General features: G+C 35.4%; 1 protein-coding gene and 3 pseudogenes across 2 annotated transcripts; 1 reads left to right on the plus strand and 3 right to left on the minus strand.

Moving 5' to 3' along the window:
- Nucleotides 1–4,863: 4,863 nt before the first annotated feature.
- Nucleotides 4,864–40,658, minus strand: LOC149569508 (serine acetyltransferase 5-like; annotated as a pseudogene). Its single transcript, XR_016362757.1, has 5 exons — nt 39,869–40,658; nt 27,739–27,786; nt 21,353–21,479; nt 5,726–5,779; nt 4,864–5,616 (listed from the first exon to the last, which is right to left on the minus strand). The product of XR_016362757.1 is annotated as a serine acetyltransferase 5-like (transcript).
- LOC149569509 (putative cellulose synthase A catalytic subunit 8 [UDP-forming]) lies at nt 12,612–20,626 on the minus strand (annotated as a pseudogene).
- On the minus strand, nt 32,912–34,224 carry LOC149569510 (protein POLLENLESS 3-LIKE 2 pseudogene; annotated as a pseudogene).
- A 1,056-nt stretch (nt 40,659–41,714) lies between the features above and the next one.
- LOC149569511 (toll/interleukin-1 receptor-like protein) lies at nt 41,715–42,462 on the plus strand. The gene is made up of 2 exons (XM_089816934.1): nt 41,715–42,314; nt 42,433–42,462. Exons 1-2 carry the CDS (start codon nt 41,715–41,717, stop codon nt 42,460–42,462), a joined length of 630 nt encoding a protein of 209 aa, XP_089673060.1.
- Nucleotides 42,463–72,089: the final 29,627 nt, after the last annotated feature.

The raw sequence follows: 72,089 nt of genomic DNA on the forward strand, positions 1-72,089 counted from the left end.
CCCTTCCAATCTGTACCATAATTCCGTCACTGAATATAACAAGCATGAGCTTCCAAGATACGATGTATTCCTGAACCATCATGGGGCAGATGTGAAAGAATCTATGGCAAGCATCATCTTTTACAATCTTAAGAACAAGGGATTTAAAGTGTTTCTCGACAAGAATTCAATTGAAGTTGGAGAATACATACCACAAGCAATAGAAGAAGCTATTTACTCATCAAATGTGCATCTTGTCATCTCTTCTACTAATTATGCAGAGTTGATTCAATGCTTGAAGGAGCTTGAGATGATACTGAAAACGGGGGCTCCCATAATACCAGTATTTTATGGGTTCAGCTTTCAGAACTCCGAATGAGAGATGAGAAGAGTGGGTATTCTAGAGCCTTCCAAAAGCACAAATACACTGGAAATGTAGAGCCACATGTTCTTGAGGAATGGAAGACGGCACTTCATCGAGTTCCATACATTAAGGGTTACGTTTCTAGTGGGTAATTTTCTTTCTCTTTTTCTATTTCCTTGTGTGTGTGTGTGTGTGTGTGTGGACCATCATCTACTTATTTATGTTTTATTAAAATGTATGTGTATGATTAGTTAATTGGGTTATTATTCTTCATGGTCAATAATTTGTTAATATTTATATTTAGATTTTGTGTTACAGAAATCAAGGAGAGCTACTGGAGCAAATAGCTATGAATATATTAGAACTTAAGGATAAGCTCAGATTTCAATCGAAAGAGACAACTGCCAACTTAAAAGAACAATATTGTCCTCATAGAAAATTGTAAATAGTTTGATGGAAGAATTGAAATATGCATCCACTCAATCTAATTATTTAGGCATAAAAATCTACTCTAATTCTTGATTTATAATGAAATCTTAAATAACTTCAATTTTATGTATATTATTTTAATGCCAGAAGAAACTCTATGTAACAAATTTGCTTAATGAAAATAGTGCAAAGTGTAAATCACGTTTGTTGATAGTAATTTCCTTGAGAATATTGATTGTGTATTATAGTGCATTTGTCTTCGAAACAGGGTATTTTTTAGTAGCTAATATTTGTCAATTGGCTAATTTTAGAAAGTTTTGTTTAATAATTTAGTAACTAAAAATATTTAAAATCACCACATTTTTATAAAATTTAGTTCTAAAAATATTTAAATAATGTAAGATTTGCCAATTAATAAAAGAAATCATTTTATCTTTTCAAAATAATGTAAGATAAGCCAATATTTTTTATATCCTTTTCATAAGGAGGGTTTATTAAACTTTACCCTACTTGAAAAAGCTTGGATGTATATTATTACTAAAATCTAAGTAAACATGCAATTCATACCATGAAGTCACTTGTCACTCAATTATATCGGATTGTTTTATTGTCTTCAAACAAATATTTTATATGCATCGACTTAAAGACTACTTTCAATTATGCTCGTAATAAAGTATAACTAATTCAAGTGGTAAAAATGTGATGGAGTTGATTAAATGTAAAATATATTTAAGGTGTTAAGTTTCAAGAATTGTGATATATGGTAAGTGTTGATGTTTTATAATAGTTGAATGCTAAGAAAATTATATGTTTTTTTCGTTATTTCAAATATTGTGTTAGATTTCGAATGATTATAAAAATAGTGTATATTAAATATACATTTTTAATATATTACTTTAATTCTGTTGAGAGGCATGATAGAAGCTAATCATAATAAAGAAATATTTTAAGGAATTATTTGTGGAAGGAAAAAATATTGAAGACTATTACAAACAAAAAAGAAAATTGAAACTGAAATAATCATTTGATATTTCACACGACATTTTCGAAATAGAAAATGATGTTTCACATTCACAAAACCATTAAAAATCAAACTAAAATATATAATGTCCTTTGACAATCACAATTATTAACAAATTGAAATAGAAAATAAATTTGATGAGAATTGCAAATGAAAATTATTTTTAAGAATCAAGTTAAAATAGCAAATATCATTTGCCATTCACCAAAACTATAATAAAATATATTGAAATATGTAATTCCATTTGGCAATCATAATTATCAACAAATAAAAATAGAAAATAAATTTGATGGAAGTTACAAAAAAATTATTTTTAAAAATCAATTCAAAATAACAAATGTCATTTGGCATTCACTACTTTTTTTTAAATTAATTTAAAATAGCAAATATGATTTGACATTCACTATTTTTATAAATCAACTTAAAATAACAAATGCCATTTGGCATTCACTACTTTTAAAAAATATTATTTTTAATTAATTTAAAATATCAAATATCATTTGATATTCACTATTTTTAAAAATAAACTTAAAATATCAAATTATTATTTTTAATTAATTTTGTAAATAATTCCTTTATAATAAAATTATTTTATAATGAAAAAGAAAAAAAAATCACTTTTCACAATTCAAATAAGAAGGTTTTGGAATGTGCACCTTGATTTCATGGTTTCTATTTTATTTTTTTTCATGTGTTGCTCCTTTGATGTCCAACTTGCCTTCACAAACTTCAATCAAGTGCATGAAATCATGATGAAACATGATAATTCAAAGAAAAATATATTAAAATAGTTGATACCATACAAAATGACAACTCATATCATAAATTAAATATTGTGCAAATAAAGTGCAAGCTAACCACCAAATGCTCTTTTGATTTTTGCTCTTTGACCTAGTTAAAAAGAGTGGATATTTATGCCATTATTTTGGCTCCAAAAAGTAAGATGCAAAGAAGAGACCTATAGTAAAAATAACACATATTTTTAAAAATGTAATAATTTTAATAATATCTCTTCATTTGTACAATAGGGAAAGATTTTAGCAAAACAAACCAGCTTTTTTAAATTAAGATTTTGAGCTATTTTATTGTATCTAAATTCAAAACACAAAGAACTAAACCCCTATAAAACAAAGATAGCTTTTCAAACATGTAAATATTTTCAAAAAAATCATTGATTTGCAGCCTAAATTGACTGTTCATAAAAAATATAGAAAAAAATTATAACTCACCAAAATTTGATCCAAAAGATTTGAATTTTGGACTAAGTAATTTCTCATCCATCTACAAGTTGCAAAAAATATTTTGGATCAAATCATAAGCCATTTGGGAGATATGATTAAATATTTCGAACTCTAGGATTTCTGCCTTCAACTCAACCAAAAAAATGGTTAGCCCTAGAACCAAAGTTAGAACTTTGTAAAATCACTAGATTAGGTCCAATAAAAGGCCATAAAAACTAGAAGCAACAAATGCACCTAAAATATAAGCAATATAAACTACTAAACACAAAAAAATGCAAGAAAATGGAGCTAGAAAATTGGTTGCAACCCCAAAATGGGTGACAAGGGGGTGACAATGTAATGCCCTCCCTTTCCCCCCCCCCCTCGCGAAGATCCATGGAACAAGGATAAATCTAAGATGAGAACTTTTTTTCAAAAATAAGTATAGACGCACATGACAATATACATACAAGGATCACAAAGGTCTCAACGGAAGACTAAACAAACATCCAACACCAACGGATCTCCAAATGCCACTACTGACCAAAAATGACAAACTACAAAAGTCACAAAACACATTTGATTCTAAAACATACCAAATTTGAAAGGTCAAACACTAGGATTCGAAAACTCTGTAAAGGGTATCCCAATCACCTCTCAAAACCTTTCGGTCAAGTTGAAAGGTGCCCGCTGGTTGCCCGAGCAGGTTTTCTCACAAACCTAGGTGATACTTTGATACAGGCTGAGTGATACTTTACGAGTATCGTATGACATTTCTTTAATGGGCATGTGATACTTTCAAAGTCTGGGAGATAAAGCTTCAAAAGTCATGCGACTCTCTTCCAGTGTCGTATGACAATTCTCCAATTGACGTGCGATACCTTCCAATATTGCATGATATTTGTTTTTTGGGCGTGTGATACTTTACAAGTATCACCCATTGCTCGAACATTGCCACCGAGGAAATGCAAGAAATGGTCCAATGAATGAACGTAAGGGAGGGATTGAGTTAGAACCTCTACACTAGGGAGTACCAGATCCACAAATTGAGGCTTTAACACTTGAACACGAGAAACAAGCTGAAAATAGAAATAACCATCTAATCCAAAGCAGTACATAAGAAAACATATTGAAAGTGACATCACAATGTAAAAAAAACACTAAATGATGAAGGGCCACACCACCCTACCAACTCATAACCAAAAATGCAACAATATGGAGACAAAGAGATGACAAAATGCTTCCCAAGCAATTTTATTATACTTGAAAATCCAATAGTAATTACAATAACATTTCTGCAAGATCTCTCAAGATCCAATCCAAACCCACGCTAGTACAGATCCACATTCTGGTAGAAACCTCCAAGATCTCAACTTGTGCTCGCAAGCCACCAAGCAACCTCCTTGTTTCTAAACCACAACCACTAGCTCTTCTCACAAACTCGCAATTCCACCACAATCCTGCTTTAAACTACCTCACATTCGACGCTCTGTCCACAAACTCGCAAAAACTCACTCCTCACTTCCTCCTCTCCAAGCTTCTACTAAGAAGAGATCACACTTTGAAGCTTTCACTCCTTGAAGCCTTCACACCTTCCAGCTTGATTAGAAATGCTCATGTGCCTTGCTTAAATAGGCCTTATCACCCAATGCATAATTTATCCACAACCTTCTAAAATTCTTCCTACACAATATCCACAACCTTCTAGAATTCCACAATATCCACAACCTTCTAGAATTCCACCTACACACCTCGATAAATGGAATGACAACCATTTTTATTTTATTTTTCTATTACGCCACCTATGCACCTCGAAAATAAAAATTCCTTTCTATATTATTTTTTTCTCCTTTTTCCCTTATTTTATTTTTTTATTATTTTTCCTTCTATTTTCGTCACTTTTTCTTTCCTCCACAATTTTTTTTTTTTTTTTTAATTTTACTTTCAACATGTCCCATTTATTTTGGATGCAAGATGCTCCTGCATCACTAAACTCTTGCATGTTTGCTCCCAACCATAATAGCATCATAATACCTCAAGGCCCTAGCCATCCCCCATGCATAACATCCCAAACTTTCAACTGAATAGTTGGAGCTGTCTTATAAGGGCATCACTACTAAATGTAATAACATCATAAGAACAAGAACATCTAACCATGTCACAACAATAAAGCAATAGATATTCCAACTTTTAAGTGAATTGTTGTAATTCAAGACAATATTAGACATGAAGGGGGGTTTTAAGACAATATTAGAGACAATTTTTAAGTGAAATGTCGTAATTCAAGACACGCTAAAATAAATTTAAAAAATTGGGTATTGTCTTACATATCTTTAAGTGAGTGTCTTAAACTATTGTCGCAAATTATTGTCTTATAAAGACAATAAGGAACATCACTATTATTGTTTCTTAGAGACAATTTTAATTTGTCTTTATAGGTACATTTATGTCTTTAGTTTCACTTGTTGCCTTTTTTAAGATAATTAGATAGAAGATAGTACAAAATAATAAATTTAAAAAATCATATTATTTATTATAAACTACTAGATTTGAACCACCATCCCCCTGCTTGTAATGCAAGTTGTCGTCCATTGAGCTAGCACCTTAAAAAAAAAAAATTAGAAGACTAAGCTTTTGCAAATAAGAGCTACAAGAAGGGAGCAAAACAAATTAATTCAATGAGTAAGAACATTGGTGTTGAGGTGGACTTACATGTGAATAGATGGTGCTAGCTTTTCGCACATTCAAATCTCAAACTCAAGGTTGCTAGCTCAACACACAAATGTTTGAACAAATTAGATGGCACCTAAACTTGTTTTAATTGTAGACTATCAAACGTAATTTCAAATGTTGATTACAAGCTTTTGATTTTTATAAAAATGAATTATAATTGAAAAGCCTTTATAGGTATGTTCTCTACACATGCTGACCTGAGACTTTGAAAAAGACTATGCACATAAAAGAAAAAAGAGATTTTACCTGCATCTGATCTAGTACACATGTACACCTTATGTGAAAGCAAAGATAGGCATGTCAACCATTTGTCATAGCCACTTATGCAAAGAATGAAAGCCTTTAAAAGTAACTAATTTATTAAATCAATTGTAAATCGTTGCATTCCAAGAAGACCATTTAGCTCCAATTATAACCATGACAATACGCATCAAGTACAAGTTGAATCACCTTAGGGAAGACAAATGGATGGAATTTTTTTTTTTTTAACTTAAAAACAAACCAAATCCAGTGTAATAAAAGAGGGAAGCACATTGGAAATTAAGGAGGTTGTTATGAACATGAAAGCAAAGTGGGGTTGTGGGTAATGACAGAGAGATGTGAAGAGGAAGAAAATAGCTAAGAAGGTTGCAGTAAAAGGGAAAAGAACCCAATGCCTGTGGACTAATAAGTGTGTGAGAAGATTAAAACAAACGAAATAGAAAGACAAAAGAATACATTACAAGAAATAAAATAAAATAAAAAAATACAAGATTGCAATAAGAACAATACGTGGCTGAAGAAACACAAATATTGTGTTTCTTGTTTGGATTCATCATGGATTATAGAAATGTGAATCTTTGTCAAAGAAAAATTTTAGAGTTCAATGTTTTGCAAATTGATGCCATTATAAAATCAGTTATTTTTTGCAAGCTTGATCAAATCTCTCTTGATGCACATGACTTCAAACTATGAGCAGTTTATACCAAAAAATTGCTAGTTTAAGCTGAGCATTTTCATTCCTATTTGGAGGTCAGTGTATGTGAATGGTTTTGAGAGGCTATAAATACTAGTTTTAATTTTTTGGGTTTCTATCAGAACAGTAGAATCCATTTAGTTGGATAAAGTAACTTTTAACCAACTTGGAGTGCATTTAGTTCGAGAAGATAATGTTCCAGGAACAATAGAGAAGATATAGTTATCAGTGTGCTATTTGTAGTCTTGAAGAGCACTTTCAAATTAATAATTCCTACACAAAACAATGCATACCCACTTACAGTCAATCCATGAAAACAATTTGTAGTAAAGCATCTACTTAGATAGCTTTATTTTAAATAATACAAGACAAAAAGGTACCCACAATGAAAACTTGAAATATATTTGTACCCACAACTTAAAGTTTATGTACCTTCAATATAATCACTCTGATTCTAACACGTTTATTCAACCACCCAAATATATTGTCTGATCCACGAGCTCTGAAACTCTAGTCATATGTAGATCAAATATTTGGCACTTTTTATTACTTTATATATCCACCTAACTCCCCACAATAGTTCATCCTAAGAGAACACCCAAGAAAATCAATTCAACTGATTTTTTGCTATAGTATAATCTAAAAGCATACCACATTTATTTACTTTTACTTCTAACCCAAAAGAAGAGCAATAGAATGGACAGACTGCAGACTTAAGCAAGTTACTATAAGATCCTCTGAGTTTATCAGCAAAATCAAAAATCTAGAATAAGGAGGTTGATGACGTACTCAACAAAACATAGAATTTAGTAAGATTGAATACATGAAGCTACTAAAATTTACCATGATGGAAGCATGAATGAGCCTCCTGGAAAACGAAGGGTGTGTTCTATAGAACACTAGAGATGCAGCTACAGTTATTTCAACAGCAACATCTAAACCAAGATCTACCCATCAATTTTATAAGATCTGATAGTGTCCATATCCTCTAGCCTCTACCAACATTTGTAGTCATTGTAAGGATCTCTGACCTGCATAAGTTCATACAAACCTCAATAATGTATAAACCCACTTGAGACAAAAATAGTAATTCATGAGTGAAAGCATTAACACAATTTATGCCTCAACAAATATGGTGCCTCGGTGAGCAATAGTCTTGAGAAGATATTATGTGGCCCAGTGTATGGAAGTCTTTGTGTTGGAGAGCTCACTTCCCATGAATCTACCAAACTACAAACAACCCCAAGAGAGCATTTAGTTATTTAAGTTATTGTTGGGCAGACAGTTTATTGAGCTAGAAGAGGAGACATTCCTAGCCACTACGGCTTGCAATAACCTTGAAAGCTAGTTGATTGGGTTAGTGGGGTGTGATGGAAGAATTGTGAGACTTGACACTATATTTTTCCTAGATAGATCATAACAAGCTTGGGTCAATGTTTTTTCTCTTTGACTAGGAATGACATGAGGAATATTTATCACATATCTCCTTTAGAAATGAATGTCTCCCGTGTTATGAGAAACTCCTTGGTTGAAATTTAAGTATTCTATCTAAATAGAAATATATGACAAAAGAATAGGCTTTGTTCAAAGAAATGTTGGAAGACTTACTTCAAAGACTACAAAGAATCTCCGCAAAGACATCTAGAGATTTTATATGGTCGAAGTATGAGACAGGTGCTGATGATGTCAATACTCCCATTTCTCTATGTTAATACTTCAAACAAAATCAAACAACCAACAATTTATAACCAATATCACAGGTGAATTAATCAACATTTGAATATATAATATTATCTTCATAAAGTTTAGATTTGTTTAAACAAAACATTATAAGTTTGTATTTGTTTAGGTTGTTCAATTGAATGATACTAAAAGGAAGAATATATTAGAAAAGCTTGTACAATATTAGATTAAAATAGAAAACTACATTAAATAATCAAAGATTAAAATGCAATGTTTAAACATGACCCAAAAAAAATTTAAATAAAAGGATATTTGTTGAAGCATTCATGGATTAGAAGAATTAAGGGCCATACATAAATGAAAGGAGATATGGATGGGACATTATAGGAAAGAACTTGGTCTGATAAAAAAGATAATATATGTACAGGGATTTGTTAAATCATAAACATTTGATGAAAAATAAACAAAAGTTGCAAAGGGTAAAGAACTCACCCTGAGATAAAGAAATCACCAAATCAGCGCTTCACTTATTGTACTCCTTGCAACCCTTTTGCGAATTGGACAATTAATTTTGAACAAAGCCTTCAAATTGCCATTCGTGACATGTTGGATAAAGGGTTATGCATCCTGCAAGATAGGAAGAACAATGATTGGGTTAAATGACTGATATTCTATCTATCTTCTCAAATAAATGACACAACCATTGCAGCCAAGCACTAGCCATTGATAGAGTCCCTTAGTTTAATAGTACTTACAAGGCATCTCACCACTACAATAGGTTGATCAAGTCTAAGCCCTCCATTGGCTCTTTGCTTGTCAATTGTTGGAATGGCAATGGTTCCCTGTGGTCTTTGCCAGGCTTACTTCATGATGCAATTGGGGATGTTGATTTGTTAGCTGTTACCGAGACTCATGAGAGTCTTGCTCGGCCCCGTCCAGGTTACATAGGGTATCAGTGGCTTTCAGTTTGCAGAGAGGAGGTCCGAGCTTCAAGTGGTGTGCGTGGTTCCGGTGGAGTTGCTTATTTGATTAGAGATGATCTGTTCAGTACTACCACATTGGTCCTTTCTGACACTTATGCCAGATTTATGTGGATCCGAGTTGGAGGTACCAGTCACTGTCAGAAAGATATCTTCATTGTTGTTTGTTACTTCTCGCCGACTACCTCACCTTACGCCATTCATAGTGTTCAGGATGGGAACCCTTTTTCAGACCTATTTGAGAGCATCTCCAAGTTTGGGGCTATGGGCGACATCATCATCTTAGGAGATTTTAATGCACGAACTAAAGATCTCCAGAGCCCCCAATATGACCGTGGGTCCGATTTGATTTGTACTACTGAGAGGGATCTTACTAGTATGGAGCTTCAACATTTATCCGAGGATCACAGTGGACCTCTAACTTTTTATGGTGTCCACCTTCTCCAGCTCTGTGAGTCCTCCAACTTGGTGAATATGAATGGCTTCTCTTGTTTCCCGGGTTCTGAGCTTTTTACGTGTTGGCCTCATAGTGGGGGTGCGAGCGTGGTGGATTACATCCTCGTTGTTGCTTCCTTCCTCCCCTCCATCAAAAATTTTACTATCTCTCGTCTTCCCTTGGCTGATCATGCCCTTCTTAACCTTTCGGTCTATGTTTCTTCGCACCCTTTACCACCCATCTCTACTCACCCTGTCCGGTTCCGCCCCCACACTCGTTTATGTTTCGAGGATAGTGATCAAGACCTCTTCATTTTCCATTTGAGAAGATTCCTCTACCCAGCTAGCTTCACGGATCACAATCAGGTGTCCACCGTGTTTCACTCACTAGCTACCGCAATTTGGGAGTCGACTCTCCTCTCTATCCCTCACCGCTCCATTTCCAACACTCATAGATCGACTCGACGAAATACTTGTCCCATGAATCAGTGGTTTGATGATGACTGTAAAACTTTCCACCATTCCTTGCGCTTGGCTTTTGATACTCATTCCCCCGCTTTCACCAATTTACGGCTCTCTTACAAACACTTTCTTCACCATAAGAAGCGATTATTTATTGCTTCACAAGGCATATCCCTACGAGACACGCTTATTCAGTATCCAAAGTTGTTTTGGCGCATCATGTTCCCTAGGCGTAGCCAACCCCAGTCCACCCTCGACCTTCATCTCCTTCCTTCCCATATCTCCACGTTGTATGACATCTCAAGTCAGCTCACCCCCCTTCCCAGCCTGCTCCCCCATTGTCACTTATTCTCCACCTCCAGCATTTACGAGGCCATCAAACTTATGAGATGCAGTCGGGCAGCTGATGAGGAGGGTTTTCAGGCAGAGCTCTTCAAACTCGGTACCACGATCTTGGGCCCTTATCTCTCTACGCTCTTTAATAGAGTGGTTTGTTTTGGTTTTCCGGACTCTTGGTCGAGACACATTATTCGCCCGATCCATAAGTCTGGGCTAACCTCTGATCCCGAAAACTATAGGACCATCATGATTGGGCATACATTTGCCAAACTTTATGGTACAGCTTTGAATACTATTTTATCCAGTGAGCTTGATAGGAGGAATTGCAGGGCTAAGGGTCAAGCAGGATTCAGGACAGACTACCAGACCATAGATCATATCTTTACACTACGAGCTATTATCGAGGAGGCTCGACATCACTCGAAGAAAGTCTACTGTTGTTTTGTGGATTTTCGTAAGGCTTTTGATTCCATCCCCAGAGTAGCCTTTTTTCAGAGACTGAGATATAGGTATTTCTGAGATCTTATTGACGACTATTATGAGGTTATATGAGACTGTGATTGGTAGACTCAGGACCACAGAGGGCCTCTCTGATCCTATCCAGAGCACCATTGGGGTTAAGCAGGGTTGCCCTCTCTCGCCCACCTTGTTCAGGATCTACATTGATAAACTCGAGGCTTTTCTTAGTGACTCCTCGCTTCCAAGTCATGGTTGTCATCTACATCAGGTATTGATCTCCATCCTTCTATTTCTTGATGATGTGGTTCTTCTTGCTTCCTCTCCTGAAGGTCTTCAGAGGCTCTTAGATAGACTTTCATCTTTTTGTGATATGAGACGGTTGTGAACCTTGAGAAGACTCGGGTTATGCTCTTCAACGGTCTAAAGACTTCACATCTCCATTTTCACTTCCAAGGTCGGGAAGTTGAGATTACATCATCTTACACTTACCTTGGGGTTAAATTTTCTGGATCTGATTTCAACTTGAGATCAGCTATTCAGCCTCGAATCAGTAAAGGGTTGGGTTCCCTTGCCATGCTCGAGAGACAATGCTTCAAACACCACTTTCAGGATACATCGTCTAAGCTATCCCTCTTGGATTCCTTAATTAGACCCACAGTGCTCTATGGTTCGGTGGTTTGGGGTCCTTCTCTTTTAGACTCGGATTGGGCCAAGATCGACAGTACACAGATTATACTCCTCCATCAGATTATCAGATGTCATGGTTCTACCCCCCACAGTATTATTTTGGCCAAGTTCGGTGCTCACCCATTCAGATTTGCAGCCATTTTTTACTTGATCTGGTTTCTCCACCGTCTTCGTGGCTTTGCTGACTCGAAGGAAGGCCAACACATATACCTCATTTAGCCTACTGCTCTTCAGTTGCTATTGTTGACTTCGATCTTGCCACTAGAGCTTGCGGTTGGTATGCTCAAGCTACTACCCTACTAAGTTCATTGGGGATCAACATTGATCATCTTACTCCCTACCAGTTCTCATTGGATACCCCTGCTCATCTACTCCCTTCTCGGCAGGAGTTGAACGGGCATGTCAGACTTCACATTTACAAGAAGTATATCACACAAACCTGGGTGGATCCTCCAGGGGGACTACGTCCAAGGATGGCTTTCTACGTTGAGCACTTCTTAGTTATCCAAGATGGGATTATTGTACGCCCTGAGTACTTACATAGATACTGGACTCACACCCTGCATATCTCCCTTGGCTCCTTTAAGGTGGGCTCACACAAACTCCGAATTCAGGTTAATCACCATATTGCTAGAGAGGATCGAGTGTGTACACTTTGTACCTTAGCAAAGGTAGAATCTGAGATTCATTTTCTTTTCAGATGCCCCATATACTACGAGATTAGAGGGAGATTTTAATGTCTGTTTAGAGATTGCAGATCCCTCTTGGATTTTTTCAAGTACACTAATTAGCGTTGCATTGCACTCTATCTCTACGAGTCCTTACAGCTTCGTAACCATACTTTACAACTTTCATTTCCCAGGAGTCAGACCCAAGCACAGCTTATTATGACCTTCTTCTCACCCTTAACTCCAGCTCGAGGTGTGAAGTGACCGTACAGTTTCCCTAGCACAGGTTGTTCCAGATCGATGAGACCCCGCAAGGGACCTTTTTGCCAGCTACACTCCTCTCTTGTAGCACTCTGCTTCATCATAGGGCTTCTGGTAGCCGCACAGATCAGTCACTATTGGACTTTTTCCCTATGAAGACGGATACCTAATCTTTTTCGTGATGTTTCCTGCTTTCTTCTTCTTTTGTTGTGCTTGTTCCTTTTTGGACACCATTTGGTGCTCTGTTTGTCTGCTTTTTCCTTGTTGTAAAATTCCAGTCCCATAGACCCACGTTGTGGTCTTTTGTTGGACATTAATAAATTTAGCTTATCTTATCTTATCTCAACAAGTAATATAACTGCATCCAAAAACTTGCACAGTAAGAGGCAATGCCACAAACAACAATGTAAGGGCAATTCAATTCTCAAAAATCATGCCAAATTCACATCACTCTTTACTATTTATCCCCAAACAATGTCCAAATAGATCTCCCAGTAAATCATTTAAAATGTTGAATGAGGAAAAATGCATGGTCAAGAAATCTCTATGCAACAAGAATATATATGGTAAAATACTTACCAATTAATGCCATATTGCATTGGATTTGATCCTGTCACTCTAGTAGTGAAGGGATCTATCTGCACCCATAGCAATGAGAAGATAGATGCAACAAGAATGGACCATACAAAAATAATTGTGGGTGTCCGGTTCTGCCTTCCCATCGGATCTTTGAAGAAAAGATGAAGATGGACAATTAACCAAAAAGTAAAACAGAGTTTTCCAAATAGTGGCCCCTATTGGGACTAAAAATTGCCATCCTGATTTTGAGTACCATTGAGAAAATTGAGCCCTATAAACGATTTGTAATGCCTATGTGCCCGGTTGTCCATTTGAGCCCCATAAGGCGTTTAATGTTTCTAACACCATGCATTCAACCTGTCCAAGCATTCAATGAAGAAAAGTTGAGATTCCGAGCCATTTTGTGAAGTCTCATTTTGAGCTAGTTTCAAATCTGCATTCACCTAAAATGTCAAATAGTGACAGGGGGCCTTGTTTGCATCTGAATATCTCGCACCCAGAAATGTGTCATGACTCGCCACTTTAGGAATGTCTAGTGTCTATACTTGAGAACCTATGTTTCAGATTTCAAGCCGTTTCGAGTTCGTTTGACTAGGTTGTGAATCCCTCAAAGTTGGTCAGTGATCAATGTCATGCTGATGCAATTAATTTTGAATTCTAGGAAGCCCTATTTGACGTGTTATAACTTTGACCCAGTTGACCAAGATGTTAAATTTCCTTTTGCGTTGCATTGTAGATGTCAGAGACTTGTTGTGTTTCAAGTTTTAGCTCTTAACGAATCTGTTTGATCAGTTTTCAAATGTGATTCCAACGCAATTTATAACTTTTACTGATGTCAGCATTTGCAAATTTGTTCGAACCCTTGTTCATGATGCTATATCTTGAAATCCATAATTGCCTAGATTAAATGGATTGTACCATTGTGTTGTCCTCCAAAAATACTGCAAGTGTGTCAGTTTTCAAATCTTGACGGATCCATTTGCACACTTTTCCAGGTCAATTCCTTTTGCAAAAATGGCTTTCTGTCAATGTTTCCAGTCTACAATTTTTGAGTAGCCTACTTTGACTAATCGCCATTTGTGCCCTATGATTCGTCATGACCCCAAATCCCAAATTCATAATGTCCTCGTGACAGTGAACCAATGTCTCAGGTTTCGTCTTCCCAAGTGTCTGTTTGCCCAATTTTCAAAGCCAAATCCAAACCCAGTTTATTGCTTTCTAACGTGTTTACTTGCAAGTAATTCTAAGAAGGCAACTTTGACAACGAATATCTTTTGACCTTGAATCCATCATGAGACGAGATTCGACATGGTACAAGTATGCGGAACAGAGATTAAGTGTACCAGTTTTCAAATCATGGTCAGAGGTTTGGGTCAGTTTTCAAGGCCAGTCAACAGACCTCCTGACATGAAATTCACAGTTTGCAAATCAGTGGTAAAATGGTTTTCAGTTGATTAATCAGTGATCGAACTTGGTTCTGATCGGTCTAGGGTGATTGATAGATCAGTTTGCACTTCAATTTTTCAAAAACAAAAGAAAATTTCACCGAACCCACTATGAGCCCAACTAAATTGCATCAGATTGATGAAGATTGTGTGCACATTGAAGTCTTCGAAAGGTGAAGTTCAAATAACTTTTAATAGTTTGCATGATTCCAATCTCGCATGGGTAATGTGTTCATTTCCAAGGCCTTCTCAAAGCTAAGGAGATCTCTAGAGTCGATTGAATCTCATAATAATGTGAATTGAAACTAAAACATTTTGATGTCAAAGAGATCACTCAGCATTGGAAACTCCAAGTTCTTCAAAGACAATAAAGGCATCAGTGGTATGAAAAAGGGGTACCCTGGTCAATGAAAAACCACGCATCCTAAAGAGCACTTCCATGTCAAATAAGGAGAATGGAGGGAAACCCACGCACTGTGAACAAGGAGCGGCAGAGGCATTCGAGGAAAAAAACATTCCATGTAGAGGTTAAAGAAGCTCACAGCCTATTAAACTTGAATCCATGGCATAAGGAAGAAAGCCCAAGCCGTTGCTAAAGAGGAACACCACACAGTCAACATCAAAACTAGCTCAAGTAAGAGACAAGACGCCCATGCAAGTAGAATCCCATGCAAGCAAAAACATAGCCCATGCATCCAAGCTGCCAATTAGTGCCAGTAAAAGCCACCACTCTAAGCATGATAGGAAAAAGTAGTGGCAAACTTAGAAGACACCAGTCAACGCAGTTTTAAAAGGAGACTTGAAGCAACCCAAACGTGCATAAAAAGGAGAAAGTCTGCACTAACAAAGGAGCTACAAGCGTCTCCACATGCCAATAAAAACACAGAGGCACGTTAAAATAGGGGGCAGTTGTTCATGTTTTAACAAAAGGAGTAACATGCCTCATGTAAAGCCCACGCAAACAATGAAGAGGCTCAATAATAAACAAGAAAGCAGACACAGTAAGAAAGAGTTCACGCCTTTCAACAAAAGAATACAGCGACAGTTAAAAAGGATTTCCACGCAAGTATTAGAAGAAGATTGTGCACACATAATGGAAGAGTTGACATTTAAACAAGAGCCTCACATTTCTCTTTTTTTTAAGAGACGGCAACATAGAAGAGAAGGAACTCTGCTTCACAGAAAAAGGCAAGTGGAATACTCATAAAGGCAGAGCCCACGTTTGCAAGGAAGTCCACGAGCAAGTGCATCCTTAGCAGGGCAACAGGAGGTTGCAGCAATTAAAGGAATGGTCATTGTTTAAAATGAGAATGAGCATCCATGTGGAGAAGAAGACAGGGGCGACACTAGCAAAGAACAACCCACGGGCAGCAACATAGAAGGAGCCCCACACTAAAGGGAAGATCCAAAGCATACACGCATAAGGAAATGGAAAAGATGCTCGCGTAACAAGAAGAAACCATGCCTTGAGTATAAGACAAGGGATTTGCTTTATCCCACATTGCCCGTGGGAGGGTCTTTCTAAACCTTTAAATGCAAAATTACACATATGGCGTAGTGTCTTAGAAACAAAGGCTTTTGTAAGCCTTGCATGTCGAAAGAAGATGACGAGGGGCCCACCTGGCTATCCAGTTGGCGCCAGACAAGATTAAATTTTGAATGAAGACGTGCAAAAAACCAGTGACGTCAGCAAGTTGCAAGCAACCGAAAAAGTCAAGAAATTTGGTAGCTCGCTACCTCGCTAGCTGAAAAACCTCGGGTTTTCCAGCTAGCGACATAGCAAGTCGCCGAAAAACTTCAAAATCTGGTGAGGCTTAAATAAAGCATGTGGGTCCTGTTGCAAAATATAGAGCAACAAATTAGATTGCGCCAAGTGGCAACGAGCAGGATGACGTGGCGAGGTCGCAGACAGGGGAAGGAGATCGCGCCACATGGCATATCCGACAATCCTCGCTATCTCGCCAAGGAGAAGTTGCTCACACGTGAACATGGCGACATAGCGAGCATTAAGGTGGCGATGACACGTGTCGCTGATGTGAATAGACAGTCAGAATGTGACATGTGGTGCTTACCCAGGGCCAAGCCAATCAAAAGACGACACGTGGCGAGGTCAGTCAACAAAGTTTGACCCAGATTGAAAAAGCAAGAAATTTTTAAGGTTTCAAATTAAAAATTTATTTTTCCTTCTCAGAAGTACGTGCAAGTCACAAAAAAAATTAAAATCCAACTGAAGATTTATTCTATAGTTCGACTTTTGAAAAGGGATAAATTTTTGCAACTTTATTGCTTTGAAAGCCATGAGCAGAGCCCTAAACTTCAGAAGGCCATATCATGGGCCATTTTTAACCAAAATGGGCACTTCAATATACCACCGGAACCGGGAAGAAACGAACTTTCCGAATATGAGGTTAGATTGCCACAAGTGCTCACTGGCTTGTGCTATAGGCCAATTTGTAAATTTTGGGGCGTTCTCAATAGAACATGCAAATTTTAACATTGATCATCAAAATTGGTTAAAGGACAGATATGAAGGCTTGGTGAAGTCTAGATGTGAAGAAAATCGATTCTAAAGGATTTCCTTGGCTTTTAAAAGTCATTTTTTAACTGATTTTCACTTTTACCTTGAGTAAAGTTCAAGAATCAAAATTAGTTATTCTTCAAATATCTCTATATATTTTATGCTGTTGTAGAGGCCTAATGTGAAGATTTGATTCACCCGTTGAGGGGAGAGATTAGAGAGTTGTTTTTAACCTGTTGAAAAGGTTTTCCAAGTGGACAAATGTCATGTTTTGATCAGATCCGGGAATTAATTCTTCTCCTATATCAATCTCTTTCTTTCTCATTGTACAAGTTCTAGTTCTTTGGAGAAAATTTGCACATTACTGTGAGACCATATTTTGGTTCCAATTTTGATGTATTCCCAATACTGAGACACCATTCATTCAGCAATTTCTCTTTTGTATGAACAGCAATAGTGAAGTTAATTCAGCTAATTTCAGATCTATTAGGTGTTTGTGTTTTTTAATTTCATGCATTTGAATGTATAATTTCAAGGAAATGAATACAAGTGAACCAAAATTTCTTTAGTTTCATTCTGATTCTCGTCTCCTATCTCAGTAATTTGCAGTCTTATGTGGTCTTGGAACAAAGAGCTGAGACCCATTTGCATCCCTTTAAAGTTGTATGTCACATATGTTTTGGTGTTGGAACAAAGGGCCAAGTAAATGCTTGATGTGTTTGACAGGGTTGCTGGTTATTTTCAGAAGGATATTTCATAAGAATGAGGTCTTAATGAACACCGATGTCTGAATCACAAAGTGATAGGATAGATCTGATATCTTGGTGTATGAAATATGTCCTAGATATCACAGATGTATGTATTCAATTCATGGAACTACCCAATGGATTAGGCACTGATCATTTGTAGGATCAATTCGTTCTTATTGTTGCATGTTTGAGGATGTGTTGAAAATCAACATCAATAATCAATTGTATTTCCCTTTCATGTTGAAGAACCTAAATGTGATGCCCTCACTCAGCTTATGAATGTCGTAGATATGCATCTAGCTACTGTAGATCTATGTCATTTCATAAGTAATTAGGAGATGTAAGGGGTTTCATCTGCAATAAACAAATTCAAATATATGTTTTGCACTGGTACGATATCAATTGAATCTGAGGTCTACCCGCCTAGGTCTTGCAGAGCCTGAAGTAGAAGAAGGGTCAAGCCTTATAGTTGGCCCAGTGTTTGAAGTGATATGTTGAGAATGGGAGTTAGTTGCCCCCAGATATGTCATATTCTCATTAGGATAATTGAAAACCCTCCAGCGTTTTCAAACACCAACACCCCCCATGATGCATAGCCACTATTGATAGAATAGAAGACACCTGAAACTACTCCTACAAGGTTTATAATAAGCAATGATTTAGGTGGAATCGACAGGGTATTTTTATTTGAACATATACAACTCTGTGAAAGCACCATCTTCATCTTAAGCCTTTAATGTGATAGTGAAGTTTTGTGTCAATACCAGCAAGGACCTTAAACAACCCTTGGACAACTGCAAATAAATGAGATGACACACGTCCAAAAACCTAGAATTGTCCATTCCTCCACCATTCACCTATACCATCTCCACTCCATTGCATTTCCAAAATACCACTTGCAAAAATAGACAAAGTAAAATGAAAAAGATGCTCACAAACATACTAATCTCTAGGATGATAAACTTTCCAGTAAGAAGACACACAACTAGTAGTGTACAATATAAAATCAATGGAATAAATGTCACTAGATAAATTATCGTGTTGATATATGTAATTGCCTCTAATCATTTTAGCCTTCCACTGTAACTATGCCAAATTGGTCAATGATAGATGACAAGAATTTCAACAGAACCCAATGCCCACCTAAGCACTTGGCTCAAATAGTCAAAAAGATTTATTGGACCTGAGCCTCTGAATGCAAGGTGCACATGCATGCAGTAAATGGATTTCCAGCCACATGCATGCACCTTGAAACTAGTCAAAATATCTTTTGTGACTTAGCCATAAATCCAAATAGTCTCACTTCCCCGTTATATCTTGTCTTCATAACCATAGCTAATAACCTAGATAGCTTCTTCCAATAGATCAGCAAGAGCAGCTGACTAAGGAACACCACCATGGTCCATCAAGGTAGATGCAACAAATATTGTTGATTGGCCAAGCCTTTTCTCTAAGCTCTTCTGAGACTTAAGATGTGATTTCTCATCGTCAAATCCAACACCTTTGACACCCTCTTCTATATCTTTAAGATCGCATATTGGAATAATGGAGTCAGTTTTCTTTAATGTTTTTTTTCTATTTGCATGCTTTTTATTCCCTTGTACTTTCTACTTTCCCCATAACATGATGAATGACATGTTGAAGCCTTCGAGAGTTTCTTGAGAGGTGGTTCAAAGCCATATGGTGTTATTCTATTAAAAACACATCCTATACCCATGTATAATGGTCTTTGAATCCCATTCTATTTAACATGCTCAATAGTGGATGTAGAAAAATATAATTCAATGAAAATGAAAAAATTCAAAAAGGGTCGCATTAAATTTTGAAGAGAATGCCATCAGGCACAGAATCTATGAAGTATTTTCAACTCCCATCTTGATCCTATTGAAGGTATCGTTGTTTGTGCAAATGGCTTATACTCTACTGTACAATTATCAATGATTATTCTGTATAGATTTATAACATGGACAAATATGGCATGATGGTCATAAGTAGCTTACCATTTGTTCATGATACTATTGCAGATAAAGAAATTATAACTTATATTCTTACAATAGGATACAATAGCAATTATTTTCATCAACAAATATTTCCCCTTCCTACATTCTGTTACCATTTTTCAAATGTTTCCTTGTGACCAAGGGTAACAGGAGTGTGAGTAGAAAGGAATTTTATTCACTATAATATGAACCGGGTCATTTGGTCATTGAAGTAAGAGAATATCTATACGTCTGCCAAAGATTCTTTGTTCAATACTCATGGAAGACAAAATGGCATACAAAGCTCGAAAATTCCAAGCAATAGCAATACTATAATGGATGACTAGCCTCCTCACTCTCATTCAAATTTTCTGTACATCCAATGATATACTCAACAATCTTGCCCAGCCTCAGGAACAGCGTTGCAATGCATTTGATCTTACTCTGCAAGTAACGCTAATCCACAACAGAGATGTTGATTATATTTTGATTGGGCAAGGCTATTTTCCTGTGATCTTCAATCTGTAAGTTTAGAACCAGCACTCCTAGACGTTTGTGGAATTTCTATCAAATAACGGAGCTATTGACATTAGCGTGATTTGCACTCAGGAGAGGCTCGTGCAAAGTAGACACCTTGAAAATGGCAACCTGTTGGATGGTTTTGAGGAATTTTATTGTCATGCCCGATGGAAATCTTTTCATCTTCCATAGCAGCCTGTCTTGGAGTTTGCATCATTCTCATTCTTCAGTAATTCATATCTAATACTTCTTTAATGTTTTGCAAGTTTAATAGGCGTGCTTGTTGGACGAAAAGCCTACACAAATTTGGATTATGAAGAATATGACACTCAATGGGCAAAATAACAAATTGGATAGAGCTTATGATCATTCTAATCATCACAATGAAGAAATGAAAGAGTCATTCGTGTGTCCAAACTCATGCACGTGTACAATCTCCTCATACCGTAGTCATTACATCTTGAATGCATAAACAATGGTTGTTAAATTGTTTTAGATTCATCAAATACAAATGATGCTAAGAAAAACTCTATATGAAACACTCTTCACTCAAAATTTTTATGTTAAAAATATAACAATTATTAGGTACAAAGGGCTTTTGAAAATATTGCATATCTCCTTATAAAATATGAATGAGAAGAAAAGTATTTATGAATCAAGATGGATAATAGTGACAAACAAATAAATAAAAAAGAACTAAGCAATGTCATGCCCAAATTTAACAATTTTCTGACAATAAAGAATCGTAACCCTTAACCTATACATGAGCCTGAAAACCATAATTTAGAAAGACATTTATTCTCTGTTTTATTTATAGAATGAAATACTCCAAAAGTCTAAAAAGGAATCCTACTGAAAAATAAGATATAAGCGAGATAGAATAAGTACCATAACAATCACAACTCCAACTTTGTAATAATGATTGAACAATGGGCTTTCTCCTTTGGCAACGTATATTAAGAGTGGGAGAACAAATTCTTCATTTCCTTGGCCTTCTTTGTTTCTCATGAAGAACCTATGCGTACAAGTAAAAAATGTTTGTTGTTAGAATTCAATATGGGCACAAGTCGAAGAAATTTTGAAAAGGAATAATAGTATTCCAAAAGATTCTTTCATAGCGGTGATGTTTTTTTATAATTCATCATCACCTTCACTATATTCGAATGGTTTGTAGCATCTGAGTTTTTGCACTTAAAATCATTTAAACCATTCTCAAATATCATAATAAGTGCATCTTTCAAAACTTCCTAGAAATGGATTAGAAAGGAATACTACAAATAAGAGTTCATTAGGATGTCCTTGGAACTACTGTTGGCAAAAACAAAAAAACTCGTCAATGTTTTTTCTGAAAAAGGAAAGCAACAAATCATCTGCTTATTTCTCCTCTTCAAATGCAAGAAAACTTATTTTTGTTAATGGTTACCAATTAAAACAAGTTCAAATCTCAAATATCAATTTCTATTTCATATAATTTATTTATCCCTGGATAATTGGAACAAAAGACTCCAACCTTTTTAGGGATTGTTGAGAAAAATAAGAACAAAAGAAGCATCGTGGAAGTATAGAGAAAATCTTGATTTTATTAGATGTGGTCTTCTAGATCCAAAAAATGATTAAACAATTGCACCCCATCCATAAGTACTTCTTATCCAACAAAATAAAAAGTTCCATCTAGAATGGTAATAACTATAAAATTTGATATACAGGATAATATTCCAAATTAGTTATGGATAGGATGATCAATTGCCAAAAAAGAATTACACTCTAAGACCACAACCTTCATATGCAAGAAATTAAATTTCCAAATTGATGAGAGGTAAGAGAATAATATCTAAAGCTCTAAACTTTTGAAGTTTGACTGTAAAGTGACTGCATCTATTAAATTTTAGAGGAGAAAATTACATGTAATGGGACTGAAATTCTTGCATGTCTTTACAATAAAATTCTTTGATAAATATTCCTCTTCCTTATGTACTCCTGCAAATAAATGAAGTAATAAAAAGAAAATCCACGTGACTTGGTAATCAGAACATGAAAAACGATTGCATACACTCTACCATGATTAGTAAACACTTGCAACTCCTTAATCACTACACAACACAGTCTCTCTGTAACTAATAAGCAAAAACCAATGCATTTGTTGTATCTCCTCAGAAACTAACTTCTAATTCAATGGCATATTTTTTCAGTGGAATTGAGATGTAAGATTAATGACCCAACTCCAACATTGTAGAAAAAAATTCACATAGATCTCCATACAACCACAAATTTATAATCACAAGATCATTAAAGAAAAATGGTCTCAAGAATGGGTTTTTTTTGTTCAAGATTTATCTTTTCATTTTGATATGTAGGATAATACAAACATAATGACTCTACTTTTTACTAAGCTTTGTGGAAGGATAATAAAGTAGTAATCCGTACTAACAGTGGGAATTTTAGTTTCTTTTGGGAAATAATATGAATATAAAGTTTTATAGTTGATGTTATTAATATTATATAATGTTTAAAATATTAATTTCTATTTAGTTAGTATTTAAAAGCTACATTTTGGATCAAAGGTTATAAGTAAAATTGGATTCAAAATTAGAAATTATAATGTTTCTGAGCTCAAATATAGTAATGACTAGTTTACAAAATACAACTGAAATTGCTATTCCAATGTAAATTTTGCAAAGGGCAATTTAATATCTTTAACGATGATCAATGTGATAAACCAACATGGAAAGAATGCCTAGACATCCCTTAGTTGTCAAAGGGAGTGCTCCTTGTTACATAATGACCAAATTGAAAATCAATTCATGAAAAAAAAATACACAAAAATATTGGCCAGGGGATGCCTAGACATCCCTCAATAATCATAGGGACCAGGGGATGCCTAGACATCCCTCAGTCATCATAGGGACTAGGGGATGCCAAGACATCCCTCAATTGTCATAGGGACTACTCGTCACTCCATAATGGCCATGCCAAAAATCAATTCACGTTAAAAAAAACACAAATAATTAACATAACAAGTTGATTTCTATAGAGCTTGATGTTGCCAACTGATTTCTTTTCTATTTTATATCTTCTAAAATAAGTCAATCGTCTGAGTATATTCAAACTTGAAAACATAGTTCAATGAGGTTTTTTTTGGAGTCATTAGCAATAGCACTATCAATCGATGAAGTAGTCTGATTTAGAAAAAAACTTTAATAACATAGACCAAGATAAGCATTTTAATCTTATACTAAAATATTCAAATTCTACTTGGTTCTTCTTTTAAGGTGACATATTTGTTCTATATGACATATTAGAGTTTTATTGTAAAAATAGTTTATACTAAGAATATAAATATACAGCCACTTTTTGCCTTTTGTTCAAAAAAAAAAGTTAGCAAAACCAAGGTAACATTTGCATTGAATGGCCTCTTTCCATTTCCATGACCATCTCCAAAAAACACACACACACACACACACACACACACATATATATATGTATGTATGTATGTATGTACGTACATATACATATACATACACATACACATACACATACACATACACATACACACATACATACATATATATATATTCCTTTTGTCATCCCAATACTCATAGAAAATATTTAGAAATTCTACATATATATATATATATATATATATATATATATATATATATATATATATATATATATATATATATATATATATATATATATATATATATATATATATATATATTCCTTTTGTCATCCCAATACTCATAGAAAATATTTAAGAATTCTAGAAGCAGAATGAAACATATAATCCTTAAACTAGATATGGTTGTCTAGTTAATAGTAAGTTTAATGCTAGCTTCAGTTGACTTAGTAAAAATAAGTGATTCTCGCAAATTTCAAATGTTCCTGACACATTTTAGTTGCTTGGTTTCACATGATATATATAAAGGCGTATCATACAACCATTGTTGTATGATATTGGCTCTTCCCCAACATGATTGTGTTATATCTACTTAGGATTAATTTGATGATAATATAAAGTCATGACTTAAATGAAATAAAAGGGAAATTTGTTAAAATGTAACATACACGAGTTTCTAAGATGATTTTTTAATCCCACATTCATTGTGGGTGTGAGCTCAACCAAAACTCCTTTAAAAGAGCACCCAAAATAGAAAATGTAATACATTAAGGAAGTTGACTTGAGATTGGGAGTGAAATCAAGAATCCAAGAGAAGGGTGAAGTTGCTAAGTCTGAAGGAATTGAAGCTACAAACTTCTCAAAATTGACTAGCACTAGTAATGGAGGTCTAAACTCCCAAATGTCATCCTTAAGATTCACAGTTAACAAACGAAGAAGTACAAACTCTGAATACAACCTAAAGAACATTGGTAATGATGCAAAAGGGTATTTGAATGCTATATCTTTTCATAAAAATACAACCCAAAAAATAATATATCTTTTCAAAAATGTTTTTTTTTTTTTTTTTCCCCCTAGTTTAGGTCTTCTTATATTCAAATGATGATGATGTGTTATTTCCTTGACTGCACAATGTACTATCAACAATTCTTGCAAATAATTGTAATGAGGCCATATCAAGGTCATAATATTTTAATATTTGTTTAATTTTGTTGGCTTATTTAGTTTTGAATATAAGGCCATTAGTGCCACAAATGGGTTTACTACTAAGCCATGTTGGTCAAATAGGACACAATAGCAATGGATAGGTATTTAACTAGTGACATGTTTTATAGTTGAGAGCAATTCTAGCAGTAAGGACATGTTCCATGATAGTAAAAGACATTTAAAAGGTAAAGACAAGTTGGGTGAGTAGTAAAGCATGTTGGTTGAACCTTGCATCTAGGAGAGCGTGCGCGCGCGCGCGCGTGTGTGTGTGTGTGTGTGTGTGTGTGTGAGAGAGAGAGAGAGAGACAACTAAGGAATCTTGGAATAAGAAACCATGTATCTATGTGGATTATATTCCTGTGAGGATAATGGGTATTATTGTCTCACTGAACAATGACCTTACTGATCTAAGAAAGGCTAATGATTTTAGTACTTAAAATGGCTGACAGATGGACATAGCTTGAAAATGAATGTTAGTAAGGTCAACACAAATGGTTTTTGAATTCCCCAAAGATGTGATACTAAAAAGGTTGTGTGATAGATAAGATAAGATAAATTTATTAATGTCCAACAAAAGACCACAACGTGGGTCTATGGGACTGGAAGCTACAACAAGGAAAAAGCAAACAAACAGAGCACCAAATAGTGTCCAAAAAAGAACAAGCACAACAAAAAAAGAAGTAGGAAACATCACAGAAAAGATTAGGTATCCGTCTTCACAGGGAAAAAGTCCAACAGTGACTGATCTGTGCGACTACCAGAAGCCCTGTGAGGAAGCTGAGTGTTACGAGAGGAGTGTCATTGGCAAAAAGGTCCCCTGTAGGGTCTCACCGATCTGGAACAGCCTGTGCCAGGGAAACTGTACGGTCGCTTCACACCCCGAGCTGAAGTTAAGGGCGAGAAGAAGGTCGTAATAAGTTGTGCCTGGGTCTGACTCCTGGGAAATGAAAGCTATAAAGTATGGTCACGACGCTGTAAGGACTCGCGAAGATAGAGTGCTATGCAACGCTGATCAGTGTACCTGAAAAAATCCGAGAGGGATCTGCAATCTCTAAACAAACAGTAAAATCTCCCTCTAATCTCGTAGTATATAGGGCATTTGAAAAGAAAATGAATCTCAAATTCTGCCTGTGCTAAGGTACAAAGTGTACACACCCAATCCTCTCTAGCAATATGGTGATCAACCTGAATCCGAAGTTTGTGCAAGCCCACCCTAACGGAGCCAAGGGAGATATGCAAGGTGTGAGTCTAGTATTTATGTAAGTACTCAGGGCGTACAATAATCCCATCTCGGATAACTAAGAAGTGCTTAGGTAGAAAGCCATCCTTGGACGTAATCCCCCTGGAGGATCCACCCAAGTCTGTGTGATATACTTCCTGTAAATGTCAAGTCTGACATGCCCGTTCAACCCCTGCCAAGAAGGGAGTAGATGAGCAGGGGCATCCAATGAGAACTGGTAGGGAGGAAGATGATCAATGTCGATCCCCACTGAACTCAGTAGGGTAGTAGCCTGAGCGTACCAACCGCAAGCTCTAGTGGCAAGATCGAAGTCAGCAAGAGCAACTGAAGAGCAGTAGGCTAAATGAGGGTATCAGTGTTGGCCTTTCTCCGAGTCAGCAAAGCCACGAAGACGGTGGAGAAACCAAATCAAGTCAAAAATGGCTGCAAGTCTGAATGGGTGAGCATCGAACTCGGCCAAAATAATACTGTGGGGGGTAGAACCGTGACATCTGATAATCTGACGGAGGAGCATAATTTGGGTACTCTCTATCTTGGCCTAACCCGAGTCTAAAAGAGGACCCCAAACCACCGAACCATAGAGCACTATGGGTCTTACTAAGGAATCCAGGAGGGATAGCTTAGACGATGTATCCTGAAAGTGGTGTCTGAAGCACTGTCTCTCGAGCATGGCAAGGGAACCCAACCCTTTACTGATCCGAGGCTGAATAGCTAATCTCAAGCTGAAACAAGATCCAAAAAACTTAACCCCAAGGTTTGTGTAAGATGATGTAATCTCAACTTCCCGACCCTGGAAGTGAAAATGGAAATGTGAAGTCTTCAAACCATTGAAGAGCATAACCCAAGTCTTCTCAAGGTTCACAAGTATAATTCACTATTTTATAATTAGAAAACAAAGTTTGGAATGTTGTAGATTAAGGAGGCTTTTTACCCAAGAAACTCAAAGGTCTAGGATATTTGGTAAGGGGACTAATAAAGAAACAGTATGGAGGTTGAATGAGGTAAGAAACCTATTCCTCAAGGCCTAATAATCCTTAAAGACTCATTTCTAACAACAAGGATTAATGGACCAAAAGATAGAACTTCGAAAAATATATGGAATAGTTTAGGACTGATCGTATAATAATGGAATGATAATATTTGTTGATATGGTGATTGATAGTTGAACCAATATTTGTGACCTGATGAAGAATGGTACACTTGATATAGTTGGTGGAAATCTTTCATGAAAGGAACTAATGATCCCATCGAGATTTTATCCCAAACAAATTTTAAAAATATAGAAGAGGCCTTGCAAGAATACAATTAGCAATCTACCAACAAGAAATTAACAATTAACAATTATTCTATATGCTACCTATTCAAGCTTAGGTTAGTGTTTTATTTTATAAAAAATGATAATATAGGAACAAATAGAAAAAAGAGTACCTGGTCTGCCACTTTCTATAGATGCCAACAAGATATCTTGATAGAAAGCTACAAAGAAAAGTGAGTGGATGCCAATTAGGATCACTACATATATAGGAAGTGAAATTTATGAAAAATACATAACCCATTAAAAATGGCACTTACCCAAAATATTGGAGCAATAACTTTACCGAATTTAGTTTTTGAGCTTTATAACAACTCTACAAAAACCAAGAACTAATCAACAAGAGAAATTATATGTTTACAATCTTAAAATTATTGTTTAATTTTTGGATTATAGTTCATGATGTATTCTCAAAATAAAATAATTGTAAAAACGTAAAATGAGAATATCCTACATTATCATCAAAATAAAGAATCATCCAAGGAAAGAAAATTTGGATCCTAGGAAAGCAAGAAATGGTGAAAATTTAAGAAGAGATGAAGAAATTATATGCTACAAGTAAAATAAACCCTCAAATTGTTTAATGTGATGAGGGAGAGTCTATTTTGCATGCTCGAACACTTGCAGGGAACCATGCAGGAGAAGCACGTGTTTCACAATAGTGAAAGGGTGACTTTGAACTGTCACAAAGATAACATAATAGTGATAGGGAGGTGTGATATAACCAAGCCATCAAAACCATACAAATGCTCATTCTACATGTTTGAATGTGCAAAAAAAGAAGCTCAAAAGGTCAAAAAAGTGTTTGTAAAAAATAGTTAAATGGCCATGATCCATTACCAAATGAAAAGCTTTGTGATGCATTCATTATGTTGACATCTTATTTTGAAATTGATGAATTGCATAATGCTTTGCATTGAGGAATTGTGTAAGAACCCCTTGCGAGTTCTAACTCTTCCAAACTGCTAATTTTCTATGCAAAGGATATACTTGTTTGAAGTTTTGATATTGTACGAATTTCCCATATGATGCCAGCAAGGAAAGATAATACAAGTAATATGATAAATTGAAATAGAGTACCAATGCAATAGACTTGCAAATGACTCTTATTCACTTGTAAAAATGCACAATGCCCAAACATTCACAAGGCCTGCCCAAGATAGCCAGCTGGTTGTAATCATTAAATTCTGGAAATTACCAGCAATATATAACTTTGAAAATGCAACCAATCTACAACTGTAAATGATTTTTTAACTCATAAATGATACATAATGCCTTGGCAATGTTGGGCGCTCACAATGGATGACATAGCACTTAGCAACCAATGAATTAAGGTCTTTCAGCCTCTATGAAACACATATAAACAGCAGTGGCCCTATAGGTGCTTGTACAACCTCTATATTATTGCTAAGAACAATGCTAATTGCAGCCACAACTCTTTATCTGAATGTCCATTCTACCTGTGTTGTAGCTCTTACACAACACACTTACTCCTTGCTCCAAACCCCACCTTAACATTGCCAACTTGATGCAATTCAATAAAAAAATTATGAAGACCCAGTAATGTTTGTACTTTTTGTTGTTTTCTCAAGTATTCTGTAGTTTTTTTTGGCTGGTATGTTCTCCAGTTCCACAGTTGCTAGTTCTTTCTTGCAGCAAATACTTTGTGTTCCACATTAATTCAATACACCTTCTATGCTTATACCTGGAATAAACTTGGACGATCTAAATGTCTACATATGATTATAACAATGATTATGCAGGTTATTTAACAGTTAAAATTATCATGATTACTTATAATCCTTTAAACAATATTAACTTACAATTCATAATCCAATACTCACTATTCGATTAGAGGCTACTCATAACTCTATACAAAAGGGAAAATTAACGTTGACAAGTCTATGAATTTTTCCCTGAACAATGGGTGAGACATTTTACTAAAGATATTGAGAACATCTTAAAAAGAGCAGTCAACACAAATATTCTTTTGTCCAATGAAAAAGAAGCCCCTAAAATAGAAAATTACACTTGTGCAAACTCTTTATCTGGTCAATAATAGGAGGAATCTTTACATGTTGCAGGAAGTGTTTGATTTTATTAGAAGAAAAGATACTAAGCCTTGTAGCTATGGTAAACCCCAAATCCATGCACTGCTCCATTCCTTGCCAAGAAGACCTCATATCTAATGGCAAAAAGTCTTCTTCTTTGACAGGAGTACCACAAACATCTAATTTTTTCTTGATAGGACAGTGAATGAGAAATAGATCCACATACTTTAGAAGCATATTCCCGACTATTAAAAAAACTAATAAGGTCATCTTCAGAACAGAGGAAACTGACAACTGGATTTGCAAAAACTAAACGATACATTAAACCATCATTGATTGTAACATCAGGATTGTCGTACTCAGATTTCATGAGTTAACATCTTCTCTGCAGACAAGCCTAATCTGAAAAGATGAGTTGAGTGCTTTTCCTAGTGCCTGCTCAGAAATAGAGCATTAAACAAAAACCCATCTTCAGATGATCCTAATAGGTCAAATAGACAGCCACAAATACATCACTCATAGAATAAACCAAAGGATAATGCATAACCCTTCTGAAGTAAAATATGGAAAATTCTGAGAAGTTGAAGTAAAAGTTCTCCTATAATGTAGAGTTACATTTCAAGAAAAATAGAGCATATCGTCTGTCCCTTAGAAAGATTGCAGATAGAAACAAAGTTCCAACCAATTTCAATGAAGAGATTAACAATGTTGTAGAAAAAGATGAAAATGGTGAATGTAGGAATGTCAGAATTACAGAAAAGAAGATCCAGATGTGAATCCAACACATGATATAAAAGGGGGCTTCGATGGAAAAATTGAGAAGGTAGCCACAAAAGCAAGCACTGAGGGATGTTATTCATTAGGAGACATAGCACCAATTCAAAGGCAATTAGAGACAGGGAAATCATATTGAAGGATTTTAATGGAGGAGAATGATGTAAAATCCGATGAAATATTTCCAAAGAAAAGATGAAAATTATTGGATAATCTACAAAGAGTACATTAAACATTGGAGGCTTGGATCCCCATACCAGATGTTGAAGTGGAGAGATGTTGTACAGAATCACAGGGTTGAGACTTCTGGTCAATGACAATGAGTGATTCTCGTAGAGGTGAGTTGTCCAGACTTACCTCTCACGACAAAGCCTCTGTGAAGGCAGGAGAGGGAGAAGGTTGGGAGCAATGCAAAATCGAGTTGGGTGACTTTTCATACTGGTTTACACGGATATAATAACTTGGATCTGTTGGCAGAGCGTGAATAATGGGAAGCAAAAGAATGCAATCAGTGGGCCAAGCGTAACCATGAAGAGCAGTAGAATCTTGTGATGATCATTATGATGGAGAGAAAATACAGATAAACTTGGCGCCAAGAAACTTCCGGATAAGAAATTTCCAGAAATCAAAACTTCTAGATTCTTATTTTTTTCCCACAGTTCCATAGTTCAATATAAGAAATTTGATATTTTTTGCAATGGGAAAATAATTTTCTACTTGATCGAACCAATAGAAAAAGGAAGAAATTATATTCTAATATTATTAAAAATAAACATTAAACATAAACTATTATGTTTGCTTGGAATAAAATTTAATTATTGCTTCTGATTGGCTGTTGGCTACTCAAAATTAAAAATTATGCACCTACACGGATGCATAAGTTTCCTGCCGCAGGAAGGAACTAATAAGGAGCTAAACGAACAAGAGATTATAAAAGAACATATAGTATCCAAGTAGGAAAAGAGACTAATAAACAAAAGATCTGAATCAGAGATGCCCAATTTGAACAAAGGCGGAGGACATGAGACAATACGTAAGGTAGTGTAAAGGAAAGGAGTAACGGAGACTATTAAACAAAGATATAATTAGTAGATCAGCGTCTAAAGTCTCAGTATTACCATTGATTAGGAATATTATTTTCAAGGAAACATCAATGCATCAGTCAAGGAATTACTTGGTCATCCATAACCACAGAGAGAAAAGCAAATGACAAATAAACATTACATTTAAAATCAGACAAAACAAAGCCAAATAACGTCTATAGAGCTAGTATAGGGGAACGGAAGATACAAGAAGGGAACAGAAGATACAAGAACAATAGAAAATGAATACATAAGAACTAAAGAGAATCAACCAAGCGTATTAAATCTAGTGTCTTAAACCATCGAACAGAAAAATCAGACTCAGCAGAGGAAGGGAAGAACAGAGAATGATATCGTAAGATGAAGGAAGATATATATAGTCAGCAAACATTATAAGGGAAATATAATAGGGGAATATAACATTTGAACAGAGGTGAGAAAACCCGTTCCTTAGGAATCTAATACACTCGTGTTTGAGAAGCTATGATAATAAGGGAGAAGGATCAGATAAACTATGAATATCAACAGTTGTATTGAATCAAAGATTACATTTTAGAACATGCAGAGCTTAGCAATGTTTACGCAGGGAAGAAAATAGATCATCAAAAATCAAGAAATACATAGGTTGAGTTTAGAAAGAATACAGATTCTAGGGAGAACTATACAAGGTAGTGCATGGAGGAATATCAGAAATAAGCATGATGAAAAAAGCAAGATTAAATAAGTAGGACGAGTGAGAATAAAAAATACAACACAATACCCACTATTTGTGCTTGGCATTGGAACAAGGCAAAAAACTCCAGTAAATACATAATTATACAGTTTGGATTTAATTGGAATAGCAATGCAATAATATTACTTGGAAGGGTGGATATTAAAAGAGAGCTCTCAGGAATCACTAATGACCATCATTGTGCCAAAAAAGACATCACAACAAACATCATCAGACTAGTCATTGTGAAATAATTTATTCATTAGAAGAAGCTCCAAATTTGTCCAACAATCTGATGCATTCCCCAAAAATAAACTAAGTTATCAGTAGTTCAATATTAAATCTAATCTCAGATGGGAAAGAAGTACAAGAAAAACTGTATACTGCAGACTTTGAATATCAGAGTGGAAACAACTTTTATCTTATCATTATAAATAATAAAGAGAAGATTTGCAACGTATCTTATACCTCCATAGTACAATTGTTACTAGTGCGAGGAAGGGGATATTAACATCATTCCTCTATTCTAGTGGAAATACAAGTTAAACTCATAACTGTAAATCAAACTAAGTATATGATCAATAACCATTAGCCACATAATTCCTTACAAGCATTAAGAATTAATATTCTATTTTCAAAGGAAAAGATATTGGATAAAAGAAGTATCCTCCAAAAAAATGACTTCTTATTATAAGACACCATATGTGATAATCAAATATTATCAATTTGCTCAGAATTCTGCCAAGGGACATTACAGAGAAGTGGGAATCAGATGCCTTTGGATGAGGGGCTACTACTGGGTGTTGGGATTTGTGTTGTAAAGGTCCAAACCCCTTTGTTGCCAAAAATGTTGTGGTGTGTTTGGTACCCAGTAAATCTAAAACAAACCTTTAATTTTGTTGGTTTTTGATTGGGAGTTGATGGACAGTAGAACAAGGCTGAGGTTTCCACCATAATGAGGACTACAAAGCAACAATAGCTGATTCAGATTCTAGATTCTCATTGGAAAAATTGAAAGCCCCAGATTTTGATTGCATTTAAAGCTCTTTTAGCGTCTCTTGAGATCTTTCATATGATTTGAGATGAGAATCAAGACCCCAAGGCCCCTCTGAAGAAGAAGGCTTTACAATTTGAAGCATGGCTTTCACCTCAACAATCCTTCCCTGCTTCATCAACCAAATTCCAAGATAGCACATCCTATTATTAACTGGAATGGATAAGGATTTTCTATATACAACTTCTACAACAACATAGTTGTTCTGCTGCATGTAAGCCCAACCCAAGTTTCCCAGCAAGTGAATGGTCTCCTGTTTAATTGAGACCTGGAATTTCTTTCCCTGTGACCTAGCAGTTTTTGTGCGCTTCCCAATAAATACCATGCCTTGATGAATGAGATTCAGTTTGTGTTTCAGAAGGGTTATTTGATCATCCAATCCCCCAGATCTCTTTTGCAGATCAAGCAATGCATTGTCAAGGGATTCCTGCGCTTGATCAGAGCATCTATTGTGCAAGGATTTGATTGCTTCAATAGCTTCCCCAGGTCTATTCTGCTACTTTCTCACAATGGCCATGTCCTTGAGGGCACTGTCAAGCCTATGATCTATTGTTATAATTGATTGAAGCCCATGAAAGGGCAATTTCCTTGTCAAAATTATTCTCTACCAATTGAACATGTTTAGCTCTAACATAAGGGGTATCACCCAGAGGAACCTTGTAATCATGTGTAATGAATCAGCACAGGAACGAAGAGAAAGTAGCTTATTAGATGATTTCAAAAGGCTAGGGCTACAAGGAGCGGACTTGGATATACTTTGGTCACATTCTGGATTGCTTCTCCTCATATTCTCCATTTTGGTCCCCTTCCATGCGTCCTCAAAAATTTGTGTTATCAGAAGATTGAGGCGTTTGAAAACCTTGTGGTTACAATAGAAAAATAAAGAAAACAGGAATGAGCCAATTTCTCTCTCGCATTATGGGAAAGGAGCTCAGCTCAGCTGTGCAGAAATGAAAGAGGTGAGAAATGCTTTAGAAAACTATATTGCAAGAATCCTAATGGAGATTTCTTCATACATTAAAAAAATTTAGATGACTTATACTGACTTGTAAATGTGCCTAAAATTTTTTAAACACGTCTATAAAATATTCTCATAATTCTTGTGATTTACATAGGGTTGCCCTCTTTTTCTTATAATTGGTTTGAATAAAGTTAAAAGGACTAAAGGAAGGTAAGCATTTGCATGGGTTTTTTGGATACGAACTGTACTGGACATCATTCTTAGTGAAGCTCAATGTGGTAGAGAAAAATATTATTAAGGTAAAGATTTTGAGATATGGTTTAAAAGTTGATTGAAATCTAAGAAAGTGGTGCTCCATATTGATAGCTTGTGCGCTTGTAAAAGTAAAGCATTTCCTTCTTTGCATTTGAAATTTTTATATGGCTTATAAAGTACACAAAAGAAGAGCATGTCTATTGTTTTTAGCTTCTTTAAAAATGTAGAAATGCCACACTATGAACTATTGTGATAAATTTTATTCCCAATTTTTCAAGAATTTCATTAGTGGTACTCAATAATTGTGAATTTTTCATTTTAAAATTTTGCAATTTCATTGTATTTAATTTTTTACTCTGGGTATTTGAGTATGTATACATAGACATTTATTTTTCTCTGTAAGCCTGAAGTTGAGAAACTATAGATCCACAAAAAATGAAAGTCAAATCAGCCTACCTAGAAAGGACATCTGCATTTATGTAAGTAGTGCCAAGAATTACAACAAGCCTATAAAGCTATTATAAATTTTAATATTTGCATTATTATTTATAGAGGGATCTATCAAGGTTGACCCACTGAATAGTTTTGCCCTCTAGATCTTGAATCAACTTTGTAAAAGCCTGTTTAGGATCTAACCATATAATTGGAGAATAATGCTCACCTTGACGTATGAATGTGATGTTTTATCAGAAATCAAGAGTGCATCAAAAACACTGTATAGCTCAACACGCTAGAAACCATCATCTAATTAATCTTTGCAAGATATGTTTTTTGCACTTTGGTTTCCCTTCAAAGAACCATCTAATTGTTTTTAGAAATTGACACGAAGTTATGCCTTTATTTCTTGGCAGTTGTTAATGGTTCGTATCATTTTTATTTATTTTTATTCTTATCGGAAAACCTTATGTGCAATACATTTATGTAAGATAAGATTTTAAAAACTCAGGTTATGCAGATGAGATAGAAATTAAAATCTGATAGGTAGCATGCCCTGGATGTGTGGTAGAGGTCATTAGGTTCAGGAAATGCATCCTAGGAAATACAGGTAAACATTAAAAGTATAAACATCTTTACAATGATCCAAATGGGGTATGGATCTACAATCCACATCTTTGAAATGATACGGACAGGGTACATATCTACAGGTCAAGGTAATACTAGTGAACATTAACAATTTATTCTGACTGAATACTATATACAAAAAACCAAATATCTTTACTGCAAGAGAATGTAATAAAGTTTTCGCATTATAGTGGCATGAGAGGATTTTTACCACAAACAAAAAAACTTTCATTTCTCTGAACTGGGGAAGGGATACAACATGGCTCCCATGAGTTCTGGTCAGAAATAAAAAAACATACATGTTTAATTAAGTAATTCAAATTGTTTATGATCTTTTCCTTGTTAGACCTATTCCTTTGAACTCTCTAGAATTTAAGCCAGTTTCAGCATTACCACACTCTTCATACGCTGAGTATCTTCCTGAAGAAAAAAGAGCTGAACCATTTAACAATACAACAGGATGAATACTAATTATTTGAGATGCCTTTAACTCATTTGACCTTGTTGTTAATTGCCCATGGGTTCTTATGGCCTTAGTGTGACCAATGGATTATCTCTCTTAAACAAGTTGTCAACCTCATTGATGGAAAATATGTAAGTTCACAATAAGTATGTGAATTATTTGTTTCCATCGCTGGTGAGTTACTCTCAAAAGGTTGATGGGTGGAGTCCTATTAAAAAACTTATAATTCTAACTCTCAGCTTCTCGCCAAAGCTCTATGAGTTTGTCTCCGGTTTAAAAGTTTTATATTTTTCACCCAAACTTGGTTGTTATAGGACTAGGGCATGGTTTACATGAAACCAAGTGCAGGGATCTCAAAACCATTTTTTTCAAGTTCTTCTTCATTCTTGTGTTTAGCAGGTGCAAATTTAGCAAACTCATATCCAGTAAAACTCACACTTTCTTTCTTGTGCACTAATTTCTATTTTTTTTAAATTGGAATTTCAGGGAGTAGTACGACCTAGATGAAGCTAATGGATTGAGTATACATCTTCCATTTGGGAGCCAAACGTTAGACACTAGATGCATGGACAATAAAGAATATAATGATAAATCCCTGATTTAACTAAGTGAAGTCGTCTATCCATTACAGACCAAGTCCAATGAAATGCTATGGGATTATTTCACAGACACACAAAGGAATATAAATAAATAAAAATTATAGAAACTCCTACACTCTCTTTTATTTTCAGAGCAGCAAGAAGTTTCATTTGACTACGCATGTGTTCACATTCCCTAAATGGAGTCTAAAGAAGCAAGGAGAATTGATGTACCCATTCACTCAGTCAACATAATATACTGGAAGACACATTACTAAGGTAAAATAGGCAAGAACAACCTACTAAATTTCCTTAGAAAACTAAAACCTCTATATTGGAATGAAGATGAAAATTCTTATATCCATTGATCTTTAGCCCAGCCAGATTTTAGTGCAGAACCCAGAGATTCAAGAAAATAACTTGAAAGGAAGCTAGTATTAGTGCATGTTGTCCAATAGGCTTTGCTAAAGTATGTTTATGTCTATCATTTCTGAGGAATAGCATTCTAAGGATTGTCCTTCCTAACATTCTAGGAATAATTATGGCGCTGCCTTCATGACCCACACGATAATAAGAAAATAAACAAAACTCTTTAGTAATTCTTGTTTAGCTAACCACAAACATTCACTCACGCGTGGCACTAGTCCAACCCAAATGGGAAGGTATGAATTGCCTCTGCCAAATAGGGAATCCACAATCGACCTTAGAGGCAAAGGACAAAAAATTCCAATCCTTCCTCCCATTCCAAGACATACACTTCTATCCTAATATCTGCTTTAAACTATTATAGGGAGCAATAGATTATATGGAACTACACATTAGGGCATTTTAAGTAATACAGCTCCTGTATTGAGACCCAGAATCTATTTATGCAAATAGAATTTATTTATTAAACTCCCTATTTAAAACGAGAAATTTATTACCTATTTGCGATGACCCAGAAATAGATTTCTCATGTAGAATCATTGATACAACTAAGGGCAAGATTGATTAGCCATCTTTTTAGCTATCTCCCCACATTTCTCAAGTAGAATCATTAATAAAACTTAGGGCAAGATTGATTAGCCATCTTTTTAGCTATCTCCCCACGGGGAACAACTTTGCGTAAAAGTGGTTTGAGGTCTCCCAAGGTGAGGGTATAAACCCTAGTGCCCTGATACGAGCTTTCTCCGCCAAGCCCAATCCTTTGTTGTATTGGAATTAGCCGTTGTTTTTCTTAATGTGTGAAGGGCACTTATAATCAGAAATCTATTGTGCGAGATTGATTCACTGGCATACACAAGAGCCTGCAACACCATGTCATATATATAAAATATAGTGAACCAGTAATTCCTGCCATGGTCATTAGCATAAAAATTTCAGCCGTTGATAGTTGCATTGTCACAAGATTTGCAGACTGCAAGAAATGATGAGTTAATATAGTTGTGAGAGGAGAGAGTTAACAACAGGCTATATTATAATCTTTTAATATATACCTCCCATTTTTTAGACATAAAGAGGGCTCTTATATATTCTACAAACCAGTTGTAATCTTGCGCAATTTTAGAAACCCTAGATAAAAGATTATTATACAAAACATAGTCCTAGATTAAATGGACTAAAATCAGAAAGGTTGATTATGAAAGAAATGAATTATACCTCTTACAAAAATGCATAGACACCCTCAGCTCTAAATTATTTTCTTCCAAATATTTCATAATCTCTCGTCTTTTTTCCACAGCATGTTGCAGGCTACAAAGTATGGATTCCCACATGCTCCTATTTAATAAATCCAAATGAATAATAGCCTTTTACCTTGTAGGCTCTCCAGCATATCCATTGCATTGAATCTCATTAAGGATTGAAATCTAATATAAAAAAGCCCATAAATAGAATAGTTTCATGGACTAAAATGTGTATAAAATTTCCATGCATGGATTACAATTGAAAAGCCTAGAAATAGGAAATCCCTCTGGCTCTTCTCTTAAAGTATCTTAATGCTACTTAGCCACCAAATTTAGGTGCATTGTGGCTGCAAGGTTTGTGCTGAGTGTATCTAGGGCATTTAGAGAGTGCAGCCTAATCAGGGTTTTCCTTTTACAATTTGGCCACTGCTTTTTGTTCACAGCCTGATGCAATAGGGGTTTGTTCTGCTTCCTACTATTGTTTTAATAGCTGGTCTCACACTTTTTTTTTTTTTTGGTAAAAAGCACCCTTTGATGCATATATAATAGGAACATCGCAAGTTATGTATACACACCTAGGAATGGAATGAGCAAAGGTACCACCATAAGAAACAAACGCAGTTTCCCTAATTGAATCAGCAGCTGACCTCGCAGTTGATCCACCAGAGCAGTTTCACCAGCAGCATATTCTACATATCCAGATGAAAATGCAGTAGATCCGGTTCTAGATTCCCCTTTCCGGGTTCCATATCAATAGTGGACCCCATAGTATCAGAGGCGAGAGAAGCTAAGGTGGGAGCAGAGCAAGGTGGCAACATAGGCAGCTTAACCAACATCTATTTTATCAAAACCATAAACGGAGGAGAAAGCACTAGCAGCAGGCAATATCTACCGTAGGTAGAGGCAATAGCACAGGCAGTTTTGGTGAATCTACCCAATGGCACACATGTTTCATAATCAGTTCAAGTTACCATTGACGCTCCACCAGTATAGGTATCAGCGCTTCTTTCTTTTTTTTCTAACTTTCGACCATCCGTTACTAGCTTTTTCCCGGCGGAAAATACGAGCAAGAGGCAAAGGTACCCGTCAAGTTCTTCAACACGCTATTACGGCAAGCCATCCATAGAGAGTGCTTTGACCAGCTTGGGTGAGGGTGGTCCAGCTCAGGTTGTGAAAAGCGATGCTTGGGTGAAGTTCAAGCAGGAGATATTCTCATCTTATCCATCTTCCTGCGCTAGGGTAGGTCAGTTCAGTCAGGTCCTCTTTACTGGATCAAATGATAGAGAAAGTATATCAATATAAGGCATTTCCCCTTGTTCAGGAGCCAGCCGCAGTGCAGTAGGAAAAAGGATTGCTCAACAACCCCCCTCTTCTAACGAGATCTACGCTCACACCACCAGCAGGAAGGATTGATTGATCGATCGATGGGAAGGAGCCGGGAAGGGCACATCCAGAGATACAGGGAAAAAGGCCAGATGTATAATTAAACTAAACTATACAAATGGGACGAAAGGGAAAATAATGAAAAAAATGGTAAAAAAATGCACTCGTGTTGAGTTTGAATGTTAGGAAAGAAGAGATTAGCATTACCCTGTTGATGAATGTGGCAGTGGCTCCATTAAATGTTGCAGCCGACATGGAGTGTAACATTAATCAAAATAGTGACATTGTTGCCAATAACCGCGTTCTCTCCGATGACAATTCCCGTTCATGATCAAAAAACACACCCTCCCCAATGCGAGCGATAAGGTGGATGTCCACAGCAAACATTTCAAAAACCCTACTCTGGATAACCAGAGCGACCGAGAATCGATCCTGAGCCCGCAACGAATGAGCCACGCGGGTGTGCTTGGCAGGTGAGGAAACCCTTGAAGGTGAGCATGGCGTATTTGAGGGTTTTGCGTAAAGACGTCGAGAAATAGCTTGTTGAGCTCCGCGATAGGAGCAAAGAGGTGATTGAAAGCTTGTTCACCAGAGGAAATGCTAGCACGCTCTCAAATGTGTTGTGGATGAGAATGGTGGAGCTGAGGTACTTTACAAGAATGGGCTCCGCCTCTGCCTCTTCTATCACCTCTAGTCGGAGCTGCTTCATATCTCTTTCTATTCATCATACATAATTCCCATCCTCTGCAAATTTTTTGTTTCCGTTCCGTCAAGTGGAAGCAACCTCTGATGCTGCTTCTTATTGGCATCAATTCCCCTGCCATGACCACCCTGGTTGTATTCATAGATTATGTGAGGGGATACTAACTGTATCCTCCCTCCCTAGTTCTCCTAACCGCTCTCTGCCATTTCCATGCTCTTCCATCGGCTATAACCGTAGCGGCTGTGTTCCAAAATATCTTTCGTTTTTTAATTTATTTTTAACCGAACAAATTTCGTTTCCCGCTTAATTATTTTATGACTTTTACGTTTTGTCGTATATCTACAAAGTAAATATATTATTTGAGAAATTTTTAAAACGCTAAAAAGGCAAAAGCAGAGTTATAGACAAAAGATGAATCTCGTCTTAAACAAATGTAGTCAAACCTATTATTATGTAGTCGTGACTCGTAAGAGATATACATACTTTTAGTAGATGATGAATGAATGTCGTCCAAATCGTACGCCCATATCTTGACCTGCAATCTTAATTTTGTTTTCTACATCTCTCTATTCACAGATATGGGCGTACCATTTGGTTTGGTACAAATGATCAAGTGAACCAATCTTCGATTCAAATCGAGAGCGTAGAATTTGGACACAAAATGCAAGAGAACATGACTGTCAATATTTGAAGAGCTGGCATTCGTAATGGGGAGAATACTAAGTCCAGGTGAAAAGGAAATGGATCCCATGCATCATAATGTTTTTGTTTGAGGGAAAGCACCTGAAATGAACAAGACAATATAGGATGAAAGATGATTTACATTGCCTCCCTTTGTAAGTACCTATAAGCACCGACATGAAAACTTATTTGTCGCATTTAACAAGCATAGAATTTCGCAGGCAAGGAGGCAAGAGAGTTTTTCATTTCACACTCCATCACGTCATCCAAATTGAATGTTACTAGTTATTTGGTCACGTCTAATACATTTAGCCTGCACTAACTATGAAGGAATCTTTCCTTCTCAATTACAAATACGACAAAGGAATTTCTAGTCCAGAAATAGTAAGAGGGTATTAGAGCATATCAATTAACATGCAATGTATTTCCCCACCATCGCTGTTGAAAGGGATTCTTAAATCTGAAAAATCTCTCTTCCAAATCTTTTTGAATCTTCATTTAATGCCCGACCCCCATTATCCAAAATTATTTGTTAAAATCTGTCCCTTCTTTAGTGTCGCTCTCAGAGAGATTTATTCAATGATGATGTACGTTGTATACAATTATAATATATTCACACACTTCTTTCCCCAAAATGTGCTCTGCCCCTCTCCCTCTCTCTTTGCTGCGATGGAAATTATTCTGCATTGTTCTGCACTCTGCCCCACTCTCTTTTCAATCTACACTTTCTACAATCCTCAATGCGCTCTCTCTCCTTCTGCTTTCTACAATCCAAACTGTGTTCTCCCTTCCAATCTCTACCATAATTCTGTCACTGAATATAACAAGCATGAGCTTCCAACGTATGGTGTATTCTTGAACCATCGTGGGGCAGATGCGAAAGAATCTGTGGCAAGCCTCATCTTTTACAATCTTAAGAACAAGGGATTCAGAGTGTTTCTTGACAAGAATTCAATTGAAGTTGGAGAAAACATACCACAAGCAATAGAAGAAGCTATTTACTCATCAAATGTGCATCTTGTCATCTTTTCTGCTAATTATGCAGAATCGGTTTGGTGCTTGAAGGAGCTTGAGATGATAGTGAAAACAGGGGCTCCCATAATACCATTATTTTATGGCGTTCAGCCTTCAAAACTCCGAATGAGAGATGACAAGAGTGGGTATTCTAGAGCCTTCCGAAAGCACAAACACACTGGAAATATAGAGCCACATGTTCTTGAGGAATGGAAGAAGGCACTTATCGACTTTCATACATTAAGGGTCTGTTTGGTTCGTGGAATTTAAAAAATCTGGATTTCTACAAACTTTGGTTTAGCCAAATCAAGGTTTTGTATATCTTCATTCCAATTTTTGGGATTTTACTGAAACCGTTTGTTTCACTCCAAAGATGCTTGTGAAGACACATTTTTATGCGTAAGCTTGGAGTTGAAGGCAAATTTCAAAAAGTAGTCCAATCTATTGTTTTTACACTCCTTAAAAAACAAAACTAGGTTTTGATTTTCAATTCCTACTTTTTTTAGGAAGTTGGAAAACCTTGTTTTGAGGCAAAATTGGAAGTCCCGTATGCTAATTCTATTTTGCAAATTTTGAAACAAACACACAAATTTTCAAATCCGGGTTTTGAAAAAGTCAATTCCTGTCATCTTCCAGGAACCAAACGGACCTTAAGGGTTACGTTTTTAGTGGGTAATTTTCTTTTTCTTTTTCTATTTCCTCTTTTAACGACTGTATTTTGACATGCAATATATATATATATATATATAAACGGACCTTAAGGGTTACGTTTGTAGATTTAGATTTTGTGTTACAGAGATCAAGGAGAGCCACTAGAGCAGATTGCTATGAATATATTAGAACTTATGGATAAGCTCATATTTCAATCAAAGGAGATAACTGCTAACTTAAAAGAACAATATTGTCCTCATAGACAATTATAAATAGTTTGATGGAAGAATTGAAATATGCATCCACTCAATCTGATTATTTATATATAAAAATCTACTCTAATTCTTGATTTATAATAGAATCTTAAATAACTTCAATTTTATGTATATTATTTTAATGCGAGAAGAAACTCTATGGAACAAATTTGCTTAATGAAAACAGTGCAAAGTGTAAATCACGTTTGTTGATAGTAATTTCCTTGAGAATATTGATTGTGTATTATAGTGCATTTGCCTTGGAATTTTGGAAAAGTTTGGATGTATATTATTATTAAAATCCAAGGCAACGCAATTCATACCATGAAGCCACTTGTCACTCAGTTATATTGGATTGTTTTATTGTCTTCAAACAAATATCTTATATGCATCGATTTAAAGACTATTTTCAATTATGCTCGTAATAAAGTATAACTAATTCAAGTGGTAAAAATGTGATGGAGTTGATTAAATGTAAAATATATTTAAGGTGTTAAGTTTCAAGAATTGTGATATATGGTAAGTGTTGATGTTTTATAATATTTGAATGCTAAGAAAATTATATGTTTTTTTGGTTATTTCAAATATTGTGTTAGATTTTGAATGATTATAAAAATAGTGTATATTAAATATAGATTTTTAATATATTACTTTAATTATGTTGAGAGGCATGATTTAAGCTAATCTTAATAAAGAAATATTGTAAGGAATTATTTGTGGAAGGAAAAAATATTGAAGACTATTACAAACAAAAAAGAAAATTGAAACTGAAATAATCATTTGATATTTCACACGACATTTTAGAAATAGAAAATGATGTTTCACATTCACAAAACCATTAAAAATCAAACTAAAATATATAATGTCCTTTGACAATCACAATTATTAACAAATTGAAATAGAAAATAAATTTGATGAGAGTTACAAATGAAATTTATTTTTAAGAATCAAGTTAAAATAGCAAATATCATTTGCCATTCACCAAAACTATAATAAAATATATTGAAATATGTAATTCCATTTGGCAATCATAATTATCAACAAATAGAAATAGAAAATAAATTTGATGGAAGTTACAAAAAAAATATTTTTAAAAATCAATTTAAAATAGCAAATGTCATTTGGCATTCACTAATTTTTTTAAAATTAATTTAAAATAGAAAATATGATTTGACATTCACTATTTTTATAAATCAACTTAAAATAACAAATGTCATTTGACATTCACTACTTTTAAAAATTATTTTTTTAAAATTAATTTTAAATATCAAATTATTATTTTTAATTAATTTTGTAAATAATGCCTTTATAATAAATTATTTTATAATGAAAAAGAAGAAAATGATCACTTTTCACAATTCAAATAAGAAGGTTTTGGAATGTGCACCTAGATTTCATGGTTTCTTTTTTTTCTTTTTTTCATGTGTTGCTCCTTTGATGTCCAACTTGCCTTCATAAACTTCAATCAAGTGCATGAAATCATGATGAAACATGATAATTCAAAATAAATAATATTAAAATGGTTGATACCATACAAAATGACAACTCATATCATAAATTAAATATTGTGCAAATAAAGTGCAAGCTAACCACCAAATGCTCTTTTGATTTTTGCTCTTTGACTTAGTTAACAAGAGTGGATCTTTATGTCATTATTTTGACTCCAAAAAGTAAGATGCAAAGAAGAGACCTATAGTAAAAATAAGAGATATTTTTTTAAATGCAATAATTTTAGTAATATCTCTTAATTTGTACCATAGGGAAAGATTTTAGCAAAACAAACTAGCGTTTTTAAATTAAGATTTTGAGCTATTTTATTGTATCTAAATTCAAAACATAAAGAACTAACCCCCTATAGAATAAAGATAACTTTTCAAACATGTAAATATTTTCAAAAAAATCCTTGATTTGCAGCCTAAAATGATTGTTCATAAGAAAATATAGAAAAATATTATAACTCACTAAAATCTAATCCAAAAGATTTGAATTTTGGACTGAGTAATTTCTCATCCATCTATAAGTTGCAAAAAATATTTTGGATCAAATCTAAAGCCATTTGGGAGATATGATTAAATATTTCAAACTCTAGGATTTATACCTTCAACCCAACCAACAAAATGGTTAGCCTTAGAACCAAAGTTAGAACTTTGTAAAATCACCAGATTAAACTCCGTAAAGAGTATCCCAATCACCTCTCAAAACCTTTCGGTCAAGTTGAAAGGTGCCCATTGGTTGCTCAAGTAGGTTTTCTCACAGACCTAAGTGATACTTTGATACAGGTTGAGCAATACTTTACCAATATCATATGACATTTCTTTAGTGGGCATGTGATACTTTCATGGTCTAGGAGATAAAGTTTCAAAGGCCATGCGACTCTCTTCCAGTGTCATACGATAGTTCTCCAATTGATGTACGATACTTTCCAGTATTGCATGATATTTGTTCTTTGGGCGTGTGATACTTTACAAGTATCACCCATTGCTGGAACATTGCCACTGAGGAAATGTAAGAAATGGTCCAATGAATGAATGTAAGGGAGGGATCGAGTTAGAACCTCCACACCAAGCAGTACCAGATCCACAAATTGAGGCTTTGACACTCAAACACAAGAGTAACAAGCCAAAAATAGAAATAACCATCTAATCCAAAGTAGTACATAAGAAAACATATTGACAATGACATCACAATGTAAAAAAATAACTAAACTCTTGCATGTTTGCTCCCAACCATAATAGCATCATAATACCTCAAGGCCCTAGCCATCCCCCATGCATAACATCCCAAACTTTTGACTGGATAGTTAGAGCTATCTTATGAGGGCATCACTACTAAATGTAATAACATCATAAGAACAAGAACATCTAACTATGTTACAATAATAAAGCAATAAATATTCCAAGTAAGTAAATCAAATCATCTTACCAAATGCTAACAAATAATAAAGGAATGCATCAAATAAACTAACATCATCTAAACATGATATCCAAGCATCCTAATAAAAGCATAAATCACAATGTAACATTCTCTGAAACCCAAAGTACCAAGTGAAACATCAAGCACTAATAACACCGGAATAATAGACTATCTCTCTACACTAGTTCCCGGTAGTGGTATAGGTAGCTACGCCTCCCAACCATGTGAAACCCATAGGTCCACTCTTGCCTTGTTGATGGAGATGATGATCCAACCACAAGCACACATAAGGAAAATGTTCATGGCTAAAACTCATGGTAGATAGTAAAGATGACTAAAACTAGGAATATCATGAGATAATGCAAGTACAATCGGTCTTGGTTAGACACTTGATGGGTCAACTATGTAGGGACTTGCTAAAGGTTAAATTAGTTGGCATCAGGTAGCCCAAGCTAGTATTAGAAATATCCACTTCCCAATGGAAGGCGCACATCCTAGCAACATTAACTCTCCAATGGGAGGCACACATATCCATTTTTCTTTATCTTATATTTATTACCTAATTAAATTATTTAGTATAAATCACTTAATTAAGCCTTCTTCACACAAACTTGGGAAATAGTCACCAAGGTTGTGGTAGAAGCCCCTCCATGGTGCTACCTTACCCTATCCATGCTCATCAAATTATGAATGTCCGTAAGCATACATATTCTCAACCCAACCCTAAATGAACACTCCACTGAAATACAACAAAGAGTTTAGGTCTTGCAAGTCACCGAAAAATGGATGCACATGAGCTCGTGTGTGGGTACACCACCATATAAAAAAACATAACACAATGGCTAGATGAGAACACAAGAAAAATCACACTCAACTAAATACAAGCTTTGGAGTATGGATGCAACGCGCATCCCAATGTAAAATAAAGTGCAACAATGGTCTAAATGACATCCTACAAATGATCCAAATCAATGAACAACATCATGCCAAGGAAACTCAAGAAAACTGCACAGAACACAAATTGAGGTAAAACTCTCAAAAGTTCAAAACTTTAAAATTAAAACCCATTTGGTCTTAGGGAAGAAAGCCACAAAAATCCAATGAAATTTAGGTTGAAACATTGTATGCAAAAAATGGTCAGCATAATAGTGTGAGACCCAAAACCCTCATCCCAAAAATTCGGGAAACCTTCATACTCAACCAACTGCACATAACTAGCAATCATAAATGGAGGGCAACATTAGTTCTTATCTTCCTAACATACAACCACTAGAAATGGAAGCATAAACAAAGCTAAAACATAAAAATGAGAGAGCCCTGCTTGATAGCCAAAAGGTTCAAAATGGGAATGAACCTAATAAAATAAATATGTTGTGGAAGCTTTTGAAAGTCTAGGTAATCCAAGGCATCCCTGAACTAGATCCAATGTGACTGATCTCATGAAGATCCCATGCCTATAGCTCCTACAGTGAATAAAAATGCAATCCTCTAGAAGAAGATTTTGGAAAAAGCTCTCAATTTTCTAATTTCCAAAAGTGAGAAGTGAGGAACAAAATTTGTCTTTGGATACTTATTCACTTTTTCGAGTGAATAATTGACTAAGGTAAATAACTAGGAAACTTATTTAAACTTTGACTCAACCTAAACGAAAATAGGCTATTCCAAGTAATTGGAATTCAACTACGAAAAAATTGTAGGGAATTAAAATTAATTAAAATAAATCCTAAAAATCCCTTAAACAAAAATTATAAAATTACTTAATAACTTTTGTGACAAATTAGAACCTCTAAATGCACAGACACATTCATGGGTCTAATCACATAATGCAAATGAGTCCAGATTTATTAAATCGCCAGAAGGTTTTAATTAAACAATCAAATATGATATGTTGACCATTCAAGGATGATATTGGTTAGATATGAATAGCTGAATCAGTAACTCCATGTTCCACTACTAGGGATACAAATCTTGCACACTAAAACACATGATCAAGTGCAATATCATATAGTAACACAGCCAAAGCAATAAATGCATTAAATAACCTAATTTAACCATTTGTTTAATTATACTAAAATAACCTATTTACATCACACATGTTCACATAAAGAATTACAAAGCAAGAATGAAGTAAATTACCATAACATTAAGTCCCACATATAATATAATCAGAGATATGTCCAAATATTAGATAACCAGATATCATCACAAAACATAATGTCAGCTAAAAATAGTATCATCATGCAGAAATGATCAACTCAACAGCATAGTAATCTAACATCTATGATACCAGAAATCAAAGTATAACATCTGATCCTCAGGTCATCTCAAATGTAAATAATAACATGAGTAACAAGTATCTCTCGAATCAAAATATAACAAGGTACAAACTACAAGCATGAGAGGCACTACATCCTCCCCCACTAGGCATAAGCTTACTCTTAGAAGCCTACAAAAAGACAGGGATACAAATCTCTCAACCATGTAGCATCTTCCCAAGTAGTAGAAGTCCCATCACTCAGGTCCCACTAGACTCTTACCTGCTCTATGTCCTAACCTCTCAAAGTCAGTCTCTAATGCTGAAGAATATGAATAGGCTCCAAAGAAAGTTGTCCATCCTCAACCTGTAAAGCATCCCAATCAAGAACATGGGTTACATCAGCAATATACTGCCTCAAAATAGAAATATGGAAAATATCATGGATGCATGATAGGCTAGGTGGCAACACTAGTCAATCAACAACAAAACTGATCCTCTCATGGATCTCAAATTGTTCAACAAAATGTGGTGCCAACTTAGAGCCTTTCCTATAACAAATGGGGCTCTTCCTCGGATGCACTCTCCAAAGAACCCTATCACCAACAAAAAAGTGACAATCCAACCTATGGGCATCTGCATACTTCTTATGCTTGTCCTGAGTAGTTACCAAGTGCTCTCTAATATGAACAACCTGATGCTCCATAGATTGAAGCATCTCTCAACCCAAAAGTACTCAGTCCTCCAAACAATCTTAACTTAAACGGGTATGACACAGTCTACCATACAAGGCTTGAAAAGGTGATATGCCAAGAGAACTATGATACCTGTGGTTATATGCAAACTCAACAAGGTATAAATAATCCTCCCACTTTACTTGTCTATCCATCACATACATGTGAAGCATGTCTTCCAGAACCTGGTTCACTCTCTTCATCTAACCATCGATCTTTGGATGATAAGATAAATTGAAATTGAGCTACACACCCAATGCATGCTAGAGAGACGTCCATAGTGCTAAAGTAGACACTAGATCTCTATCTGAAATAATTTGATGAGGGATCCCATGCAATCAAACAATATCTTCCAAGAAAAAATGCACTACAAAAGATGCTTTGTAGGATGTCCTCATGGGTGAAAAATGTGCTACCTTGGACAAATTGTCCACTATCACCATGATAGAATCATGTCATTGTGATAATATAAGAAACCATGTAATAAAATAAATAGATATGGTATCCCATTTCCACTCTGGAATGGTATGCGACTACAAAAGACCTACCAAATGTTGATGCTCTTCCTTCACTCTCTCACACTTGAGACATTGAGCAACAAAATTAGCAACATCATTCCTCATCCCTACCCAAAAGTACAATTGTTTAAGGTTGGCATGCATATTCTTGATGCTGAGATGTGTGCAATAAGGTGTACAATGTGCTTTTGACAAAACCAAGTTATGAAGATCACTAGACACTGGTACATAGATACACCATGAGTGTTGCAATAGTTCATCAAACTCAAGAAAATAACATGAAAACCTCCCCTCAAGGGTACATCCAAACTCAATCTTCACCCTCACCTCCTAATACCAAGTGTCACCAGGCAAAGCCTCCAAGATACCACCTTGCAATCGACTTCTAATGATGAGACTGATATCTCATGTTGCCTCTTACTCAAGTCATCAGTGATGACATTTTCTTTCCCTTTAATGTAGTAAACATCAAATTCATAGTCACGCAGGAACTCCACCCAACGACACTGTCATGCATTCATGTTAGGCTAAGTAAAAATATACTGCAAGCTCCTATGATCAGTACGCAACTCAAACCAATGACCCAAAAAGAAATGTCTCCAATGCACAAGTGCATGCATTATGAATGCAAGGTCAAAATCATGGTGGGGTAGTTAATCTCATGGTCCTTGAGTTTTCTAGACTCATGTGTAATTACATGACCATACTGTATCAACACTATAGCCACACTTTCCAACAAAGAATCCATCCAAAGCAGAAAATCGCTTACATGTAAGGACTGGTGCACTGGTCAAACACTCCTTAAGAGAAATGAATGCTGCCTCACAATGGTTAGACCAGAAATACTTATTTCCTTTCTATTGAAGTGAAGTGATGGGATGAGCTACATGTGAAAAATCCTTCATGAAGCGATGGTAATAGCTTGTCAATCCCATGAAACTACAAACTTCAAAAACATTAGTGGGTACCAGCTAATCCATGATAGTTTAGATCTTCTCTAGATCCACCACAATACCATCACCAGTGATGATATGCCCCAAATACTTCACCTCTGACTAGAAGAATCCATATTTACCCAAGTTACCATACAACTGATGATCTTGTAAACACTACAATACTTGGCATAAATGAACTAAATGTTCCTCAACAATCTTATAATAGATCAAGATGTCATCCAAGAATAAAATGACACACTAATCAAGGTACATGTGAAATACTATATTCATTAAACTCATGAACACTGATGGTGCATTGATTAACACAAAGGGTACAATCGTGAACTCACAATACCCATAACATGTACGAAAAGTTGTTTGATGAGTATTGGCTTCATGAATACAAAGCTGATGGTATCCCAACTTAAGGTAAATCTTCAAGAACACTCATGCTCCCTTCATCTAATCAAACAAGTCATCTATCCTCAGTAAAGGGTATTGGTTCTTCACTATCACCTTACTCAACTATTGATAGTCAATTCATAAACATAACGATCCATCTTTCTTATTCACAAAGATGACTAGTGCACCCCACGAGGAAACACGAGGATGAATATAGGCCTTGGTCAAAAATTCCTCCAACTATAGTCAGAGTTCACTCAACTCTTGAGCAGTCAAGCAATAAGGAGCCCGTGAAATCAACTCCACTCTTGGGATGAGATCAATCCCAAAATCAATGTCATGCTATAGTGACATACCTAGTATCTCATTAGGAAACACGTTTGTATACTTAGGGAGGAGTGGGTGATCATCAAGTGTCACTCTCAGCCTCCTCAAGGTCACTGATAGAAACTAAAAACATTTGACATCCCTTCTATACACTTTACTTCATCTAATTAGCTAAGATCATCTGAAGTGAGATTGGTCTCTAGACCCCTAAAAGTTCCACCTGCCCACCTGTGTCATCAACACATTGTACTAACTTATACCAATAATCTATATTCTCCTAATGAGAGGCTAACCAATCCATGCCCAACACAATGTCATATGATCCTAGAGGTAGGATATGAAGATCCACTATGCTGGTGAAGATACCCAAGTTCAATCTATAACCATTGATCAAGGAGTCTGCAACCACTTTGGATCCTATGGCTAACTCGACTTGCCACCTATCAACCTGATGTGCTTCCACTAGCCCTCATTGTTGAACAAGAGATGGTGAAATAAAAGGCCCTAAAGCACCTAAGTCAAATAATACTGAAGATGAAATACCATGTAATGTACCTTTAGCCTTGACTATAGTAACTTGATTCTTAACTTGACAATTATCAATCACCACAAATAATTGATGACTTCTACCTATATCTCCCATAGTAGGATCTGATCTAGCTACACCTCTACTAGGTCCTAAGGAAGGCTTAATAGGGTATCTCACAACTTTATGATTGAGCTGGCTACAAGAGTAAAATTCTCCTACAAACTTGGAACTAGGTCCACGTCCACCCTGGGTAGCACTAGAATATGGTGCACTCCCCTTGCTAGAGTTTTGCTAATTAGTTTAACAAGAGAGATTCTTTTGAGACGTCTAGCCATAGCTCTGGTCATATCCTTTCTTCCCTAAGGCACCTGAATTCTACCAACCCTTTGACCAATTCCCTCATTGATGATTTCCACGATGATTACCACCATGAGAGGGTGTTGATTGGGTTTTCCCCTTTTCTAAGGATTGAGTAAATTGTGCATCCTGCCCTAGGAAGTTTGCACACTATACTTCTGAGAACCTGATTTACCACTAAACCCCTTAGCTAAATTACTCTTTGTAATTTGTACCTTTTTGATAACAAGGACAAGAATCCCAGGTTGATGCATCCAAACTTCTCCAATAAGGGAGTTCATCAAACCTCAAACAAAATGTTGAGTAAGTAGTATCTCATCATGATTATAACATGACTACTTCCTAAGCTCGAAGAATATATTCTCATACTAGTCTCATGGAACTCATCAACATAAGCCTCTCTAAACTAAGGGGATAAAAATATCTCTCTGAATATCTCCTCAAATATCTCCTAGTTGAGAGCTACGATGTTGATCTAGAGCTTTTGCCCTCAATATTTCACCAAATGGATGTGTGGTCTCTCATCTGCATAGCTGCACAATGGGCCCTCAGATTGGTTGCATATGGATATATGAAAAAAAAACATTCCATATCCAATAACCAAGTCTCCCCCCTAATTCCACCTCATTTTCCATCATAAAATGGTGGTTTTGACTGTAAAGAGATTTCACAATGTCCAAATGGATGGAATCTGGTGCAAGAGCACCTGGGGTAAGGTTAAACCCTAAGATAAAATTTTAGGTTGTGGTTGGTCTAACCAACCATGAGGTTAATAATGACTTCAAATAAATTCCCAATATGTGCTTAGGAGGTGTTGAGTTAGTAGATTTTGTTTTATGAGTCTTTTTTTAATCAATTAGGTCTTGATAGTTCAAAATTGTAAAAGTTGCTATAGAGAGAGAGAGAGAGAGAAAAAAATGAAGTGAAACGTTAGAAAGTGGGGCAAGGAATGTGTCAAAATGACCCTTAGGTGTTCTATAGTAATCCTAGGAAGCTTAGGAACATTGTTTGTAAGTTTGGACAGTCTAGGAGCAAAATTTCAAAAGTTGTAAAAAAGTTGCATTAACAACTTTGCAATTTTGAAAAATTGCCTGACAACTTTTTAGGTAGTTTTGAAAATCAATGACTTGGGATAGTTATGGATTGAGCTATATGATAGAAGGATAGAGAAATTTTTTTAAAGACTTTTCCAACTTAGTTCTAGGGGTCGGACATGTGGGTGTAAGGACAACACCTATAATAGGACAGTTTTGAGCATTCTAAGCGTAGTTTGGAGTTTTTATTTGGATTTTTGGATTCAATAGAGAATTGTGTTTAATGAATCATGGTCTTGTTTTCATGTTTTAATTCTATGTGCAATTTTTTTGATTTCAAGTAAGCATTCCATAAGGTTTATAAAATTATTTGTTTTTGTTGATCCCACTATCCAGTTTTGAGTAGTAAACATGAAAAGGGCTATAGCTTGAGTGTCCTTGGTCTAATCACCATGGATATTTGAGACCAAGTGATAGCCTCTGTACATATTGTAAATATGGTTTGTGGAGTTTGTGGAAGGCCTTTTTCTATTTTTACAAGTGAGCCCTAGGAAAGCAGACAAGCTTGGCAAGGTGCAAATGAGAAGCTTGTAAAGCAATTCATGAGGAACAATAGATTGATATGGATCAATCTTGACTTGACAATGTAGGAGTAGTGTATGAAGGTAGTATAACTCAAAGGAGGATTCTGAATAAGGGGTTTGACACTTGTGAAGGAAGAAACACTAACATTGTCGTTAAACCCCTTAAAAGTAGGGATTTCCTAATCCATACTATACAGATGTTGTTGGAGGCCAAAACCTATAAAGTCTTTAAGGGTTAGTCATGTGAAAAAAATTCTAGTATATACCAAGATGCCTTATTAAGAGATTTTGTGAGTTATAACACTTTCCTTGTTTCTAGGAGGGCTAAAAGGGGCTCTTGGGGCTTTGAGGCCTAACTAGTCAAATTGATCAGTTATGGGAGCAAACCTTGGAAGGATAGTGCAGAATGATGGGAATAAGTCAGGAACCATAGTGGGAGGGTTCAACCTTATTTTTGTGATCCTTAGTGCATTTTAGTGAAGTTTTGGTAAATTGGGCCAAAAAATGTAAACTGGGTGAACTTAAGAAATGGCATGGAGTTTTGAATTGGTGGAGAGTTTTTTGGGTAAAGGGGATTGTAGAGGGATCCTATGAGTTAGGGCTAGGAGAGAAGACCCTATAGTGGGATAATTGTAGCTTGGGAAGAGCTATAAGCTCTTAGTAGGAGAAGATCCCCATCAAAATCCTCACCATTATGGTCCCTACTACCACCCCAATGGTACCTTCAGCCACTAGGTGGTGTGTGGGAACATTCACTCTCATGCTCCTCCTCTCTATGCTTAGACATGTGGGAATCTCCATGATGAGATCCCTCTTCTTGACTATAGTCGCATTGGTTTTCCTCAACATGAGGTCCCAACCAAGCTATGATCTCCTATAGAAATGACATCAATCCCCAAATGTCACCCTAATTGTTGTTACCCTATTCTTCCCCACCAACCCAATGTTCCTCCTTTTGGTGTTCTTCTTCATGGTTATTTCTTTGGTTACTATGTCGACCACTAGGTCTACGTGTAGTAGGCATCACTATGAAAGCAACAAGATAAGGTTAGAATCATATGTCACAATTATACGAGTCACAAGTATGAACCACAACAAGATATCAAAAAAACATAGCAAACATAAGATAACAATTTACACACAAAAAACAATAACATAGTGGAAGCATAACATAGAGATCCCAATGTTACAACATGGGCTCTGACACAAGATGTAATGCCCCACTTGGAGATCCTTGGAACAAGAATAAATATAATCCAAGATTTATAAAAAAATCTAACAAGTATGGTTGCACACAATAATCAACATACAAGGATCACAAAGATCATAGTGAAAGACTAAACAAACATCCAACACCAACAAATCTCCAAACACCTCTACTAACCAAAAACAACAAACTATGAAAGTCACTAAATAAATTCAAATCTAAAACATCATGAGTTCAAAAGGTCAAACTCTAGGGTTCAAGAACTCCTTAAAGGGTATCCCAATCACCTCAAAAAACCTTTCAGTCAAGTCAAAAGGTGCTCGTTGGTCATCCGTGCAAGTTTTCTCATAGACCCAAGCGATACTTTCATATAGGCTGGGTGATACTTTACTAGTATCATATGACATTTCTTCAATGGGCGTGTGGTACTTTCAATGTCTAGGTGATAAAGTTTCAAAGATCATGCAACACTCTTTTGGTGTTGTACGATAGTTCTCCAATTTGTGTGTGATGTTTTTTGGTATCGAACAATATTTTCCCTTAAGGCATGTGATACTTTCCTATATCACGTGATATTTGTTCTTTGGGTGTGTGATACTTTACAAATATCTTCCAATTCTAGAACACTGTTTCCCATGAAATACAAGAAATGTTCAAACAAGTGAATGTAAGGGAGGGATCGAGTTATAACCTCCACACCGGGGAGTACTAGATCTGCAAGTCAAGGTTTTGACACTCGAACACAAGAGTAGCAAGTCAGACATAGAAATAACCATCTAATCCAAAGCAGTTGAAAAAAATGTATTGAAAGAAACATCACAATGTACAAAAACATCTAAACTCTTATGCAGTTACTCCCAACTGTAATAGCATTATGAGACCTCAAAGGCCCTAGCCATCCCCCATGCATAAGATCCCAAACTGTCAACTGGATAGTTGGAGTTCTCTTATGACGGCATCACTACTAAACATGATAACATCATAAGAACAAGAACATTTAATCATGTTGCAACAATAAAGAAATAGATACTCCAACTAAGTAAATCACATCATTTAACCATATGCTAACATCATAATAAAGGAATGTGTCAAATAAACTAACATCATCTAAACATGATATCCAAGAATCCCAATAAAAGCATAAATCATAAGGTAACATACGCTAGAACCCAAAGTACCAAGTGAAACATCAAGTACCAATCACACTGGAATAATAGGCTATCTTTGTACACCGGTCCCTAGCAGTGGTATAGGTAGCTATGCCTCCCAACTATGTGAAACCCATAGGTCTACTCCTGCCATGTTGATGGAAATGATTATCCAATCACAAACACACACAAAGCAAACATCCATGGTTAATAGTGAAATCAAAACCATGAGATAATGCAAGTACAATAGGTCCTCGTCAGACACTCAATGGGCCAACTATGTAGGGACTCATTGGAGAGCAAATCACTTGGCATCAGGTAGCGCAAGCTAGTATTGGTACCATCAACTCCCTAATAGAAGGTGCACATCATGGCAATATCCCCAATAGGAGGCACACATATCTATTTTTCATTATCTTATATTTATTACCTAGTTAAATTATTTAGTTATCACTTAATTAAGCCTTTTTCACACAAACATGGGAAATAGTCACAAAGGTTGTGATAGAAGCCCCTCCATGGTGCTACCCTACCCTACCCATACTCATCCAATGATGAGTGCTTGTAGGCATGCATATTCCCAACCCAACCCCGAATAAACATTGCTCCACCAAAATACAATTGGAAGTTTGGGGCTCACAAGTCACTTGACAAATGCATGTGCACATGCTCGTGTGTGGGTGCATCACCATCATGAAGATCATAACATAAGGGCTAGATGAGAACACAAGAAAAATCACACTCAACCAAATACAAGCTCAAGAGTATAGATGTAATACGAATCTCAATGCAACATAAAAGTGCAATAGTGGTTTGACTAACATCCTATGGATGATCCAAGTCCACAACCAACAACATGCCAAGAAAACTCAAGAAAATTGGGTGGCACACAAATTGAGGTAAAAACCTCAAAAATCAAAAACTTTGAATTTAATAACCATTTGGTCTTAGTGCACAAAATCCATGAAAATCCAATAAAATTTTTGTTTAGACACCATATGCAAAAATGGCCAGCATAATAGTGTGAAACCCCAACCCTCATCCCAATGGTTACCAAGTGAAATCAGGTAGTGTGAAGTCCAGGAGTTCAACCCGAGCAGTTTAATGGTTATCAAGCTTTGCAGTTCAAATCGAGCTAGTCATTCATGTGAATTGAAGTTAGTGTTAATTGAGCAATCTGATGATCAGTGTTTACCAAGTGTATTCATGGTAAATGTGTAATTTAGTTTCTACTAAGTTACACAGTATCTACGAAGTCACCAGTGCAGACCAAGTTTGAGACTATTCTAAGATGATTAGTATGGACCAAGCTTCTACTTCTACCAAATGCATGATGATGCCCAGAAATGACAGTGGACGTCGTGTATCATAACTTCACCAAGTCAATCTTTAGAACCTGAGAGTCTTCATTTGAGCCGACTTTGTAATATTGGTGTTAACTTGTATATTGGCTGACTTTGTATTTTTATTTTTTCTATTAAGATAGTTTAAACATTTACAAGTATATCCAAGAGTCTAAGATAAAACAACATATCACACCCCCAATTACATATCAGTTACAAAAATTTTGGGGGATGATATCAAAACTTAGAAGATCAAAGCACTATCAGATTTTACATATACATTCACTGATTACAACTTTTTACATATTTATCAAAACAAAAATTAAACTAAAGAAACAAGCTAACTCCAACCATCATTATGGCTATCATGATCTGGTTGAGCCATTGGAACTTCATTAAGGTTTTGAGTTACATCAATAGTTGCCTCCTCCTGACTAGCTGAACTGTATCCTTGAAACACATTACTTACATTGTTCAAATCTGCTGCCTCTAAAGGAGCTAACAAACTCTAGTACTTAACAATATAATTTTCTAAATGCACATTATCCTTATTGATCAGTAGGCTGCCTTCTCACATAAGGATCATGAAATCAATCCTGGAGATATGTAACACAAAAGCAACTTGAGACATAATGTGAAGATGGGTGAATTTAAAATTAAACTCAGTAAGTAGCCTTCTCTCCTCCTGAAAAATTTCTTTTTTTCCTGTCCTTCTAAAGAGTCCATAAAATCTTGGTTGAAAGAGCAAACCAAAAAGTGTTAAGTTTAGAATCAAATTTGTCTACTTAACTAGCAAGAATTTCACTCTAGGTGATACTACCTTCATAATTCCATAGACAAGGGGAGCCAAGAAAAATGGACCACAACTTGCGGGCATAAACACTTTTGAAAAATAAATGTTCAAAAGACTTAGTCACATTACACAAACAACAAGACATAGGGGATAGACCAATAGAAGAAAGAATTTGACCAATGGCTAACTTTTTTAACAACATCAACTATTTAAAACAAATCTTTTTAGGCTCAACTTTACATTTCCAAACAAATTCAAAAAAAAAAAGACCAATCAACGAATGGATTAATTTTCCCCCAGCACTGAATCACTCTAGCAATGAGAGAAGAATCATTCTTCATGCATAGATATAACCCTTTAGTAGTGGTATCTTTCAATAGAACACCATCAGCCCATTTAGCTTTATCAAGAAAGAACTTTGAATCAATAATATCACAGGGGCTATTGAACTTAATCACTTTGTTAATCAATGTGTAAGTCTTTTTCTGAGAATCAGGATATTAAATCTACCTTTTAATTCCTCCCACTCCCCTAACTGGCCACCCATCAAGATATCCTGAATCAATGAAATCCCCTTCAAGTTTCGAGTTTTGGCTGGTCAACTCTGAGTAAGGGCCAAAGCTTTATTATTATATGAAAGCCCCCACCAAATGGATCTATCCATCACAAGGAAATGAGGAGGTCCTCTTGCTACTTCTCTTTCTTGTATAAACTTCCCCCCCTGGACCCAAGCCTTCCAAAAGTTCTAATTTTTTTTTGACCTAAACAATCTCATCTTAAACTCTCCTAAAATAATATCAATCACTGGAATATCCTTTCAATTCTTGCCTTTCCTAATGATTGATTTCAAAAGGTTATTTCTAATAAGGATTTTCCATGGTTCACTTCCCCATAGGGCTTTTAACACCCATTTGGATGCTAGAGTCATTCCTTGGGCTTTAAGATCCTTCAAACCCAAACCCCCTTGACTTCTTACTTGAAAACACCATTCCCACTTAACACAATGTCTCTTCTTACTCCCTTTTCCATCTGACCAAAGAAAATCTTGCAGAATTCTATCTAACATATTCACATGGGAGTTAAGAAACATCCAAGCCGAGGCATAAAAAATATGATGAGAGGAAAGAATTTTCTGCACAACTTGTAATCTGCCAACAAAAGACAAGGAACGGGTCTGCCATTTCAAGTGTTTCTTATTAATTTTTTCATACACTCATTCCCACATCTTATTGAGATTTGGATCAACTGAAAAGGGTATACCCAAGTATCTAATAATTTGATTAGGGCCAAACCATTGCCAACCCTTGCTAACTAGCCAATCCGATGGATCAACAGACCAACCTAACACATTAGACTTTGAAGGTGAAATCTTGGACTAGAAGGTCATACAAAAAAAAAAATTCCTTTTATAACCATTCTCAAAATTCTCCTTTGAAATCCCTAAGAACAAAGAAGTATCATCTACAAACTGAGCATTAAGCAAATCCTCCCCGTTAGGCAAGGAAATACCTCTTATGGGTGGTCCCAACTCCTTTGCCCTTCGAATTTAAAACACAACATCTACTACAATGACAAACAACAAAGGGGCAATCAGGCAACCTTGCCTAATCGACCTTTCTAGCATAATAGGTTCTGACATGCATCCATTCACATCAATGACAGTACTGGCATTTGTGAATAAAACATTAATCCAATTGCAATATGTTTCTAGAAAGCCAAATGCTTTAAGCATACCAATAAAAAATTCCCACTCGATCCTATCATAGGCTTTCTCAAAATCTAACATAATCATAGCTACATCTTTCCCATCATCTTTAGCCCAATTAATGGCCTCCCAACTAGTGATAAGATTCTCCAAAATATACCTCCCTTCGATAAAACATGTTTTTGTCTAAGAAACAAACTTATTTAGCAACAAAGCAATTCTTCTCACAAGCACTTTAGCAAGAATTTTATAGGACAGGTTTAATAAGGTAATAGGTCTCCAATTCTTAACCAGAGACTTATCCCCCACTTTAGGGAGTAGCTTAATAACCCCTTTATTAATGGAACCCCCTAATGACCCCTTCTTAAAAGCTTCTTTATAAACTTCCAACAACTCAAGATAGATCCAACTTTTATTTTTCTTATAGAACTCATCTGGAAATCTATCCAAACTAGGAGACTTTCGATTAGGAAAGGTATCAATAGCAGCTTCAATTTCCCCCACTGAGATATCCTTACTAAGATTATTCTGCTCTTCCTTATAAACTTTGAGAGGAATGAGCTTAAAGCATTTTTCCATCACTATTCTACTATCTAGAGTCATCTCTGAAGAGAATAAGCTATTGTAAAAACTATAGAAAGCATTCTGAATCTCCTTAGGGTCACTTGAAATTCTATCCCCTACAAGAATATCACTAATCAACTCTCTTTTGTGCTTAGCTTTGATAATGTTAAAAAAGTACCTTGAACCTTTGACTTTGTAGTTTTGTAAAATGGATTGATATATATATATATATATATGAAGGAATGAATAGATGAATGTATGTATGCATGCATGAAAAGTGAAAGTGAAGAATATGTAAGAAGCATGTGAATGTGAATCATCAACAAAGTATATTGTAGGGCCATATTAACAAAGGAGCAATAGAGTCATATTTATCACATAAAGGTGATCAGTACTTCAAAGAATCTCTATCAGAAAATCAAGTTGTAAGTCAGTGATCAATTGTTTCATTCTAACAGGTGAACTAGTCCAAATCCTCTAACAAAGTAGACTTGACAGTCTTTTGTTAAATCTCTTTACCGAGTGCATACTTCATTGTATGTTTGTAAATACTCTAACAAGGTGGACCTAGCAGTCCTAATTGCTCCTAACAGGGAAGATCATCAAAAGTGATCATTGTAAGCCTTAACAAGCCAACTTTATGCTACAATATTGAAGTTTTGTGGGTATCATCCCCACCCCAGTTTTACTTTATATTTGGAAGATTTTCGGGTCACCAAATTATTGTGTTCATGTGCCATGAATGTTTATGTTTTTAGTTTCTCATTCATGCAGTTAGATCTGATTTAATGAATTAAATGATTATTAGATTGTTGCAATTAAGATCTGACTTTGATAAAGTTTTTGAGGTTACTGATTCACCTCTCCCCTCTCAGGTAACCTAGCATAGTCTTGAATATTTCCAACAATTAGTATCAGAGCATTTGTGGTTCTCAAGATAAAGCTTGATAGCTTGAGCAAAGATCAAGGACAATGGAGATATTCAGACTTGATAAGGCAATTGACAATGAAAAGTTAGATCTAGAAATGGCCATTGCACAACTCAAGAAAGCTAAGGAGCAACTTTCCCAATCCTTTAAAAGAAGGAAGGAACTTGCAAAATAGATGAATGATCATTAGTAAATTGAATAGAAGATTGAAGACCTTTTCCCTTCAAGCAGCTCAAATGAAGCAAATGATGTAATCAAAGAACTCTTGGAAAAGAATGGTTCCCTAAAAGAAGAAATAAGAAAGCTCAAAAGAGAACAAGAAATTCAACCAGTAAGGCTATGTGAAATCTTGGCACAAAAGAACAAGATGAAAGAATAAATGGATGGAAGAAGCAATTAGATCCAGAACCAATCCATTTAGCATGAAGATATTATAGACCAAATCTCCAATGCAAATGAAGAAATCATGAGTCAAAGATAGATTAATGAAAGATTAAGGAATGATCTAAATTCAAAAAGACAAATCAATGAAAGAATAAGAAGTAAGCTAAGATTTGAAAAGAAAATTAGTGAAAGATTGAAAAATGCCCTACACAATGAAAAGCAAGTCAATGAGAGAATGATGAAATCCCAAGCAGACATGAATCGATTGAATAAATTGAATGAGCAGAATCTCTATAGACAAAAAGGTAAAGTAGGAATTGGATACAAAGAAGAAGGTGAATCCTCCAAACAAGGTGCTCAAAGGAATCAAAGACCTACTTGCAATCACTATGGTAAGATAGGCCAGACATCAAACAAATGTTGGAGTAATGGTAAAGCAAAACTCAATGGTAAATGTTACAATTGCAATCAACATGGTCACAAGGCTAATGAATGTAAAGAGAAACCAAAATTTGAAGGCAAATGTCACAAATGTAAGAAACAAGTTCACAAGGTATCAAACTATAGAACCAAGTCATTCAATCCAGCTAAAAAAATTATGAAAGCAATATTTGGTTGGGACTATAACACCTAGTATAGATGTCATTACTATGGAGAGTATGGACACATTGGCATGAAGTGTGTTAAACATCACAGAAGAAAGAGAGATACCACCATAAGATGTTTCACTTGCATAAAACTTTGTCATCTAGCCAAGAATTGTATGAATATAAGTAGAATTGAAGATGAAAACAAAGCCAAAGTAGACAACATTAGAAAGCAAATGAGGCAGCAATAGATTCCTAAATCCACCGAGGAAGCTAGTCCAAGCAATGATGGTCATGTCACTCAAGAAGTGGGTAGCTCCACCATTTCTAACTAAGTTCTTAAGTAAGAACTTGAACTGTGTTATCATGATCACATCTAAACAGGTCCAAAATTGAAAGGAAGCAAGATCCAAATCAGTATTCAAGATACAAAGGGATCACAAAAGATCAACATCAGTTATCACTGAGTTACTTTTTCTACCGAGTAAGGTTGGGTCATGGACTCTACCAAGCAAGGTCAGGAGTAACTAGTCACACATGTTTGGTTACCGAGTTATGAAGCATTCACTGAGCAATCTGAATAGATAGTGGATGATAGCCTGTCACACATAATGATGTCATCATAGATACTTTTGTACCGAGCATTAATGGCACAGTGTTATCAAAAGGCAGGAGATCAAATTCATTTTTTCTCAAAAATTTTAAAGCATTATTGTAATCAATTGAATTGTAGAGCAATCAAACGATTTTGAGTGGAATTTGCAATGAATTTTTTCAAAGTTTTCCATAACCTACCAAGTAGCCATGGAAGCATCAAGTAGTAGCAACAAGGAAAAGAAAGGGTTAGAAATGTTGGTCCAAGGAGTTGAATGGAAACCACTAGATTTCAAACTTGTGCCAGTAATTGCAGAAACCCTAGATCCAAATGGAGTGCAATCGCAGATCCCTCCTAAGGTACTACTCATTAATGATATCCAAACTCATTTTAAATGTGCAATTCAAGAAATTGGAACCCTAAAGATAGAATATGCCCTAGGTGAATTGTGTGTGAATGGTATTCTTAAACTCGAATATAAGCACTTGGAAGATAAGGGTTTAACCCACATTCTCCACCTGCCCCAAAGTTTCCAAATCAAATGGATTAGATACATCCTAAGTTGAGTTCACAATGGTTAGTTATGGCTTAAGCAACCAATTTTGATTACTAAAAAGATGATATATCATGTGAAGACCAAGCTTGAAGATGATTGAAACTATTATAACATAATATATACTACATTGGTAGTATAATTTTTATATTGTATGCATCTCAAGTTGGGGAAGCCTTTCAGAGTATTTTAAAAATTTTCACTCCAAAGCCAAAACTACTAAAACCCTACATTGGGCGGAGTTAGAAAAGAAAACCCTAGCCAAGTGGGACTGCAGAGGTATGAAGATTAGTAGTGTAATAGATGTAGAATTGAAATTCGACATACATGTGATAGTGCACAAGATCTACAATTCTATTTGTCTAAATAGTGTGTTGTGTAAAGCAGTAGACTTGGCATTCAAGGTCGTGAAGAACAATCTGTCATATGATCTTGCAGATTTGTTTTGAAATAGTTTAATAAGAACATGGAAAGTATTACAATATCTAAGAACAATCCTTGCAAATTTAGTTCATTGTTGACATATCTATTTTTATATATTTAAAAGTTTTTCCCTTCAAAAGGTACAGTCGTATGGAGAAAGGATGTGCCAGTTTTGTATCAAATTAATGAGTATATTGTAGAAATGGGTGAGAATTTTGTTAGCATAATGGATAATTACTTTGATGTCTTCAAGGAGAAAATGAATAATAGATTTAGGATTCCTAGGAAATTGGTTGAAGATTACAAAGATGATGTTTGTTTCATGGTAGACAGTGACAAAGTCTACATTCAGGCAGTAAATCCAAGAGTTTTATGGGTAAAACCTCTTCGCTATGAGGTAAACATTGATGAAGAAAAGGACATAATTGAAGCCTTGATAAATGAACTTGTTGATCCAAAGGCACCACACTTTGGAACATATTATGAGGCCAAGGCAAGAATAGAGCTTGAAATCAAGCTTCCATAGGCAATTAACAAAGGCAAGAGGAGAATAGAAAAACTCAAATCCAGCACACCTCTTATGTTGACTGAGGGTAAGGGAGAAGATGATGATGATCTATAGAGGATGAAGAAGTTAGAAAAGGAAGAAGAGCTAGTAAAGAAGAAAGGCAAGGTGATCATCACCAAGCCACCCAAGCCATCCATTGCAGTGTTTACCAGGAGATCCAGGAAGAAAGGTAGTGAAGTTGTGTTTAGCAACCCTCCTTCCACCTTCTAGGAAAAACTAAAACAATTGGAAGAAGGTGCAGGCATAACCAACTTCAAATCATTGAAGTATGAGACTAGGATAGAGGTTGAGAAGAAACAGATTGAAGAATTGGTGCTAACCAAGATTGGTAAATGGAAGTATTCCCTTGATCAAATAGCCTCTCAGATCTCTAATGAGCTATTAGAGAAGTTGAAGCCAAGATGGAACTCAACTACATAGATAGCAAAAGATATCTATGAAAAAACCCTGAGGTAGTTGTTACCAAGCATCACATATGCTAAGGTAAAAGAGTCTATGAAGAAAAATGAAGATAATATGACTCTTAGATTCAATACTTGTTTAATTTTGTTAAAGGATATAGAGCATGTAGTCAAGAATGCTATAGGTATGTGGAAGAACATTTATCACTTGCATTAACAAAGTGACTTTCCAGTAGAAGTCAAGGATGATGATAGTGATGATGAGGAAGAAGGGACATACTTTGAGACAATACAGTTTGACAATGAAGAAGTTGAAGAAGATAAAGAGGAAGAAGCTACCAAGGAAGACAAAGAAGATGATGAGGAGACTGATCCTATGAAGATAGTAACAGTAGTCATTGCCTCACTTCCTCATTCTCCAAGCAAATTAGCAGCTACATCAAGTTCAGAGACAACTTCAACAAGTTTGATTGTGACCACAATAGATACATCAAATGTGCAATCACTCTACCACTTCATCTACCAAGCTGCAACCTCCCTCTTCTTTAGTTCCTGAGTCAGGTTAATTAGCAATGAGTATAACATGTTCTACAATTTTGTGTTCTTCAGCAGTGAGTACAATTTTGAGTTCTACAATTTTGGATTATACAGTTTTGTTTTCTATAGCTTTGGATACTTCTATAAGTATATCAGTTTTGGATTCAGTAAGCATACCAGTCAGTATTCCATCTATTGGTACTATATTAGTTTTCACAACTAGTCCTACTATCTCTACTATTGTTTCCATTCTTGATTCTAAGGCATTATGTGCAAAGGCAGTTGAACCTAAGGCTCAACCGAGTACAAGACTTTTAAGTGGAAAGGAGCTAGAGGAGGATATTGACCTAGATGAAGAGATTGAAATTCCAAAGTGGGATTTTGATAATGCCACTGTAGATCAAATGCAAATAGCTAGTCAACTCCTCCAAAAGAAAGCAAAGTAGAAGAAATTGAGAGAGGAAAGAGACAGAGAATATAAAATCATAGAAAGTGCTAAGAATATTTTGACTGAGGTGATAGGTGTTGAAATTGACACTTCTCAATATATTTTGTTTCAATTAGAAGAAGTATTCCAGAAGTTTAATAGGGACTCCAATGGTCAAGACAAATTGATTGAGAAAGCAGAGAAGAATTTTGATAACAAAGTGCTTGAGAACATTGCTCAACAAATTGCCATCCAGCAAGTGGAGCTTTCCTCAATTTTGACCAATCTTAAAAACTATTGCACAAATGTAACATCACTTTTTGAAAAATTATGTAATGTTACGAAGTTCAAAAAGTAAATAAAGAGCAAACTGACAAAGATTGATGAAGATCTGAAGGCTAGTGCACAACAATTGCAACTTAACTCTAGTTCAAGCTCTACACATCATATGAAAATCAGATTCTTGTTAGATATGTAGGCAGAGTTGTTGAGAGAGGAATTAAGGATCCTCTTCACTAATAGATATTCAAAATATTATCCTTCCCATCATGGACAAAATGTAGAAGCAAATTGTTTACTCAAAGACATTGATCCATGACAACAATTTCTTAATTGTAGATCACATGATAGAACTCTCTATAGAAGCCCAAATTGCTTACATACGTGCAAAGTTTTGCAAGAAAATTGGGATAGGACCTTAACACTCATACTTAAGGTACACTTTGAGTTTCTTTCTTATATTGTTGTCTCTATGTAAATAAGTTTTGAATAAATCTTTGGCATTATTGTCGAAAAGGGGGAGAAACAGTATGCATATATGAGAAAATTTATGTATATTGTATGAGGGAGAATCATGCAAATGAAAGGAATGTATATTGTATATACTTACAAAGACAAATTTTGAAATAAATATCAAAAATAGTATACCATACTGAGCTAGTATCACACTGTGATGTATATAAGTTTTGGCTGATAAGTGTTTTTGTCACTAATGCCAAAGGGGGAGATTGTTGACATTAAGTCAAGTTTGTTATTAGTGACAACACTTATTCAAATTTTGTATGGCTACCAAGCTCATTGAACAATCTATAGTGTTTTCCATGTAATTCAGTAGCCACCAAGCTTTATAGTTCCTACTGAGCATCCCAGTGGTTACTAAGTGAAATCAGGTAGTGTGAAGTCTAGCAGTTCAACCTGAGTAGTTCAATGGTTATTAAGCTTCATAGTTCAAAATGATCTAGCAGTTCATGTGAAGTGAAGTTAGTGTTAACCAAGCTATGTGATGATCAGTGTTTATCAAATGCAATCATGGTAAACATGTAATCTAGTTTCTACCAAGTTACACAATATCTACCGAGTCACCAGTGCAGACTAAGTTCAAGACTACCTTGAGATGATTAGTATGGACCGAGCTTCTACTTCTACCAAATGCATGAAGATGCTGAGTAATGATAGTGGATGCCATCTATCAAAACTTCACCAAGTTAGTCTTTAGAACCCACAAGTCTTCATTTGAGCCAACTTTGTAATATTGGTGTTAACTTGTATATTGGTGTTAACTTGTATGTATGCATGTATGAAAAGTCAAAGTGAAGAATATGTAAGAAGCATGCGAATGTGAATCAGCAAAAAAGTATATTGTAAGGCCATATCAGCAAAGGAGTAGTAGAGTCATATCTATCACATAAAGGTGATTAGTACTTCAAAGAATCTCTATCAGCAAATCAAGTTGTAAGTCAGAGATCAACTATTTCATTCTAATAGGTGAACCAGTCCAAGTCCTCTAACAGGGTAGACTTAATAGTCTTTTGTTAAATCTCTTTATTGAGTGCATACTTCATTGTCTGTCTATAAATCTTCTAACAAGGTGGGCCTAGTAGTCCTAATTGCTCCTAATAGGAAAGATCATTAGAAGTGATCATTGTAAGCCTTAACAGGCCAACTTTATGTTGTAGTATTGAAGTTTTGTGGGTATCATCCCCACTCCAGTTTTACTTTCTATTTGGAAGGTTTTTGGGTCACCAAATTATTGTGTTCATGTGCCATGAATGTTTATGTTTTTAGTTTCTCATGCATATAGTTAGATTTGATTTAATGAATTAAATAATTATTAGATTGTTGCAATTAAGATCTAAATTTGATAAAAAAAATTGAGGTTGTTGATTCACCCCTCCCCTCTCAATAACCTAGCATAGTCTTGAATATTTCCAACATAATCACATATTGAAAATGAGTTTGGATTTATTAAATCATCAGAAGGCTTAATTTAAAAAATCAAATATGATATGTCGATTGTACATGGATGACATTGGTTAGATATGAATAGTTGAATTACTAACTCTATGTGCAACTACCAAGGATATAAATCTTGCACACTAAAATACATGATCAAGTGCAATTGTATATAATGACATACCATACCAATAAATGCATTAAATAACCTAATTTAACCATTTAATTAATTATATTGAAATAATCCATTCAAATCACTCACATTTGTGTAAATCATAATAGAGAAAGAATTAAGTAAATTACCATAGCATTAACTCCCACATATAACATAATCATAGATATGTCCAAATACAAGTTAACCAGATATCATCACAAAACATACTATCATCTCAAAATGGCATCATCATTTAGCTATGATCAACTGAATAGTATAGTAATCTAACATCTATGATACCAGAAATCAAAATATAACATTTGACACTCAGTTCATCTCAAATGTAAAAAATAACATGAGTAACAAGTATCTCTCAAATAAAAATATAACAAGGTAGAGACTGTAAACACAAGAGGCACTTCAAAAAAAAATCTATATGAAAAATAGGGCACACTTCTATAAGCAATTATACTTGAGAATGCCCATGGTGAAGATCATCTCAAGAGGTGGCGTATAGCTTCCTATCTATGACATGCAAGAGTTGTGAGATGGTGTCTCTCAAATGAACCTAGCTAAAGAAACTCTTAAAAGGTGCACCAAAGAATGGAAGATTCAAAGAGTAGAAAAGAGTGTCAATATCTAAGGCTCAATAATGAATGTAACAAAAAATTAGGTAAACTTGAATGAGGTGTGAGACTAAGTTGACAAATATGAAATGTTACAAAGCTATCTAGTTAAGCTATGTGATCTAAGCTAGAGAAATAAGGGAACTGAGCTACAATGCAAGTAAACCAAGTGACTACAAAGTGGGTGCAAAATGAATGCAATATGAGTGCTTCAAATGATTCAAAATCACCAAGATAACCTGGAGCATAAAAATAGCATAAGTGAACAAGATATGAGAGAGTGAGGAGAGAGCATCCTTTTAAAGAAGAGTGGGTGGTAGAAATTGAGAGGTAAAATTAAGGGTGAAGAATGATCCTTGGGTGATCCATGTGCACAAGAATCTCACCTGAGAAAGATAAAAAATGATTTCTAAGAGGGAAAATATGTTGGGAGGAGAATACGTTTTCTACCCACCTTTCAAAGTATGCACCTGATGTGACACAAAGATGTCTTTCTTTCTATTTTAAAATTAAGAAAATACCTTTTCATGTGCACAGTTTGGATAAGTGGGATTTTGGAGAATTTATTTAATTAAGAGGGGAGGAGTTCTTTCAATTAAATAAATACTTAGGATAAAGTGTAATGCCCCACCAAGGGATCCAAAGAATTACACTAAGTTTACCAAACAATTTTTTTTTTATAACATGAAAGATAAAACCATTCATAACATTTGCGGAAGCAATAGCAACAATTCAAATGAAAATAAACATAACATATATACATAACATGCTACATTCTTTAAAGATCCCTTAACGTTGTATCACATTTAAATTAACTATTCATCTAACATCCCATCCTTATGAAATAACAATGATACATCCAATGTACTTAAACAATATACAAGTGTCCTTTTGTAATTATGTTTTAGTTTAGCTCAATCATCCACTGTACATATCACAGGGTATGAAAAACTTAAAAGAATAAACATCTAAGTAAATAAAGTACATCATCATCATCTAATATTAATCCATGATGCAATAACATAAATGCAACCACATATCATACATGATACATCATCATAGAAGACATATACATCCACCATAAAGATCAAACAAAATAAACTAAGTGCACGGTTCCTCCCAACCGTTAATAGCATCATTAGACCATTGTGGACCCTAGCCATCCCTCCATGCGTAACATCCCAAATCACCGAAGAGATCATCAATATTAACATAGTAGGAATGTCACTCCTAAAACATCCTATTAACATGCAAAGTAAAGCATAAGATAGCATCATCTAACATATGCAAATCATCAATATAAGAAACATACCAGAAAATACATCCATCATAAGGTATATCATCAATCATAATGCTCCTAGAACATAATGAAGATAAATACCAACCAAGAATACTCCAGCCACGGTGTCTCGAACAGATCTCAAATGATAAGAGTGGAAAAACACTACCACCCAACCGCGTGGAACCTAAGTGGTCCACTCCCACCGTGCTGAGGAGATAATCTCAAGTCCCAAACAGGCTATCCATAACACATAGCACAAAACTCTATAGTCCAGGAATCCTAAAAGTATACTAACTCAAAGGTTTCAATCACACAAAACTGACATCTAATTCCCAGAGGCACACAATGACATGTAGGAAACCTACTCTGCAAGCGAGAAAGTGTCATCGCAATTATCACGTACAAGTTACCCTGGTAGTTAGCTAAACTCCACGGGTCCATACTAATCTCATGCAGCCACTAGTATCCTCTCATACTGACGAGGCATATTACGGAATGCACGGTCACAACCATGCATTCTCACTACTCCCATCCTAGCCTGTACAAGCGCTCAAGGCATGGGCGAGAACCAAAACAATTATCTTTTTAGGTTCATTTAATCCCCATTTAGTGTGTAAATGTTATCACTTATTAACCAAAATTACAATGAGTTACCCTGGCAGCCTCTTAGGGCCCTGGCCCCCATTGCAAGCCACTTCCCAACACTACAAGTAGATTACCTACCCTAAGCTCATGGAATCATAAAATCACCACAGTCCTGTGCAAGCGACTGTAAAGAAAATCCAAAAGATAATCCATAAAAAGAATCATCAAATATCCACAATATAAGCATCAAATATCCATAATAAAAATCATCAAACCTCCAAGATAAGAATCATCAAATCTCCATGAGCATCCGAAAAGCATCCATAGAAAATCATGACCACAACAGTTCTCTATTGGCAACTGAAGGCATCACTGATAATTATAATAATCATTGGTTCTCAATAACCAAAATATATCTCAAAATAAATCACAATATCCATTGGTCAACAAGCAACCAAGAATATCTCAAAATCATATTGATCGAAGACTCCAAAATGGTTGAGTCAAACATGTCACAACATGACATCATCAATAAATAAATCCACATTTCAGTCCCATCATAGCGACTAGAAAATAATCCAAGGATAACTGATCGATGACTCAAAAATGATTAGCTCAAGTGTCTCATACGCATACATTTCAGCTTCACACATGAAGATTGATGAACAAATACAAACATTTCATAAAGCATACGATCAGATTACCATGGTTGGGCTTATAAAGATCGAGACCAAATAAAATCAACATGCCATCACATCTCATAACCCCCAAGCCTCTGGTAACAACCTAGGATTGGTCAACACTAGTCAACCCAAAACTCAAAACAAGAAGCATATAGAATACACGATGCAGACACATGTTTTGGTTTACTAAATTCACATAGTTGAATAATGTGTAGGGGTTTCCTGTTTTCTGTTTGCAAGTATACTTTCAAATGTCTTAAGTTTCATCATTTGACCTACAAGTCAACCCATTTGTTCTCTGATAGCATTATTCTTCCATTAATAAGAATTACATTCTAAAAATAACTTAAGGATAAATACTTGCTCATTAAATCATTCGCTTTAATTTAACTAAGATCCATATTACTAATTGATTAACTCTTCTTTAATGCTACTTCAACATAAATCAAGGATCATTATTCATTTATAAGAGAACTAATTATCAATTTTCGAATAGGAAGATTATAACTTAATTACAATGATCAATTAAATCAATCAATTAACATAGGTACACAATCCATGACCTAATAGTTAAACTCAATTAAATATCTCTACACTTAAGCCTCTTAATTATAATCATTATAATAATTAAATTGTCACTAATAATTGTTAAAATATCTAAGTCATTATTCAAGTCATTAGAATAAGACTTATCAACTTTGATATCAATATTTTACAATCTCGTTAAAAGAATTATATCAACTAAATCCAATTAACTCTAGTTAATTGATTCAATTAATAATTTACACAACCAGACCATCAACCCAACAAAT

Source organism: Cupressus sempervirens, chromosome 3 (assembly GCF_028749045.1).
Source record: "Cupressus sempervirens isolate cs-2001-9-10 chromosome 3, ASM2874904v1, whole genome shotgun sequence".
In the NCBI taxonomy this organism is placed as follows: domain Eukaryota; kingdom Viridiplantae; phylum Streptophyta; class Pinopsida; order Cupressales; family Cupressaceae; genus Cupressus; species Cupressus sempervirens.

Bases quoted from the DNA above. Each gene is read 5' to 3' on its own strand.
- LOC149569511 (XM_089816934.1), top strand. From the start codon at position 41,715: ATGGAAATTATTCTGCATTGTTCTGCACTCTGCCCCACTCTCTTTTCA. The intron at 42,315-42,432 runs GTTCGTGGAATT...TTCACTCCAAAG, and splicing joins ATACATTAAGGGTCTGTTTG to ATGCTTGTGAAGACACATTT.